The sequence below is a fragment of the Saccopteryx leptura genome, chromosome 6 (genome assembly GCF_036850995.1).
Source record: "Saccopteryx leptura isolate mSacLep1 chromosome 6, mSacLep1_pri_phased_curated, whole genome shotgun sequence".
Taxonomy (NCBI): Eukaryota; Metazoa; Chordata; class Mammalia; order Chiroptera; family Emballonuridae; genus Saccopteryx; species Saccopteryx leptura.
This window is the reverse complement of record NC_089508.1, coordinates 179,679,454-179,751,052: the sequence shown is the minus strand read 5'-3', so window position 1 is coordinate 179,751,052 and position 71,599 is coordinate 179,679,454. Positions and strand designations below refer to the sequence as shown.

The following is a 71,599-nucleotide window of genomic DNA, read 5'->3' as shown; positions in this document are numbered from 1 at the left end:
ACAAGTCCAGGTTATCTTGTCTTTCAATTATGTTGCATACCCATCACCCAAAGTCAGATTGTCCTCTGTCATCTTCTAGTTTTCTTTGTGCCCCTCGCCCTCCCCCTTTCCCTCTCCCTCCCCCCCCCCAACAACCACCACACTCTTATCAATGTCTCTTAGTTTCACTTTTATGTTGATCCTGTTTTCAAAGAGGACTAACTCACCCAAGATTGCACAACCAATAAGTGGAACTGCGGGGATTCAAACCCAGGACTTTGTGATTCTAATGCTTACCTTGCTTTCCTACCCCTCCCATGCTGGCCTCCTCTTGTGCTTGCAAACATAGAGGCTCAAATGCATCAGAATATCAGAGCCGCATGGACCCTTAGAAATGACCCAGTTCAGGCACGTAGCTAATAGCTGCTAAGCTCTGTGGATCTGCTAAGCTCCATTTGGTGGTGGTACTTAATTAGAACACTGCGTTGAAGAAGGATTCTGAGACTGAGTCCCAAAAGGACAGTGACATCCGCCATGACAGGAGTACGTGTGGTCTTAGTCATCCCAGATCTGGTCTGATCCCCTTGCTTCACAAATGGAGAAACTAAGCCCCCCCCCCCCCCAAAAAAAAGGGTGATGAAACTTAAGGTACAAATTTGGTCAGTGGCAGAACCAGAACCAGATTTTGGGCAATGGATTCTTCCCACTGTCTCCTGAGGTCGGTCTGCCATTTGTGCTTCTGCCTCAGATCCTGGAAAAGGGGCTGCTTGTTCTACTTAGGCTCAGAAACATCCACTTTGGGTGGCATTCAAATTGGTGATGAGCCCTCGGGAGTCAGGGGTCTCTGAGCCACCTAGTGCTATTTGACCACTGGACTGGGACTATAGTCTTCATAGGGAAAGGCATGAGCTCAGAAAGAAACCCAAAAGAACTGTTCTGCACACCCAAGTCTGGACCCCAGGGCCTACTGGAATTGTTGAGCCAAGGTCGGAGCCTGACCAACTAGCAGTTGCACCCTCTGGGCTCCATTTCTCACTTGTTAACCAGGTTCATGTAAGATACGGGAAATTCGCTGGGGCTAGAGCGAAACCAATGCGTTTAGTCTGTGGCATGGACTGTGAGAAAATGTTTGTTTTATATTCTGGTTTTATAGTCTGGTTTTCTCTGTAACTGCTGAATGATTTTACTTCACTGTCCCAAGGGGAAGCAAATTTTGCTACCTCCTCCCTCCCACAGACAAAGAAAGGGAAAGATGCCATAAAGACTTCACAAATCAGATGGGCACTGACTTGAGCATGGAAACAGATTAGTCAATCAGAAAAAGCGTTGGCTGAGGCTGAGTTGGCAGAGGAAGGAGTTGCTAACACAGTGCTGGAGGAGCTCAAAGGATGTGTGCTTGAATGAATGAATGAATGAATGAGTGAACAACTCAGTTAAAGGCCACCTCCTCAAACAAGCTTTACTTTGCAAGCTTTTTATTTATTTATTTATTTTTTATTTTTTTATTTATTCATTTTTAGAGAGGGGAGAGAGAGGAGAGAGAGACAGAGAGAGAGAAGGGGGGGGGGAGCTGGAAGCATCAACTCCCATATGTGCCTTGACCAGGCAAGCCCAGGGTTTCGAACCGGCGACCTCAGCATTTCCAGGTCGACGCTTTATCCACTGCGCCACCACAGGTCAGGCCACTTTGCAAGCTTTTTAAAAGTAGCTACCTTGCCTAACCTGTGGTGGCACAGTGGGATAAAGCATAGATTTGGAACACTGAGGTTGCCGGTTCGAAACCCCAGGCTTGCCTGGTCAAGGCACATATGGGAGTTGATGCTTCCTGCTCCTCCCCCTTCTCTCTCTCACTCTCCTTCTTTCCCTCTCTCTCCTCTCTGAAAATTGAATAAAGTCTTTAAAAAAAAAAAAAAAGTATCTACCTTCTCCCTTTGCCAGACACTTTTTTTTTTAGCGAGCGAAAGAGAGAGGTGGGGGGAGAGGAAGGAAGGGAGTTTAAAAAAAGAAAAAAAGAATCTGTTTTTGTATATGCGCTGACCGAGGTTTGAACCCAGGATGTCCATACATAGGGCTGACGCTTTATCCACGGAGCGACCAGCCAGGGCCCAGAGCTATTTTCAAATTAAGTTCCTGTCCTCCCTTCTTGGTTTCTCTTCTTGAACTACCTGACCAACTGATTCAAGTGATTTCAAGTGAACACAACAGCACTTTGGCCTTAGGGGAATGTCATGCTAAGAATGAATTCATCCCTTTTACGAGTCTTTATCAGGCTTACTGACTGCCAGAGACTGTTCTAGCTGCAGGGAAGGGGACCACGAGGAAGTAGGAGGCGGTACTGCAGGAATCAAGAGGACAGAAATGCCCAGATGCCTTGATGAAGGAAGTAGGATTTATTTAGCCAGCAGAGCAGCGTGACCCCAAAGAGGCAACCAAACATGTGCTCCCCGAAGTTAGATTTCTTACATCTTAAATACCTTTAACAGAATACAGGTTTTCATGCAAGGGGCTCGTGATCCCTGTGTCTAGACTCTAGAGGTATACGGCAGTCTTATGAATTCAGGAGGGGAGGGTGCGTTTCAATGGGGGGAGGGGTTTCCAGACCACTGGTCTCTCAGCTACTACAAGTCCTGTTCTTCTTGCTTTGTTTTACAGCTAGCTCCAGGCGACCTTTCGGAGCAATGTAGTTCATCTATAACTGGTTGACTCAGTTACCCCTCCAGGTTCCTTTCCCTTGCATTCTTTTCTTCTCTTCCTTCTCGGGGAAGGGGGGCCTGCCCCTCCTTCCTCAGGGGAACCACAGGACAACAATTATTAGAGAAGTAAACAAGGTCTATCATTTCATATTGTGATCAGTGATGAAAAGAAAATGAGTAGATAGGCTAGGGGGAGGTGCTGAGTCTAGATAAATTATCATGCTCTCTTCAAATTGTCACTGAGCTAGCTGCTTTACTCTTCTCAAGATGTTGATACTATTATGATTTTTCTTCCCTATGACTAGCTTTCAGAGACAGAGCTCATACTTTTGAATACTCTTTAGAATGGCCAATATTTATGCACTAATGGGAAAAAATATCCTTTGGGAAAATTTTTATCATGCAGAAAAATAGAAGAAAAATTACAGTGGCTTCTGTTTTTAACATTCAAAAATGACCATTATTAATATTTTAGAGTATTTGTTCCAGAAGTTTTTATGCATTTAATTGTTGTTATAATACTTTCTATCTTTATAGACTTATGACATAAACATTTTTCAAGTTAATGCAAATATTTTTTTTATAAGTACTTTATTCAATTTTTTTCTGAGGATAGAAAGAGAGAGAGAGAGAGGAAAGGAGGGAGAGAAAGAGAGAGAGAGAGAAGGGGAGGAGCAGGAAGCATCAACTCCCATATGTGCCTTGACCAGGCAAGCCCAGGGTTTCGAACCGGCGACATCAGTGTTCCAGGTTGATGCTTTATCCCACTACGCCACCACAGGTCAGGCTAATGCAAATCTTTAACAAAAGTTTAATACAGGCCTGACCTGTGGTGGCGCAGTGGATAAAGCGTTGACCTGGAATGCTGAGGTTGCCAGTTCAAAACCCTGGGCTTGCCTGGTCAAGGCACATATGGGAGTTGAAGCTTCCTGCTCCTCCCCCCCTTCTCTCTCTCTCTCTCTCTCTCTCTCTCTCTCAAACTCTCTCTCTCCTCTAAAATGAATAAATAAATAAAAATAATTAAAAAAAATTTAATACAGTTTTTAAAGTTGTAGAATATACCAGTGAGTGAACACATTATTTTTTATTTGCCAATCCTTTTTCTCCCCTTTAATTATGTAGTGGTAAACTTCTTTATTATTTAAAAAATTATTTTTTTAACAATTTTATTTATTCATCTTAGAAAGAGGAGGGAAAGAGTGAAAGAGAAAGTGTGTGGGAGAGAGCAGGAAGCATCAACTCATAGTTGCTTCCTGTATGTGCCTTGACCAGACAAGCCCAGGGTTTTGAACCAGCAACCTCAGCGTTCCAGGTCGATGCTTTATCCACTGCGCCACCACAGGCTGGGCAAGATCAATAATATTTTTTTTAATTTTATAAAAAAAAAATTAAGCCTGACCAGGCGGTTGCGCAGTGGATAGAGCGTTGGACTGGGACGCAGAGGACCCAGGTTCGAGACCCCGAGGTCGCCGGCTTGAGCAAGGGGTTACTCGGTCTGCTGAAGGCCCACGGTCAAGGCACATATGAGAAAGCAATCAATGAACAACTAAGGTGTTGCAACGCGCAATGAAAAACTAATGATTGATGCTTCTCATCTCTCTCCATTCCTGTCTGTCTGTCCCTATCTATCCCTCTCTCTGACTCTCTCTCTGTCTCTGTAAAAAAAAAAAAAAAAAAAAAAATTAAAAAAGAAAAGAAAGAAAAATTAAGGTACTTGTATATATTATCAAGTTGCTTTCAAAAGGTAAATAATCAGCCTGACCAGGCGGTGGCGCAGTGGATAGAGCGTCGGACTAGGATGCAGAGGACCCAGGTTCGAGACCCCGAAGACCCAGGTTCGAGACCCCGAGGTCGCCAGCTTGAGCGCAAGCTCATCTGGTTTGAGCAAAATTCCACCAGCTTGAGCCCAAGGTCGCTGGCTCCAGCAAGGGGTTACTCGGTCTGCTGAAGGCCCGCAGTCAAGGCACATATGAGAAAGCAATCAATGAACAACAAAGGTGTTGCAACGCGCAATGAAAAACTAATGATTGATGCTTCTCATCTCTCTCCATTCCTGTCTGTCTATCCCTCTCTCTGACTCACTCTCTGTCTCGGTAAAAAATAAATAAATTAAAAAATAATAATAATATAAAAAACCCAAAAGGGATTATTAAAAGGTAAATAATCAAATTGCATAGGCTTGAAGGCCTGAAAGAATGCTCATCTCATCTCCCCTTGACTCATATTTGGTATTATTTAAAATTTCTGTTTTCCATTGATTGGAGGATGAGAGAGGGGAAGGAAGAGAGAAAAAGGGAGAGAAAAGGGGAGAGAGAAGCACCAACTTGTTCCACTTAGTTGTTCTATTTAGTTGTGCACTCATTGATTGCTTCTCATATGTGCCTTGAGCGGGGATCAAACCTGCAACCTTGGCATGCAGAGATGACACTCTATCCACTGAACTGCGCAGCCATGGCCAGTTTTATTATTTTTTAATTTCTACAAGTTTGCTGAGTGTTGGTCAAATAAGTTTGTAAAATATGACTTTTATGTTTGCTCGCTTATAGTTTACATTGGGGGCTGGGCAGCACCAGGTATATGTGGTCTGTGAAATTGCAAATTACCTTTCTGCTTGGGAAGGGCCATTGTTTTGCTGATGTTTGCTGGAGGAGAGGTTTTCCTGCCAGAAAGTGTGTGTGTTTGTGTGTGTGTGAAAGAGAGACAGAGGGAGGAGCAGATAGGGAAAGACAGGCAGGAAGGGAGAGAGGTCAGAAGCATCGATTTTTTTGTTGCGGCTCCTTAGTTGTTCATTGATTGCTTTCTCACATATGCCTTGACTGGGGGACTACAGTAGACCGAGTGACCCCTTGCTCAAGCCAGCGACCTTGCGCTCAAGCTGGTGAGCCTTGCTCATACCAGATGAGCCCACGCTCAAGCTGGCAACCTCGGGGTTTTGAACCTGAGTTCTCTGCATTCCAGTTTGACACCTTATCCACTGTGCCACCACCTGATCAGGCATGCCAGGAAGTTTTGAAAAGAAAGAGAAGAAGGAGAAGAGAGAGGAAGAAGCCATGTTTGCAGAGTAAGAGCAGAGAGAATGCAAAGTGATGAGAAAGAAGCCATGTTTGCAGAGTGAGAGAGAGAATGCAGAGTGCTGAAGAAGCAGCCACTTTGTGCAGAGAAGCCATGTTGGCAGGGAAAGAGAAGGTGTGCAGATGGGGAACCAGAGGTGACGAGCTTTGTAAGCTCCGCTGAGAATGGTGGGGCCTTTGATTCTAGGAGAAACCGGAGAAGAGTCTCCTGGTTGTGGAACCGGAGAATGTATCAGAGCTTTGTGAGCTCTGAATGAGTGAAAGGGAAGTGTTTTCCCTGTGTGTTGCTCATCGGCCAGTGTGAGACTTAAATAAAAGCATGGCCCACCACTTTTGGGCTCCACTGTTCCTTTACCGTCGGCCCGAATTCAGTGAGAAGCTGAACTTGCTTGGCCATGATGGCTGCGACTGCTTGCCAGACACTGGGAAGGACACAGCTTCTCCTTTTTTTTTTTTTTTTTTTTTTAAATTTTTTTAAATTTTTTTATTTTTTACAGAGACGGAGAGTGAGTCAGAGAGAGGGATAGACAGGGACAGACAGACAGGAACGGAGAGAGATGAGAAGCATCAATCATTAGTTTTTCATTGCGCGTTGCAACACCTTAGTTGTTCATTGATTACTTTCTCATATGTGCCTTGACCGCAGGCCTTCAGCAGACCGAGTAACCCCTTGCTGGAGCCAGCGACCTTGGGTTCAGGCTTGTGGGCTTTTCCTCAAACCAGATGAGCCCACACTGAAGCTGGCGACCTCGGGGTCTCGAACCTGGGTCCTCTGCATCCCAGTCTGACGCTCTATCCACTGCGCCACCGCCTGGTCAGGCCTCCTTTTTGTTTTAATTGGGGTTTTGGCTCCATCACTTACTAGCTTTGATGTGACCCTGAGCAAACTAGCTCACAGTTCTAAGCTTTGGAATTAGAACTGTAGAGTCTTGGCTCAGCCATTACCAGCTGTGTGACCTTGGGCAAGCCGCTCTCTTCTGCTAGGCTCAGTTTTCTTCTGTGTGTGATGAACAAGATTGACAACCTAATTTACTTGCAAAGCACCTAACAAGTAACAGTCATTATAGTCACAAAGCCCAAAATGACGCAAAGACATGATTTCCACGGCCTCCTCTTCTTCTTGGGGTTAAAATGCCAGGTTCCCTGATGCTTGCAAATCTGCAGCTTTGGGCCTGGAACCTGGCCTTGGAGAAGGTGAATGCTGAGGAAACTCCCCCTCAGCTTTAGAAGTCAGGCAGATCCCCCTATGGGCTGAGTTCTGGAAGCTCAAAGCTGGGAGTCGGACAAGTCAGAAATCAATTTTAACTCAGGCTGGGTTCTAAGTGCTGTCAGGTGGAAAAGGGGCTGACTTGGAGCCGTAACCCCCTGGCAGCCCCGGGTCCTCCAGGGCCTCAGGTACTTCCTGGAAGGGTGCAGATGAAGCCGTGAGGGAGGGGGAGGCAGGGAGCCCAACTACAGCCTGGCCTTCACTGGGTGTGGGGCACCAGGGCTTTCTCTCAGGGCTCCGTTTAGTGGCCAGAGCTTCCTGGCATTTCCCATTAGAAGGGAAAATGAGGAGGCTTGGTTAGATAGACATCCCTCTTCCATATTCATGCAGGATGAAAGCAAATGTATTTGATTTGTTTTGAAGTACTCTTGTCACTTTATGATTACCTTTTCCCAAATTCAAGTACAGACTGAGGCGGGAAAGAATACGACTATATAGAGATTCTAAAAAACCCCACAAAAACTCAAAGCTCATCTAATTTATAGCCAAATGTAAACTACAGTTGTTTCCTGGGACAATTGTGGGGAGGCAGATGTGATGGAAAAGAGTTTCCCAGCATGGGGCGTCCAGAATGGGCCACCACAAGATGTGCCTCAGTGTATTAGCCTCAGCAGTTTTAGCTTAAGGCTCAAGAGAAACTTCTGCCCCTCCCTGTACTACCTAGAAGAACTGAGTGGGGGCCTAGCCTGGAATAAAAGATGATCAGAGGTCAACTGTTTTGACCTATCTGTATGGCAGGGTGTTGGGCAGATAAAATATATTATGCTCACTTTGTTAAAAATAGCGCTGCCCAGGTGAGGCCGTAGCCCAGGTGATATTAATGTGTGTTGAGAATCCTTGTAGCCTGGGGCTTGGTTTTGGGATTAAGCCTTTCCCACCCTTTTTGATGTGGGGTGGTACAATCCAATCTTGACTGGAGAAGTGGCTTTGTATTAGAGACTTCCCTGTTTTGTATATTGGATTGAGGGTTTGGATTTCTGCACTATAAAATAGGGGCAGAACGGGAGCTTGCTCTTGGTTCCTGAGATTAGCATGCGAGAGCAGAGAGAGCAGAGCAGAGAGCAGAAGGAGGCCACGTGGAGTAGGCCAGGAGAAGCAGCCAAGATGGCGGAGTGCTGAGTGAGAAGAGAGTTAGTGCAGAGTTTGTACAGGGAGAAGGAAGGAGATGGGGAACAGAGGTGAATAAGTCTGGTGAGCTAGAAACCTTTGATTCTAGGAAACTTGGATAAGTCAGTAGCTTTGTGAGCACTGAATGTGAGTGGGTTTTGGAGCCCAGTGTGTGTTTTTACTTGCCCGCCGGGTGCAAGCTAGGATTAAAGACTATGGCCCACCAGTTTGTAGCTCCATTGTTTCTTTACCGACTGTCCGAATCCAATGTGAACTTGCATGGGCCAGGAGGCTGCTTTTTTTTTTATTCATTTTAGAGAGGAGAGGGAGAGACAGAGAGAGAGAGAGAGAAGGGAGGGAGAAGCTGGAAGCATCAACTCCCATATGTGCCTTGACCAGGCAAGCCCAGGGTTTCGAACCGGCGACCTCAGCATTTCCAGGCAGATGCTTTATCCACTGCGCCACCACAGGTCAGGCTAAAATTTTTCCATTAATTCTTTTTTTTAGATTTTTTTTTTATTTATTCATTTTGAGAGAGAGAGGAGAGCATTCTGACCTCAGCATTCCAGGTCAATGCTTTATCCACTGCACCACTACAGGTTAGGCCCAGGAGGCTGCTTTGATAGTGGCAGCCGTGCCTACTGGCTTTACACAGGGCAAACTTATTTACTAAACATCTGTTTTTCTTGTCATGCTGCAATGACCCTTTGAAACCCCTGAGGTGTATTATCCCTAGCACAGGATGCCTTATATTCCGAAATCCTGCTTTCTATCTCTGAACCTCTTCTGCATTTGGGGTCTTTGACTCTCTCATGTATGTGGGGTTCCCATACATATGAATATATGTATTAAATTTGGTTATATTCAAGCCCTGGCTGGATATAACTCAGTTGATTAAAGCATCGTCCCAACATGCTAAGGTTATGGGTTTGATCTTTGGTCAGGGCATAGTGAATGCATAAATAATGAACAACAAATCAATCTCTCACTAAAAACAACAAAAATAAAACATTTTTAAAATAAGTTTGGTTATTATCTCTTGCTAATCTCATGTCTATTTGATTATCAGTCGGAAAACCCTTGTGGGTAGAGGAAATTTTGTTTCTCTCCTTCGATAGATGTGGGTTCAAATCCTGTAGCCCCATTGTTGGTCAAATAAGTTTGTAAATATGATATATAGCCCTGGCCGGTTGGCTCAGTGGTAGAGCGTCGGCCTGGTGTGCGGAAGTCCCGGGTTCGATTCCCGGCCAGGGTACACAGGAGAAGCACTCATCTTCTTCTCCACCCCTGTCCCTCTCCTTCCTCTCTGTCTCTCTCTTCCCTTCCCACAGCCGAGGCTCCATTGGAGCAAAAAGATGGCCCGGGCGCTGGGGATGGCTCCTTGGCCTCTGTCCCAGGCGCTAGAGTGGCTCTGGTTGTGACAGAGCATCGCCCCCTGGTGGGCAGAGCATCGCCCCCTGGTGGGCCTGCCGGGTGGATCCCGGTCGGGCGCATGCGGGAGTCTGTCTGACTGCCTCCCTGTTTCCAGCTTCAGAAAAATACACACACACAAAAAAGATATATATGTTTGCTCGCTTATAGTTTTCATTGGGTGTGGGGGACAGGCTGTATGCAGGCAGGGTCCTTATAGCCCTAAGGTAGGGGTCTCCAAACTTTTTACACAGGAGGCCAGTTCACTGTCCCTCAGACTATTGGAGGGCCGGACTATAAAAAAAACTATGAACAAATCCCTATGCACACTGCACATTTTTTATTTTAAAGTAAAAAAACAAAACAGGAACAAATACAATATTTAAAATAAAAAACAAATTTAAATCAAGAAACTGACCAGTATTTCAATGGGAACTATGGGCCTGCTTTTGGCTAATGAGATGGTCAATGTGCTCCTTTCATTGACCACCAATGAAAGAGGTGCCCCTTCCGGAAGTGCAGCGGGGGCTGGATAAATGGCCTCAGGGGGCCGCATGTGGCCCGCGGGCCGTAATTTGGGGGCCCCTGCCCTAAGGGTTAGTTTTAAGACTAAGCTTTTCCCCACACCCTTGACTGTTGCATGATGTAGGATGGTGTACTCTTGTGAGGAATCCCATTATGCCTCAGATAAGTAGCTTTGTATCAGAGACTTCCTTGTGTGTATATTGGATTAAAGGTTTTGATTTCTACACTATAAAATGGGGCAGATGAGCCCATGTGGGAGGAGAGCAGAAGCAGCCAAGATGGCGGGATGCTAAAGGAGAAGCCAGTTAGTGCAGAGTTTGTGCAGAGAGGAGATGGGGAACAGAGGTGAATAAGGCTGGTGAGTAGAAACCTTTGATTCTAGGAAACTCGGATGAGTCAGTAGCTTTGGGAGCCCTGAATGTAAAGGGAAGTGTTTTCCCACTGTGTGTATTTCTTGCCCACTGGGTGGAAGCTAGGATTAAAGCTAATGGCCCACCAGTTCTTGGCGCCGTTGTTTCATTACCATCTGTCCGAATCAAATGCGAACCTGCACGGGCCAGGTGGCTGTGATGGTGGCTGTGGCAACTGGCTTTACACCCATGTATTAGTCAAATGGCTCTCAGAGCCTCAGTCTCCTCATGTGTTAAATGGGAGATATAATATTACTGACTTTGTGAGTTTTATTTACAAAACTGAATGAGATAAAGCAAAGTAATAAGCTCCTAAGAAATGCCTGCTATTTTTATTAGGAGACAGTTCTGGGGTGAGGGTGCACAATGTACCATTTTACTTAGTTGAAATGTTCAATTTTGTTAGTATTAAAGTCTTTCTTTTATGAAATGATGATAGGACATAATAACAGTGGTTTCTGGCAACCTTTTCTGGCAAAATGAAGGGTTGGCATCCCTAAGCTCGTCCACTAAGGGTAAGATGTGGGTAGCAGCACCTTCCAGACAGCGTCATCGTGCGCATGAAAGGAGAGAAGCATGGAAAATGCCCTGCACAGGTCAGAGGAGCTGGAGCCAGATTTTCCGTAGCAGATCAGTCTGGTATATAGCGTGTGAGCCACAGTTATACCTGAAAAGTTTCTGTTAGCCACATTTAAAACATCAAAGGAAATGGGTAAAATGAATTCTAATAATGTATTTTATTTAAAATATTCCAACCTGTAATCAGTATAAAAATGATCAATGAGATATTTTATATTTCTCTCCCACTAGGTCTTTAAGACCTGGGATGCATTTTATATTTACACAGTGTCTTAGTATGGACCATGTTGGGCAGATAAAATATATTGTGCTCACTTTGTTAAAGATGGCGCTGCCCACATGGAAGCCTATTGCCCAGGTGATTGCTTGGGATGGGCGTGATTGTATTAATGTGTGTTGGGGGCGGGCTGTGGGCAGGCAGGATCCTTGTAGCCTGGGGCTTGGTTTTAGGACTAAGCCTTTCCAACCCTTTTTGATGTGGGGTGGACTTTGTACCAGAGACTTCTCTATTTTATATATTGGATTAAAGGTTTTGATTTCTGCACTATAAAATGGGGGCAGACCGGAAGTTTGCTCTCTTGGTTCCTGAGATTAACATTAGAGCAGAGAGGAGAGCAAAGAGAGAGGCCACGTGGAGGAGGCCAGGAGAAGCAGCCAAGATGGTGGAGTGCTGAAGGAGAAGCCAGTTAGTGCAGAGTTTGTGCAGAGAGAAGGAGATGGGGAACAGAGGTAAATAAGTCTGGTGAGCTAGAAACCTTTGATTCTAGGAAACTCGGATAAGTCAGTAGCTTTGTGAGCACTGAATGTGAGTGGGTTTTGGAGCCCAGTGTGTGTTTTTACTTGCCCGCAGGGTGCAAGCTAGGATTAAAGATGATGGCCCACCAGTTCTTGGCTCTATTGTTTCTTTACTGTCTGTCCAAATCCAGTGTGAACCTGCATGGGCCAGGCGGCTGTGATGGTGGCTGTGGATACTGGTTTTACAGACCAGGTACATTTCACGTGTTCAATAGCCACATGAGGTTGGTGGCCACTGTGTTGGGCAGCATAGCTCTGGAGGGTACAGCAGCAAAGCTACAGAGACACCCATTACAACACTTTTCTCCCTTTCCCTTGTCCGAATCTTTTTATTTTTTAAAGTAATTTTAAAAATTGATTTTAGAGAGAGAAAAGGAGAGACAGAAACAGCTTATTCCACTTAACTTCATGCATTCATTGGTTGTGCCCCGACCAGGGATAGAATTTGCAGCCTTGGTATATCTAGCCGACGCTCTTAACCAACAAAGCTACCCAGGCAGGGCTTTCCCTTACCTGAATCTTATAAAAATGCAAAATCAAGCTATGAAGGCATCTTTCAAATTCACTTTTCTCTCTTTAGAATGTCTCCCCCCCCCCCCCCCAAGAACTCACTCAATTCCTGACCTAGGCTGACAGAGAGGACAGCCTTGGGCCCTGGGTGAGCCTGGAAGTGGGATGTAGATTTCCTCTTTTTGCCTAAGAGGAGCAGGGCTAGCAGGAGAACACTTTCTAATTTTAGAATAATAGAAACCACTTATTAACTGTCAGGCACAGTGCTCAGTGATTTACATGCATTACTTAATCCTCACAAATGACCCTATGAAATAGGTTTATTATTATGCTGTTTTTACAGAGACTCAGAGAAGTTAAGTAACTTGTTCAAAGTCACACAGCAGGGAAACAGACTAGATTTCATTGAATCTGAAGCCAGCACCAATACTAATGAGCGATTAAGCCATTCTTTATCATTAGAAAATTGCAGCTTTAGGCCTTATATTCACCTCTGACTCCCAGTTGATGTGTTCAGCCACTCTCTGAAGCTGCAGGTTTCTCAATTTAAAAGGGAATAAGAGTCACTTTGCAGAATAATTTTGAGAATTAAATAAGCTAATTTACTTGCAAATCTGTACTGGAAATGTAAGTGTTTTGTCTCACTACAGGAAGCCTGGCCTTTCACTAGGGGCTCACAGTCTGATTACCATCAATTTCAGTAACCTTTAGTGACAGACCCAGGAAATGTGACCCTCGTGCTTGGCACCAAAGGCCAATAAGGTAGAAAATCTGGGATGAGACCAGTGGGCCCTGCATGCCCCCTGTGATGGGGTACAGTGAGCACTGGGCTGGGAGTCAGGGCACTTCTGTTGCAGTCTGAGCTGTCCCTCAGAGTGGCTGAGCAGCCTTGGGCAAGTCCCCTCTCCTGTGTAAACTGAGGGACAGGACGGAGAAATCTGTATTGCTTCCTAGCTCTGACCCTTCCCCCTGCACTTCAGAGGACTGCCCCACGCGTGGGAGTCACACACTCTACACACACGCATAAAGGCCTACGGTGTCAGCCACGTGACAGCGAATGCACGCAGGGCTGTGTTCCCCAGTCTGCGGAAAACACAGAGGTGGCCTTATTATGAATGAATATCGAGCAAAAACCCACAGGGGTGAGGCTTCAGAGAGAAGTCACTATGGTGACCAAAGCAGAGAAGAGGAAAGTGCGGGCTCCAAGAGCCCTCCAAGGCCTCTCGTCTTTCATTCCAGAACTCAGCCGGGCTCCCTGAACAGCAAGCTCTGCTGAGTGAAGTGGCTCAAGGTCAAAGGAACAGAGAGAGGACGACAGCTAAATTGGTTTGTCTATTCCCTTCATCGTCAGCATCCACAGACCTGGATGGAGTGGGCAGAGAGAAGGATTTCGGATTTGGCTAGCGGAGCCAACTCGTAGAGAAGGGGGTCCCTCCTAGAGGTTCAGGGATGGTGGCGCTGCAGGGGTGGGGATGATGAGGGGGCCGGAGCGGCGCTACCTTTAACGCCGCGCCACAGTCCTCTGACCTCGGCCTCTGCTGCAGAGGGAGAGCTCCTTATGAATCAGTTAAGAGTCCTTGGAAAACTCTTCTAGGACTTGCTGCTCGCCTTCACCCAGCAAACACACCAGAGCAAAAAAATAAACAAAAACGATGGGACTCACAGGAGAACGGAAGTGGCAGTCCTGTAGAGCCACTGGGTTCAAGACCAGCACTCTCTTGTCCCTCCTCCCACTCAGATCACAGCAACCCAGCCTGTCCGGTGGCTCAACACACCTGTCCATGTTTGAAAATTCTATTACAAGACTACCCAGGCCTCATTTTAGTCACTTGTTTATGCATGCATTTGCTAAAGAAGAGTGTAAACATTTCTCCCCCCCCCCCCCCAAATGCATGTTCTTTGTAGAAAAATGAGAAAATTAGGAAAACTGGGACATGTTTATGGGAAAAAGAAAAGAAAGCCCATAGTGATCCAAACCCCTGGAAATAACTGTTCGCTTATTGGGTCATTTGTGTATAAATTCTACAAACTTTTTTTTTTTTTTTTTGGTGACTGAGGGTCAGAAAGGAAGGAAGAGAGATGAGCAGCATTAATTCTTTGTTGCAGCACCTTAGTTGTTCATTGATTGATTTCTCACATGTGCCTTGACTGGGGGGCTACAGCAGACCGAGTGACTCCTTGTTCAAGCCAGCAACCTTGGGCTCAAGTTGGTGAGCCTTGCTCAAACCAGATGAGCCTGCGCTCAAGCTGGTGACCTTGGGGTTTCGAACCTGGGTCCACCTCATTCCAGTCCAATGCTCTGTCCACTGCGCCACCACCTACTGTATGCCAGGCACTGGTCTACCTGTGAGAGGTGTAATGATCAATAAGACCAAACAAGGGCCTGTTTCCTATGTATAGCTGTATACATAATCTTTTTAAAAAATAAATCTCAGCCTGACCCGGGTGGTGACTTGGAACGCTGAGGTTGCCAGTTCAAAACCCCAGGCTTGCCTGGTCAAGGCACATACAAGAAGCAACTACTACGAATTGATGCTTCTCCTCATTCCTCCCTGACCCCTTCACTTTCTTTCTCTCTCCCTCTCCCTTGTATCTAAATCAATAAATAAAATCTTTTAAAAAATCTCAGCTGTTTTTAAAACAAATAGACAAATAAAACAGAGTAGTAATTTGTTTTATAAAGAAGAAGATGTAAAAGAACCAAAACAACTTAGAACTGAATATTCCAGTCATTTTTGTATCTGCATATGTAGTACTATGCAGTCAGAGGGACAACTAGGGGTAACACTGAACTAGCTACTTGGAAGGAAACAGCCATGACACAGATGCTATACCAGTGCTTGGCCCTCAGCTTGTCTCAGGATTTACATCAGATGAACCAAATCACCTCCCCGCTTCCACCTAGGCCTCCAGACCCTTTGGAGGGCTAACAAGAATAGTGACTACCTCACAGTCATGATCCAATTAAAGGTAACCTTCACAGTAACCATTTGAGGGGAGAGATGATTATTATTATTCCCATAGTAGAGATGAGAAAGTCAAGACAGACACAGAAACAATTCTGTCAAAATGATCTTTGGTCTGTAACTTTTTGAGGGTGGCTTTCAGATCACATGTCCCTCTTTAGCTGAGATTTCCTCCCATTTTTCAGAAGGCTTCAGCTGTCAAAGCAAATGATAGCCTTCCCAGTGAAAACATAGGAGATCTTTGTAATCAATGAGCCAATAGGTCTTACTCTCTGGTACCTATACTTACTTGCTGTATGACCTTTAACATCTTGGATCTTCACTTTCATAATCTGTACTGATGATAATTTTAGGATGTAGGTCATAATTCAATTATATATAGGGAGATAATAAGGTTTAATTAATACCTGATGTGAAGTAAGCTCTTGACCAAGGGTCCCCAAACTACGGCTCGCGGGCCGCATGCGGCCCCCTGAGGCCATTTATCCGGCCCCCACCGCACTTCTGGAAGGGGCACCTCTTTCATTGGTGGTCGGTGAGAGGAGCATAGTTCCCATTGAAATACTGGTCAGTTTGTTGATTTAAATTTACTTGTTCTTTATTTTAAATATTGTATTTGTTCTCATTTTGTTTTTTTACTTTAAAATAAGATATGTGCAGTGTGCATAGGGATTTATTCATAGTTTTTTTTATAGTCTGTCCCTCCAACGGTCTGAGGGACAGTGAACTGGCCCCCTGTGTAAAAAGTTTGGGGACCCCTGCTCTTGACCAATATTGGGTATTATAACTTGGCCCAGCTATAAAATAAAGTCCTTACTTTGTGTCTGATAGTCTAATAGTTACCACATTTGAAATGATGGGAGAACGTAGCTGAGAGGAATGTCAAATAAATAAACATCCTTATAATTTTTTTGAGGCGTGGATTTAATCAGGGATATTTAGAATCTTAGGTCACGGTTAACCTGTTGGCTTAGAACTAGAAAGCAGGGCAAAAATTCACATTAATATGTCATTTACCTAAGGGTCCTGTCCTAAAGCAGTGGTCGGCAAACTCATTAGTCAACAGAGCCAAATACCAACAGTACAATGATTGAAATTTCTTTTGAGAGCCAATTTTTTTTAACTTAAACTATATAGGTAGGTACATTGTTATTGCCTTTTTTTTTTTTTTTTTTTTTTTAGAGAGGAGAGAGAGAGGGAGAGAGACAGAGAGGAGAGAGAGACAGAGAGAGAGAAGGAGGGAGGAGCTGGAAGCATCAACTCCCATATGTGCCTTGACCAGGCAAGCCCAGGGTTTCGAACCGGCGACCTCAGCATTTCCAGGTCGACGCTTTATCCATTGCGCCATCACAGGTCAGGCCCATTGTTATTAACTTAATCAGGGTACTCCTAAGCTGGCCTTTGCTAAACACGTCCTCAATCTGATTGAAGTACGTTCGCTGAGGTTGACCCCTTCCAACTCTCCCATCCATACTTGTATACTTGTTTCATCTATCTCCTTTCGTTCATCCTCTCTATACGTCCAAACCATCACAACATACCTTTCTCAATCCTCAACACTACATCTTTTACTCCACAACTTACTTACTCACTCAACTGGTGCATGAATTGTGCGTGCGCCTCCCATGGCCCGCCTTTGCTGTGTCTCCCCTCGCCGAACCCATGGACAGCCCCCCCCCCCCCACGTACCTGCACGCCCGCATGTGGTGTTTTGTGGAAGAGCCACACTCAAGGGGTCAAAGAGCCGCATGTGGCTCGCACGTGGTTTGCCGAACACTGCCCTAAAGGATGGCCAAAGAAGTATAAGGAACAGTCCCCAAATCAAAGTTGACGAGAGTACTTTCTTTGGAGATTGCCAGGTCCAGTTACCACCCTAATCCCAGTCTACAGCTTTGGAAGCTTCCTTTGACCAGTTTGAGGCTCTCCTTCCTTGCTGGGTGGTTGCGAGGACCAGTTTTCATTTCTGCAAGACACACAGCATGAAGCCTGGCCAATTACCATGGTTTGCCCAGGACTGCTCCACTTTTAACACCAAACCTCCTGCATCTCAGGAAAGCCTTCAGTCCAGGGCAACCCGAGATGGTCAACTTAGAACCATTCCCTCCAAAGTAGTGTTCGTGGGGTCCATTTAAAAATTTCTTTTTATTGATTTGAAATAGAGACAGGAAGGGAGAGAGAGAGGGAGAGAGAAGCATCAATTCATAGTTGCTTCACAAATTTAGTCGTACATTGATTGCTTTTCATACGTGCCTTGATGGTGGGGATCAGGGACTAAAGCTGAGCCAGTGACCCCTTGCTCAAGCCAGGAACCTTGGGCTTCAAGCCAGTGACTTCTGAGCTCAAGCCAGTGACCTTGGGATCATGTTGATGACCCCACACTCAAGCCAGCGACCTCCGGGTTTTATGCCAGCGACCTCAGTATTCTGGGCTGACACTATCCACTGTACACCTACAGGCAAGGCTAGTAGGGTCCATTTGAAAGAAACTGCGTTGACACGGCATCTGTTGAGAATATGCAAAGAAGGGGGGCATGTGAAAGAACACCCGAGACTGTGGAGGAAGATGTCTCAGGGCAATGCCCATCTTTGCACCAGGCTCATCTGGCTGCTCTCTCTGCCTGGCACACAGTAGGTGCTCACTAAATGGTAGGATCAATGATGACTCTTCTTACAGCGATTTTCCTCAATATTGGGATTTACCTTTGAAATATGATCTTTTCCACCTGCTAGACTGAACCGAGGATCTGTTACTATAGCAGGCGGTAGGACATATAAGGCATTTAGCAGAATCTGTGGGTGAGTATGTAGTGGGGAAGGTCAGAATTTCTAAAATATATGTTTTTAAATATTTAAATTGTGTGCCTGACCTGTGATGATACAGTAGATAAAGCGTCAACTTGGAATGCTGAGGTCGCTGGTTTGAACCCCCTGGCTTGACCGGTCAAGGCACATACCAGAAGCAACTACAACCAGTTAATGCTTCCCGTTCCTCCCCTCCCCCTTTTCTATTTCTCTCTTTCTCCTCTCTAAAATCAATAAATAAAATGTTTAAAAGGAAATTTAAATGGTGTGATGATCAGCTCCCAATTATCCCCCTCTTGGTATTCAGCCCTTGTATAATGTTCTCCCGTTGGGTATGGGCTGGACCTAGTTGTCTTGCTTCTGAACAGAATACAGCACAAGTGAGGGGGTGCCTTTTCTGCGATTAGCTATAAAAGACTGGGCTTCTCTCTCTCTCGCACTATTTCCCTCTGGCTCTTCTGTACTCATTCTGCTGAAGCAAGCTGTAACTAGTGAACTGTTCTATGGAGAGGCACATAGAGCAAGAAGCTGAGGGCAGCCTCTGGCCACCAGCCACTGAGGAGCAGAATCCTGCCAGGAATTTCGTGAATGAGTTTGGAAGTGGGCCCTTCTCTTGCTCAGCTTTCAGCTGAGACTGCAGCCCCTGTTGGCATATTGATTCTTGCCTGGAGAGAGAGAGACCCTAAGCAGAGGACACAGCTAAGAAACCCAGCCATGCCTGGATTTCTGCCCACAGACATTGTGATTAAATAAATGCTTAACTTCTGCCAGCATAAATTTGTTTTGCTCGTTTGTGTGCTTTATACAGATGGGGTCACACAATAAGTAAATATAAATATCTTTTCAAATGTTAAAAATATGCTTTTAATGGCTACTTACTATTCTTTTTAAAAATATTTTTAAATTTTTATTTAGAAAATTAAATTTAGTGGGGTGACTGTTGGTCAAATAAGTTTTTAAATATGACATATGTTTGCTTGCTTATAGTTTGCATTGGGTGTGAGGGGCAGGTTGTAAGCAGGCAGGGTGGTTATAGCCTAAGGCTTAGTTTTAAGACTAAGCTTTTCCCCACATCCTTGATTGATTGTTGCATGATGTGGGGTGGTGCACTCTCATAAGGAATCCCATTATGCCTCAGATAAGTGACTTTGTATCAGAGACTTCCTTATTTGTATTTTGGATTAAAGGTTTAGATTTCTACACTATAAAATGGGGGCAGACCAGGAGCTTGCTCTCAGTTCCTAAGATTAGCATTAGAGGAGAGAGCAGAGAAAGGAGACAGAGTAAGGCCATGTGGAGGAGAGGAGAAGCAGCTAAGATGGCGGAGTGCTGAAGGAGAAGCCAGTTTGTGCAGAGTTTGTGCAGGGAGAAGGAAGGAGATGGGGAACAGAGGTGAATAAGTCTGGTATGCTAGAAACCTTTGATTCTAGAAAACTCGGATAAGTCAGTAGCTTTGTGAGCACTGAATGAGTGGGTTTTGGAGCCCAGTGTGTGTTTTTACTTGCCCACCGGGTACAAGCTAGGATTAAAGATAATGGCCCACCAGTTCTTGGCTCTGTTGTTTCATTACCGACTGTCCGAATCCAATGCGAACCTGCATGGAACAGGCGGCTGTGATGGTGGCCCTGGCCACTGGCTTTATAGTGACACTGAAGTAAATATGAATTTTTAGCAGATTCTCCAAGATATTTCTTTTTTTTTTTTTTTTTTTTTCATTTTTCTGAAGCTGGAAACAGGGAGAGACAGTCAGACAGACTCCCGCATGCGCCCGACCGGGATCCACCCGGCACGCCCACCAGGGGCGACGCTCTGCCCCCCAGGGGGCGATGTTCTGCCCATCCTGGGCGTCGCCATATTGCGACCAGAGCCACTCTAGCGCCTGAGGCAGAGGCCACAGAGCCATGCCCAGCGCCCGGGCCATCTTTGCTCCAATGGAGCCCCGGCTGCGGGAGGGGAAGAGAGAGACAGAGAGGAAAGCGCGGCGGAGGGGTGGAGAAGCAAATGGGCGCTTCTCCTATGTGCCCTGGCCGGGAATTGAACCCGGGTCCTCCACACGCTAGGCCGACGCTCTACCGCTGAGCCAACCGGCCAGGGCTGATATTTCTTGATATATTGAGAACTACTGAGACATGTGGAGAGAGAGCCAATCCAGTAATTGACACATTTGTCAGTAGTTATCCATCACAGTCTTGGTCTGGGAATAGGCAACTGATTTGAGAAGAGAAATATTGGTTAGCAATTTATTCAGCCACCATTCACAGCCATGTACTGTGAGTCAGTTCCTTTTGTCTTAAGTCTCTGTTCCCTATGTTATTGTCTGCCTGTAATTTGATTTCCTGAGAGACCAGGCCAAGGAAAAAAAAATCCCACTAAGTTGCAATTAGAGATATTTATCCCTCTCTATGAAACAACAGGTGTTGACTTAGTCTTTCACAAGTTTGGTTATTGGGAGCCAGAGCCCTGGAGTATGATCAACCCCAGATGCAATGATAAGACAGAATTTTTAGATCTAGGTGCTAGTAATTATTTTTTATTTTATTTATTCATTTTAGAAAGGAAAGAGAGGCCTGACCTGTGGTAGCGCAGTGGATAAAGCATCGACCTGGAAATGCTGAGGTCGCTGGTTCGAAACCCTGGGCTTGCCTGGTCAAGGCACATATGGGAGTTGATGCTTCCAGCTTCTCCCCCCTGTCTCTCTCCTCTCTCTCTCTGTCTCTCTCTGTCTCTCTCTGTCCCTCTCTGTCTCCTCTCTAAAATGAATAAATAAAAAAAAAAAAACAAAAAAAAAAAAAAGGAAAGAGAGAAGAGAGAGAGAGACAGAGAGAGAGAAGGGGGGGGGAGGAGCAGGAAGCATCAACTCCCATATGTACCTTGACCAGGCAAGCCCAGGGTTTTGAACTGACGACCTCAGCATTTCCAGGTCGACGCTTTATCCACTGCGCCACCACAGGTCAGGCTCGGTGCTAGTAATTATTGAGCTACGCTTATGACGATTTAGGGTATATGTTAAGTACTTTATATGCATTACATCATTTACAAACAAACACACTGAGCCTTGGCTGGTTAGCTCAATTGGTTAGAGCATCACCCTGATATGCCAGGGTTGTGGGTTTGATTCCTGTTCAGGGCACATACAAGAATCAGCAAATGAATGCATAACTGAGTGTAACAACAAATTGATGTTTCTCTCTCTCCCCCTTTGTCTGTCTCTCTCTCGGATCAATAAAAATAAATAAATAAATAAATACACACCAACCTGAGAGAAAGTTAGTTATTTTTAAGTTATTTTATAAACGAAGAAACAGAATTTAAGCAACTTGCCTAAGATCAGCCCATATCATACAGCTAGTTGGAGGCCAACTGGGAATCACATATATGTTTGTTCATTTCCATTCTCTGATTTTTTTTTTAATTTTTTTATTATTTTTTTATTTATTCATTTTAGAGAGGAGAGGGAGAGAGAGAGAAAGGAGAGACAGAGAGAGAGAAGGGGGGAGGAGCAGGAAGCATCAACTCCCATATGTGCCTTGACCAGGCAAGCCCAGGGTTTCAAACCAGTGACCTCAGCATTTCCAGGTCGATGCTTTATCCACTGCGCCACCACAGGTCAGGCCATTCTCTGATTTTTTTAGCCACCAAACTAGAGTACCATCCACAGAGCTTGAGATCAAAGTCTGCTTGTGACAGTGAGGATATGTTTGAGTAGTCAGCTGTATTCCTTATCCTTGCCATTCATCTACCCATCCAGCCACCCAGCCACTCACCTACCCTTCAACAATCTGTCCAATCAACCAGCTATCCATCTGCTGTGGTCTGAATATTTGTGTCCTTCCAAAATTTATATGTTGAACTCCTAACCCCTAAGGTGATAGTACTAGGAGGTGGAGTCTTTGGGAGGTGATTAGGTCATGAAGGCAGGGCACTCATGAATGAGATTAATGCCTGTTGGCTAAATAAGTTTGTAAATATGATATATAGGTTTGCTCGCTTATAGTTTACATTGTGTGTGGGGGACAGGCTGTAAGCAGGCAGGGTCGTTATGCCCTAAGGCTTAAGGCTTAGTTTTAAGACTAAGCCTTTCCCACCCTAAGTGACTTTGTATCAGAGACTTCCTTGTTTGTTTATTGGATTAAAGGTTTTGATTTCTACACTATAAAATGGGCAGACTGGGAGCTTGTTCTCTCTCGGTTCCTGAGATTAGCATTAGAGAGGAGAGCAGAGAAAGGCCACGTGGAGGAGAGGAGAAGCAGCCAAGATGGCAGAGTGCTGAAGGAGAAGCCAGTTTGTGCAGAGTTTGAGCAGAGAGAAGGAGATGGGGAATTGTAAAGCCAGTAGCCAGGGCCACCATCACAGCCGCCTGGCCCATGCAGGTTCGCATTGGATTTGAATAGTCGGAGAAGAAAGGAGATGGGAACAGAAGTGAATAAGTCTGGTGAGCTAGAAACCTTTGATTCTAGGAAACTTGGATAAGTCAGTAGCTTTGTAAGCACTGAATGAGTGGGTTTTGGACCGCAGTGTGTGTTTTTACTTGCCTGCCGGGTGCAAGCTAGGATTAAAGATGATGGCCCACCAGTTCTTGGCTCCATTGTTTCTTTACCGACTGTCCAAATCCAGTGCGAACCTGCATGGGACAGGTGGCTGTGATGGTGGCCCTGCCTACTGGCTTTACAGTTCCCCATCTCCTTCTCTCTGCTTAAACTCTGCACAAACTGGCTTCTCCTTCAGCACTCCGCCATCTTGGCTGCTCCTCCTCTCCTCCATGTGGCCTTTCTCTGCTCTCCTCTCTAATGCTAATCTCAGGAACCGAGAGAGAGCAAGCTCCCGGTCTGCCCCATCTTATAGTGCAGAAATCAAAACCTTTAATCCAGGGGTCCCCAAACTTTTTACACAGGGGGCCAGTTCACTGTCCCTCATACCATTGGAGGGCCGCCACATACAGTGCTCTTCTCACTGACCACCAATGAAAGAGGTGCCCCTTCTGGAAGTGCAGCGGGGCCGGATAAATGGCCTCGGGGGCCGCATGCGGCCCGCGGGCCTTAGTTTGGGGACGCCTGCTTTAATCCAATATACAAAATAGGGAAGTCTCTAATACAGTCACTTATCTGAGGCATGATGGGATTGTACCACCCCACATCCAAAAGGGTGGGAAAGGCTTAGTCCTAAAACTAAGCCCCAGGCTACAAGGATCCTGTCTGCCCACAGCCTGCTCCCAACACACATTAATATCACCTGGGTGATGGGCTTCTACGTGGGCAGCACCATCTTTAATAAAGTGGGCATAATATATTTTATCTGCCCAACAATCCACCCCTATGCTCACTTTACTACCCACAATCTACATTACCGGCATCGCTGTGCAAGGAAATTAGGTACATTACACAAATTACAACAACATGACAAATCATACAATTTCAACAATTACAAAGGTACACTTCACCAGTCTCTGAGGACTTTGCCAAAAGCGCAAAATGTCCTTGGCTTTCTTTCTAGCCAGGGGAAAAGCTTCTAGGGGCAGGGGAAGGGCCTCCAGCATAGCCGCTCCCCACCCCCATCAGGGTATTTCACATTGTCCAAAATCCATAAGTCCATCCAACAAAGGAGCCAGTGCTCACTCCAGTTGTAGTCCAGGAATTAGCCCATGCACATGGGGCCTCAGCCTCCCCCCTCATCCCTGCCGTCCTGGCAGGTCTTACACTGTCCCAAAGAGGAGCACGTGGCAATGGCAGTCAGCATTTCCATTTCTGCTCTGGAGAGCATGATGGCATTCACCCCTGTGTCCCAAAAATCACAGACCTACCAGGGCCATAGTAGGTGCTCCTTCCAGCTGAGCTCTCATCTTCTGGAGACTGCAGATTGCAACTCCAGCCCGATTCTCCTCATCCTCCAAAGAGGAACTGAAAACATCAGCTCCTACTGCCTGGCTCGAGCCCCGACTGCCGCCTTCTGTTCAGCAGGCCTTGCAGCTCCAGCTCTGGCCTCAGCCCCAGACTCCTGCCACTGCTGGCTCTCCACAATGTCCAGAGCAATATGTAACTCACAAACCTTTGATTCCTCCTCCATCAACTGCTCCATTTCCAGGCCAATCTCGCAAACCTGGTCGGCCTCCTCCTCCAGTGCTTTCTCCAGCTCCAAGGTCAGCATCTCTTTCTCCTGCGTTTGCTCCAGCTCCTTCCACTGCTCAGCTTGCAGGTCCCAGGCAGCCTCTTCCACAGAGCTCTTGGTTTCCTCACACATGGCTATAAAAGTCAGCCAGCCTATGGTCCCCAAAAGGACAGCCATGGGGAACCATAACAGCAACCAGTCCTCTACCATGCACATCAAGGGTGGCGACTTCACACCGATTTCTGAATCCTGCCACAGACTACGCCAAATGTAAGGCCAGGAGCTGCCATTGTGGCCATTCATATGCAGGTTCGCATTGGATTCAGACAGTCAGTAAAGAAACGGAGCCAAAAACTGGTGGGTCATCATCTTTAAACCTAGTTTGTACCCAGCGGGCAAGTAAAACACACACTGGGCTCCAAAACACACACTGGGTGAATAAGGCTGGTGAGGTACAAACCTTTGATTCTAGGAAACTCGGATAAGTCAGTGGCTTTGTGAGCTATCCACTGAATGAGTGGGTTTTGGAGCCCAGTGTGTGTTTTTACTTGCCCGCCGGGTGCAAGCTGGGATTAAAGCTAATGGCCCACCAGTTCTTGGCTCCATTGTTTCATTACCGTCTGTCCAAATCAAATGTGAACCTGCATGGGCCAGGCGGCTGTGATGGTGGCTGTGGCTACTGGCTTTACAATGCCGTTCTAAAAGAGACCCAAAAAAGCTCCCTTGCCCCTTTTTGCCATGTGAGTGTACAAGGAGAAGTTTCCAGTCTGGAGGAGGGGCTTCATCTGACCATGCTGGTGCCCTGATCTTGTACTTCCAGCTTCCAGAACTGTAATAAGTAAATTTCTGTTGTTAATAAGCCACTAAATTTATGGTATTTTGTTCTAGCAGCCTGAACAGATTAAGACACCATCCAGCTACCCATCCAATCCCCCGTGCATCTATCCAACCATCCAGTCATCCAACCGTCCATCCATCTACAAATCCAGTGCACCTACTCATTCCACAAGTACCAAGGGCCTCCATGCTGATTCTACGCCAGCAGGAGGCTGAATGCAGAAGTGACAAGGATACAACAACACTTAGGAAAGCTGGTGCTCACTAGATTTAGAACTCCCTGAGGGCAGTGGCTCTTGTTTTTGTATCTGTAGTGCATAAAATATGGGTCCTGTCTTCCTTTTCAGTCTTATCTCACTCACTTATCTTCTTGCAGTTCCTCTTCAGTTACACTGGACTCCTTTCCATTTCTGGAATAAGTGCCTCAGGACTTTTGTAATTGCTGTTACTTTTGACCCAAATATTCATCAAGCAATGTCAATAGCCAGTTTCTTCTTATCCCTTGCCTGTTGCATCTTCAGAGAGACCTTTTCTAACCAACTCTCTTTCCCTTCCCAGCTATTCCCTATCACCTCACCCTGTTTCTTTCTTTTTAAAGATTTGTTTATTTATTTATTTATTTATTTACTTACTTTTAGAGAGGGGGGGGGAGAGAGAGAGAGAGAGAGAGAGAGAGAGAGAGAGAGAGAAGGGGGAGGAGCAGGAAGCATCAACTCCCATATGTGCCTTGACCAGGCAAGCCAGGGTTTTGAACCGGCAACCTCAGTGTTTCCAGGTTGACGCTTTATCCACTGCGCCACCACAGGTCAGGCAAGATTTTATTGATTTTAGAGAGAGGAGAGAGAGAGAGTGTAAGGCCAGTAGGCACGGCCACCATCACAGCAGCCTGGCCCATGCAGGTTCGCACTGAATTCAGACAGATGGTAATGAAACAATGGAGCCAAGTACTGGTGGGCCATCATCTTTAATCCTAGCTTGCACCCGGCGGACAAGTAAAAACACACACTGGGCTCCAAAACCCACTCATTCAGTGCTCACAAAGTCACTGACTTACCCGAGTTTCCTAGAATCAAATGTTTCTAACCTCAACAGTCTCATTCACCTCTGTTCCTCATCTCCTCTCTGCACAAACTCTGCACAAACTGGCTTCTCCTTCAACACTCTGCCATCTTGGCTGCTTCTCCTCTCCTCCACGTGGTCTTTCGCTGCTCTCCTTTTCTGCTCTCTCCTCTAATGCTAATCTCAGGAACAGAGAGAGAGCAAGCTCCTGGTCTGCCCCACTTTATAGTGCAGAAATCAAAACCTTTAGTGCAATATACAAAATAGGGAAGTCTCTAATACAAAGTTACTTATCTGAGGCATGATGGGATTGCACCACCCCACATCATGTAATAGTCAAGGGTGTGGGCAAAAGCTTAGTTTTAAAACTAAGCCTTAGGCCAGGGGTCCCCAAACTACAGCCCGCGGGCCACATGCAGCCCCCGCCGCACTTACGGAAGGGGCACCTCTTTCATTGGTGGTCAGTGAGAGGAGCATAGTTCCCATTGAAATACTGGTCAGTTTGTTGATTTAAATTTACTTGTTCTTTATTTTAAATATTGTATTTGTTCCCATTTTTTTTTTAATTAAAATAAGATATGTGCAGTGTGCATAGGGATTTGTTCATAGTTTTTGCTTTCCAATGGTCTGAAGGACAGTGAACTGGCTCCCTGTGTAAAAAGTTTGGGGACCCCTGCCTTAGGCTATAAGGATCCTTCCTGTCCACAGCCCACCTCCAACACACATTAACATACTAATATTATCACCTGGGCACCGGGCTTCCACGTGAGCATCGCCATCTTTAACAAAGTGAGCATAATATATTTTATCTGCCCAACAGAGAGAAAGGCAGTGGGGGAGCGGAAGCAGCAGCTCATAGTGCTTCTTGTATGTGCCTTGACCACGCAAATTTGGGGTTTTGAACCAGCGACCTCGGCGTTCCAGGTCGACATTTTACCCACTGCAACAGCACAGGCCAGGCCACACTGTTTATTTCTTTTAAGGCATTGCTCAGAATCTGTTATCCTGTTTATTCTCTACTTATTTTCTTCCTAACCAGAAGAATAAGCTCACAGAGGCCAGGTACTAAGTCTTTCATGATTTTTTTTTCCTGCATGACTCCTGCCTTGCTAGCCCAATAACTGATAGAGTAGACCTTCACTATTTATTTGTTGAATAAATGGATGAAAAAAATTCATGACCAGATCTTTTCAGTACGAGGAAGCTTGAAGAATAATAAAAAACAGACCTTGAAAGAGAGAGTAGGAATAGAGAGGGCCTTGAAAGACAAGCTGAAGCTTGATCTGTGGTGGCACAGTGGATAAAACATTGACCTGGAACACTGAGGTCACCAGTTCAAAACCCTGGGCTTGCCCGATCAAGGCACATATGAGAAGCAACTACTACAAATTGATGCTTCCCTCTCCTTCCCCACCCCCTTTCTCTCTCTCTCCTCTCTCTAAAATCAATGAAAAGAAAGACAAACAGAAGAAGGTACATTTGATAGGAACATAGGGAGCTAGTAGAAGCTCTTGAGTTACAGAATGAGAAGATGATTTAGGAGGGTAACTTGGTATGCCCCAATCTGCCATAAATCTTTAAGTTAAATAATACACTGCAGTGCCTTGCAATGAATTAGTACGAGAGGTTATCAGGTCCTAGGACCTGAACTGTATTTTTCTCCCTGTGGGAGATAATACAAAGTGGGAACTCAGTGTGAGTCTAGGAGTTCCATAGAACTATGTTATGTTTAGTTAGCAATGGTGAACGATAGACAAAGTGATCATGGTGAAAACCCTGTGAGGTGGGATCCACGTCTGTTTACTGCAGGCATCAGATATGCAGGAGATAAATTATTTGCTCAGGAAATGAGAGAAGAAAAATGATGTACTTGGAGAGACATGGGTTACATAGGATTTTATGCTAGCCATCTGTTTGAGCTTTAAGAAGATCCTGATATGGGCCCTGGCTGGTTAGCTCAGTGGTAGAGCATTGGCCTGGAGTGCAGGAGTTCCGGGTTCGATTCCTGGCCAGGGCACACAGGAGAAGCGCCCATCTACTTCTCCACCCCTCCCCCTCTCCTTCCTCTCTGTCTCTCTCTTCCCCTCCCGCAGCCAAGGCTCCTTTGGAGCAAGGATGGCCCAGGCGCTGAGGATGGCTCTATGATGGTTGCAACAGAGCGATGTCCCAGATGGGCAAAGCATCGCCCCCTGGTGGGCGTGCCGGGTGAGTCCCGGTTGGGCGCATGCGGGAGTCTGTCTGACTGCCTCCCCATTTCTAGCTTCAGAAAAATACCAAAAAAAGGAAAAAAAAAAAGATCCTGATATGTGAAGGTTGTGGGTTCAATCCCCAGCCACGGCACACACAGTAACAGATCAATGTTTCTGTCTTTCTCCCTTCTACTCTAACATCAATAAATAAATTTAAAAAAGAAAAAGATCCTTAACCTGGTGAAAGTCAGTTTCTTTACCTGTAAAAGAGAAAGACGACTCAGCTCACAAGCTTTTAAGTGAGAGCATATGGGAAAATCTTTGGCATAGAGTAGACACTCAGTGAATTCATTTCCTTCTGTTACTCTGGAGATGCTGAATCTGCCCTGACAGGGCTTTCCTCATGCATGGCCTTTCCCCAGGAGCCCTGGCTTGAAGTAGTCTGAGCATATGGTGATATTTACTTTTTGCTATTTTCTGTCCTTCCATTGTACAGCTGGAATTGTAACCCTGCAACTTACCAGTAGAGCGATCTCGGGCATGCTTTTTGTGCCTCAATATTTTTTTGTTTTTGTGACAAAGACAGAGAAAGGGGCAGATAGGGACAGACAGGAAGGGAAAGAGATGAGAAGTATCAATTCTTCCTTGCGGAGTCTTAGTTATTCATTGATTACTTTCTTATATGTGCCTTGACTGGGGTGGGGGGAGGGCTACAGCAGAGCAGGTGACCCCTTGCTCAAGCTAGCAATCTTGGGCTCAAGTTGGTGAGCCTTGCTCAAATCAGATAAGCCTGCGCTCAAGCTGGCAATTCCGGGGTTTCAAACCTGGGTCCTCCGCTTCCCAGTCTGACACTCTATTCAATGTGCCACCGTTTGGTCAGGATTAATTTTTATCTATAAAATGGGTATACTGCCTGACCTGTGTTGATGAAGTGGATAAAGCGTCGACCTGGAAATGCTGAGGTCACCGGTTTGAAATCCTGGGCTTCCTGGCCGGTTGGCTCAGTGGTAGAGCGTCGGCACCGGTCTGGAGTGCGGGGGACCCAGGTTCGATTCCCGGCCAGGGCACATAGGAGAAGCGCCCATTTGCTTCTCCACCCCCCCCTCCTTCCTCTCTGACTCTCTCTTCCCCTCCCGCAGCCAAGGCTCCATTGGAGCAAAGATGGCCCGGGCGCTGAGGATGGCTCCTTGGCCTCTGCCCCAGGCGCTAGAGTGGCTCTGGTCACAGCAGAGCCACGCCCTGGAGGAGCAGAGCATCGCCCCTGGTGGGTAGAGCATCGCCCCTGGTGGGCGTGCCGGGTGGATCCTGGTCGGGCGCATGCGGGAGTCTGTCTGGCTGTCTCTCCCCGTTTCCAGCTTCAGAAAAATACAAAAAAATTTAATTTTTTTTTTTATTTATTCATTTTAGAGAGGAGAGGGAGAGACAGGGAGAGAGAGAGGAGAGACAGAGAGAGATGAGGGGAGGAGCTGGAAGCATCAACTCCCATATGTGCCTTGACCAGGCAAGCCCAGGATTTTGAACCGGCAACCTCAGCATTTCCAAGTGGACGCTTTATCCACTGTGCCACCACAGGTCAGGCAGAAAAATACAAAAAAATAAAAATAAAAAAAATAAAAAAAAGAAACCCTGGGTTTGCCTGGTCAAGGCACATATGGGAGTTGATGCTTCCTGCTCCTCCCCACTTCTGTCTCTCTTTGTCTTTCTCCTCTCTGTCTCTGTCTCTGTCTGTCTCTCTCTCTCTGTCTCTCTCCCTCTCTCTCCCCTTTCTAAAATGAATAAATAAAAAAAAATGGGTATACTAATAGTACCTGCCCCATAGGAATAGTGTAAGGGATAAATGAGATGGTATACTAAGTGTACTACTGCCTGGTACATAGCAAGTACTCAAATGTTAGCTGTAATTCTTTAGAATTTTATTTTTTATCCTCTTCAATGCTGGCAACTTTCTCTTCTCCCTCCTGTAGGCATTTTCATTGTCTACAGTCTCTTGGAGAGAACGCTGACTCTGAAGTGCAAGTTAAAAAAAATGGATTCAGCAGCTGCTTCCAGACATGCAACCAAGAGGCTTAAAGAATAGAGAAGTGGGAGCATTATGACAGTAAGGAGAGCGGCTTTTTGTATCTGTGGGAAAGGAGAGAGGTCAAGAAAGAAAAAATCCTTAAGCAAGGAACTAGGCGCACCCAATTTCCAGTGGTTTTGAGAGAATAAGCAGTGTGAGCGTGGGTGCCCAGCAACGCCTCAGGACTGCTCTCTGGATCTTGCATCAGCTTAATCCGTTGTGCTTGGTATACCTACTCTTTTCATTAGTATTTTCCTAGAAAGTGAAATAAAGGAAAACACTCCTTGTGTGGGGCTGGTGTTGCAACCCTTAGGTTATAGAGAATGTTTTGCATATCATTGTATCCCCAGCACCTAGCACAATGCCTAGCATGGCAGAATCTCAAACAGTGTTTGCAGAATTATTTTCAAACTTTAGTTGTCCTTCCCAAGGAAACTTGTGCCCGCAAGCGGCCGCAAGCAGGTCCGCGCCTAGAAATAACATTTATTCTAAGGACCTCTGCGCAGGGATTCTTGGGAAGCAGTTCCCCTCCCACACTTGCTTGTTACTCCTCCTCTCCGTAGCCTTTGAAAGAATTGGTACGCCACGTGATTCCCTCCTTTCTCCCACCTCTGAAAGCTTGGCTGATAACGGGCAGGAGCATAGGCCAACCATAAAATTTTATTTCCTCCTCCAGCCAATAGAAAAAAGCAATAAGTATCTGGTTCAGTCTTTTGACTACCCCCACCCACTTTGAGCCCGCCCCTCCGCTCCTCCACTCCGATTCGACATTTGACAACTCATCCGGCCAATGAGAAGTTCCTACTCTGCATGGGAGGGATGGACTGACTGGCTAATGGACGTCCGTATCTGGCCAATGGACTGTCATTAATGAGGGAGGAGTGTAGGAGGGAACCAATGGCGCGGTGCCAATAACGAGCCTCAGTGAAAGGGCGGGACAAAACTTCGCGGGAGGGAGGGGAAGGCCCAGAAAACCAAGTAGCGCTGCCGCCGCCGCCGCTGCAGCCGGAGTTGGAGGAGGGAGAAGCCAGGAAGAAAATGGCGGCCGTGGCTGCAGAAGCGGCAGCGACTGCAGCGTCCCCCGGGGAGGGGGGCGCCGGCGAGGCCGAGCCGGAGATGGAGCCCATCCCCGGCAGCGAGGCCGGTGCTGACACCCTCCCGGTCACGGCCACGGAAGCATCTGTGCCGGACGGCGAGGCCGACAGGCAGCAGCCCTCCCCTCAGGCCCACGAGCTGCCGCCCTCGCCGCCGCGGGAGCTCTCCCGCAGCCCGGAGGCGGCGGAGCCGGAGCTGAAGCCAGAGGAGAAGCCGCCCGGCGCGGTGGTGGAGCCGGCGGCAGCCGCGTCCCAGGAAGGGCCCGACCCCCCACCTTCCCCTGCACCGCCGCCCGAGCAGCCCCCGGCTCCCGAGGAGCGCCCGGAGCCGCCGCTGCCCCAGCCCGCAGCCCCGGCGCTCTTGCCGCCGGCGGGCGGGGACTCCGCGGTGTCGCAGCTCATCCCCGGCTCGGAGGTGCGGGTCACGCTGGACCACATCATCGAGGACGCACTCGTCGTGTCGTTCCGCCTCGGGGAGAAGCTCTTCTCCGGGGTCCTCATGGATCTGTCCAAAAGGTACCGCGCCCACCCCAGCACGCCGCTGGGGTCCGCTCGGTCCCCGGGGAGGGTGTGAGCCCGCGTGGCCCCTTCGCGCCTGCCGGCGCCCCGCCGCCCGCACCGCCCTCGGGTCCCGCGTGGCGCGCGCTGCGAGTGGGGAAGCGCGCGAGGCCGGGAGAGGGCGGTCCTTGCCCCAGGTGAGCGCCGCGAGGGCAGGTGTGCCAGCGGGCGGGGGCGCCGGGGCACGGCGGGCTCGCAGACCTCACCCCTCACCCTCGGCGACCTGACCCTGGCTCAGCCACCCTGGGGGGTGGTCGGGGGGGTTAATGCAGAACGCGAAGGTTTTTACCAGAACACGGCGGTGGGTGGGCATGATGGCTTGTGAGGCACTTGTTCTCAAATTAACCTTTAACTTTAATGAGATTGGTGAAGGGTGTGTGCACTGGGGTTCCCCAAAGGTGACCTGTTAACTCGTTACAAGGGAAGAGAATTTGTGTAAAATGAGTCGTCTGACGGTTATTCTTACTGTTAGAACTAATTCTCCTTAGATAATTATTGTTCAACAGGAGACACATTTGGCTAATTATGATGATAGTTTTTCAGGAAAATCTGAAGAAGAGATCGGGCTTTTGGTTTCTTTTTAAACCGTGAATATCAAGGTTGTGTGGTATTAAAGTGTTTGAATCCTGACGTCTAATACTAGGTGTAAATTTATCTGTTAGGACAAGAAGGTTGAGTTCACCCACCAACCTCTGCTTTAGCACATTTTCACCTTTTCATTTGTTAATGTTTATGAGCATTGCTTTAAACAGGTGAAAAGGATAGTACAAGGCTGGAAGTGTTGTTAACCTTTTTACTTTTCTTTTGCAGATGTGAAGTGCAGACTCCCCATTCACTGCTCTCCATTCTGTTTCCTGCAACAGCACACACACTCTGATGGTATCTCACCTGTTTGGAAATGGCTTATTTTAGTGTGTTTTACTTCCTAACAGCTTGCATTGCCATCACGGCACAAGAGTCCTTCCTCACTGTGGGAAAAACTTATTTAAAAGTACATTTCGAACAAGGATGGGGCAAAAGATGGGAGTTTTTACAGTGATTTCTGCACTTTATTTAACCTCAATTTTTTTAAAGTTTTTATTTAAGAGTTTTGACTTAGGACTTTAGCACTTTTGGTTTCATAGCTAGAAAGCAGAATGAGACCCTCATGCTTTCTACTGATGAATTTAATAGCGAGAGAGAGAGAGAGAGAGGGAGACTCAGTAGTGTGTATGCTATTGAATCAAACAGAAGTGAAGGCCGGTGATTGTGAGAATCTGGATTTCAGATCTGCAAAAGGAAGGTGCAAAAAGGTAAGTTGTTTCTGGAAATGGAATGGACAGTGCTTTCCTGTTTTGTTTTGTTTTTTTGTTTGTTTTGGGGGGACTCGTCCGGGATCTGAACCTTGCTTTCCTGTTTTGAGGTGCTCATTATGTTGGTGTTTTACTTTCTTAAAATTTTCTGTGGTAAAGAATTGCAATTCAGCTTTTGAGTTTTGGTCTCTATTGCTAACATTTTTTTTTTTTTTTACAGTGACAGAGAGAGGGTCAGAGAGAGGGGTAGACAGGGACAGACAGGAACAGAGAGAGATGAGAAGCATCAATCATCAGTTTTTCGTTGCAACACCTTAGTTGTTCATTGATTGCTTTCTCATATGTGCCTTGACCGTGGGGCTACAGCAGACCGAGTAACCCCTTGCTCGAGCCAGTGACCTTGGGTCCAAGCTGGTGAGCTTTGCTCAAACCAGATGAGCCCACGCTCAAGTTGGTGACCTCAGGGTCTCGAACCTGGGTCCTCCGCATCCCAGTCTGACACTCTATTCACTGCACCACCACCTGGTCAGGCTAACATTGTTTCTTAAACAGCAGTTTCTTTTTTGGGGGAAGCTATTTTCATTTTTATTATAAACCTTTTACATTTTGATTCCTTAAACTTTAAAACATTAAAATGTAAAAGGTCAATATTACAGTATTTAAAAAAAATCCATTAAGGGAAACCAATTTCATTCAGCACATATTTATTGAGCACATCTGTGTGTAAGACGCTCTCCCAGGTAGGTGGTATTTATTCCTTGTTAGTGTGCTCACAGGTGAAGGCAAAACCCTCCACCAGGGAAAAGATTAGGACTGGCTTTATTGCCATACTCCCTTTGTTAGTGTGCGCTGGCACTGAACCCTAATATCGCCCAGGTATACCTGAATGTGTATGAGACCCACTTCCTGCCTTCTTACCTGGGGGAGGCACGCATTGTAAGTGCCTCCCATGTAAGAAGAAATTACATCATGAGGAAAGTAAATACATGGGCTTTTTAAAAATGTATTTCATGTAATTATTATTGGGCAAGGCTTGACTACTTGGGCATCCCTTTTTCATAACAATATGATTCAGAGAAATGGAACTGCGAGTGTATTTTGTTAATCTGCTTATCTTGATGGTGTGTATTCATGTGCACTTTTGGGGTTAGCTGATGATCCAGGAGATCCTTTATAGACTACCAAGACCATGACTGTTGTCATCATTTGCTTTAAAAATATTTTGTATTCTATTTGAATTGGCCATGGAATTAAACCTTTAGGTGAAAATTAGAGCTTCCTCTTGAGTGCCTATTATGTACCAGGCATTGTACCACATGCTTTACTTTATTTAGTGTTTGTAACACGCGTGGTATTTTTATTTATATAGGAGGAAATTGAGGTTCGTTTAATTTGGCCAGTCATTTAACTTATAAATGGCAAAGTAAGGGTTCAAATACTTGGGCTGGCAAATTTTCTTTTAAGTAGTAAGAATTGTATATTTCTGAAATTGAAGTGCTTATCTTGATTTCAGTAGCAGTATGGGGTAATCCAAAGGCTCTGGGTGTTGAAGCAGATTCCTGAGCCGCCAGTAGCCATGGCGCCTTCTGCCTGAGACGACCCATTTCCTTAGCCGTGTAGTGGAATGCACGTAGGCCCTGAAGCCATGGGTCTTGCCTGTTCAGGGAGGTAGGGAAAAACAGCATTTAGGAGACTACTAATTGCATCAGTGTAAAAAAGGGCTAGTTATTGCTTTTAAAATTATTCTAATAACATGCGTGGTACAGAAATGTCTTTTAAAGTTGGAGGAGATGTTCACTGTGTAGATGTTTGATCAAGACCTGCTTTTTTTATTTATTCATTTTAGAGAAGAGAGAGAGAGAGATAGAGAAGGGAGGGAGGAGCAGGAAGCATCAACTCCCATATGTGCCTTGATCGGCAAGCCCAGAGTTTTTGAGCCGGCGATCTCAGCATTCCAGGTCGACGCTTGATCCACTGCGCCACCACAGGTCAGGCAAGACCTGCTTTTGAGAAGGAGTTGACATTCTTCCCTTTCCTGTCACTGTATTACAGTATTTTTTGCCCTAATTTAATTTGTTTAGATTTTTATAAAGGTTTTCCTCCTGACCTGTGGTGGCGCAGTGGATACAGCGTCGACCTGGAATGCTGAGGTTGCCTGTTTGAAACTCCAAGCTTGGCTAGTCAAGGCACATATGGGAGTTGATGTTTCCTTCTCCCCACCTCTTCTTTCTCTGCTGTTTCTCTAAAACTGAAAAAATAAAATCTAAAAGAAAACGTTTTTTTCCATTGCTTTAGGGGGCGCAGGGGAGAGAGAGAGAAGCATCGACTCATTCCACTCAGTTGTTCCATGCAGCTGTGCACTCGTTGGTGGTTTCTCTCATGTGCCCTGACCAGGAGTGAACCTGTGGGAGGGACAGCGTTCTATTCGCTGAGCCACTCAGGGCCCTTTTGCCTTATTTTTAGGGTTAGTTAATTGAAGAACACTTTTTTGAGGAGAATCTCTTTATGGAAAAGAGCAGGACACATGTAATTTAAAAACTGAACGAAAAGAAAGTGGTACTAAATAGCGGACCAGTCTGGACTGTGTCAGGGTGCTTGGGTTCTAGTCCTGGCCTCCAGCTGACACAGTGACTTTGGGCAAATCTGGGCCTCTCTGGGCTCAGTCTTTAGTTCTGCTGAGGCTAATTCATTTTGACTTGAGGCAGTTCACTTAAGTGCAAACAAACTTAATGCCTCCCCTTATATATATGTAAAGTGAATAGGATGACCATTTAGTCTGGTTTTCCTGTCTCATGCTAGTTTGTTACTTCCTTTAATATAGGTTGCTTTGGCCAATAAATGACCCTAAAAATGAGTATATTTGAATAGCTGTTTAAAACAGATTTTATGTATCCTAGTATTTTTTTGAAACTTAATGCCTTTAAGGTGATCCATACATTCTCTAGTTTTACTCTTGGCTCCTCTATTTTATACCTAGCCTTCTTAGTTAGTTTTTATGTTTTTTAAATACTTATTGGTCTTAGAAAGAGGGGGGAGAGAGAAGAGAAACCTCAGTCTGTTTCTGTGTGTTCTCAGGGGATTGGACTGGCAACCTCTGCATATTGGGACAAGCCTCTAACCAACTGAGCTATTGGGCCAGGGCCTTAGGTAGTTTAAATTACCCACCTACTGATTCATTAGCATTGTCTAATGACAGCAGTGTAATTACTAGCAGATGAAAATAATTAACCCACAAATTCAGTTTGGTTTTCCTATTCCCTTTTCTTCCTTAACATGCTTTTGAAATTTTGACATAGGTACATTTGTTTCTTCATTTAGCTTGATAAAATAAGCATTCCTTCAAGTTGCTAAACTGTCTGAATGATTGTTTTAGACAGAGTAATAAATCAGTGGTTATGCCATAACTTCTGTTTAGTTTTTTATTATGTGAAATGAACCTCCATGTATGAATTATCCTTCCTTAGGCATTTATCAACCTTTAGCTATACTTGTGTCGTGTCCCTCCTGCATTATTTTTTATTTTTATTTTTTTGTATTTTTCTGAAGTTCGAAACGGGGAGGCAGACAGACTCTCGCATGTGCCCGACTGGGATCCACCTGGCTTGCCCACCAGGGGGCGATGCTTTGCCCATCTAGGGCATTGCTCTGTTGCAACCAGAGCCATTCTAGCACCTGAGGCAGAGGCCACAGAGCCATCCTCAGCGCCCCGGCCAACTTTGCTCCAATGAAGCCTTGGCTGCAGGAGGGGAAGAGAGAGACAGAGAGGAAGGAGAGGGGGAAGGGGTAGAGAAGCAGATGGGCGCATCTCCTGTGTGCCCTGGCCGGGAATCAAACCCGGGACTCCCACACGCCAGGCCGACGCTCTACCACTGAGCCAACCGGCCAGGGCCCCTCCTGCATTATTTTGAAGCAAATCCTAAATATATCACTTTATTTCAGTATTATAGAGCTCCAAAATGATAAGGACCTTAAAAACCATAACAGTATTGCTATTACCACACCTAAAATAACAGCAGTTCCTTTATATCATCGTATCCAGTCAGGGCTAAAATTTCACAGAGCAGTCTCAAAATTAACATCTCATTATACATTGCAATTGCTTGATAAGTTTTCATCTGCAGTTCTTCCATTACTTTTATTCCCTTGCAGTTCATTTACTGAAACCACACATAGTTTCGTAGGATATTCAGCATTTTGGATTTTTTCCAAGTGCATCCCCTTGGATACATTTTCATAACATTTAAAAAATAGTTCTTTTCCCTCAGGAGCAAACTGAGCGGACAGCTACCACAGTCCTGTGAGGGCCTCTTTTGAAAGCCTTGTTTTGAATCATCAGAAATGATACTGGTATCCCTTGCCTGCAAACATTTAGACCTATCCCTTAAATACACCTCCAGTTTTAGTAATTCCAAGCGGAAAACTTGAGCCAGTCAAGATGATCCGCAAAGACAAGAGTGCTCAGCTTTCTCAATCCACACCTGCAGGGACAGTGTTTCCTGGGACCTTTCTTTCTACAGAGAAGGATCATTTAAATAGTTACGTGCTGTTCTCTGTCTTAATAGTGACAAAGCCACTACTAATGCTTAAAAACCCTTATGCATTTTCATTTTGTGATACATGCTTACTAAAGGGTGTAGTTGTATTTCAGAATTGGTCTCATGCAGATAATGACTGTGTGTGTGTGTGTGTGTGTGTGTGTGTGAGATACTGTTGCATTCAAAAGAATTGAGGTGATTTCTTTATAATAAAACTTCAGATTTCAGTAAGTTCTTAAAGCAATTTGTAGAAAATTGACTTGTTTTTAAGGAAATGTAAACCAAGACGATGATTTTTTTTCTTTACAGAGATCATGAAACGTATGGTGCAATAGCCCTACTTTTGGTGGGAAAAATATACAGCCATTCATTCTGGTGAAGCAGTGAGTAGTGGTATTAGTAGTTTATGCTCGGTGTTCAGCTTGAGAATTTAGGCCCTTATGTAGTATGCTTGAATGATTGTGTTGATTTGTACATATTTAACACACTTAAATATTTTTTGGTGATAGTTCTCATATCCCAAGGTGCTGATAAAAGTCCTCACAGCAGAATCACACAGAGGAATGTGCTTATCACTCTCTGACCCCGACAGCAGCTGTAGGACACACACACACACACACACACACACATTCTCTCTCTCTCTTTCTCTCTCTCTCTCTCTCTCTCTCTCTCTCTCTCTCTCTCCCTTTCTCTCTGTATTGAGAATGAGCTCTTCCATGGCATGTTGGACTGAAATCTTTTTTTTTTTTTTTACAGAGAAAGAGAGAGTCAGAGAGAGAGAGAGACGGAAACAGAGAGAGATGAGAAACATCAATCATTAGTTTTTCGTTGTGGCACCTTAGTTGTTCATTGATTGCTCTCATATGTGCCTTGACTGTGGGGCTACAGCAAACCAAGTAACCCCTTGCTCAAGCCAGCGACCTTGGGTCCAAGCTGATGAGCTTTGCTCAAACCAGATGAGCCTGCGCTCAAGCTGGCGACCTCGGGGTCTCGAACCTGGGTCCTCTGCATCCCAGTCTGATGCTCTATCTACTGCGCCACCGCCTGGTCAGGCTGAAATTATTTTTTTTGAAAGTGATTACTTGAACATTGAACCCTAGTTTGAATCTGAGTGTAAAGAATCCAGTAGCATGGTATTAAAAATAAATTTTATAACTAAGTTAAAAAATTAGTTAACTAGATGTATTATACATAAGCTATTCCAGGCATATTTTATTGGACTTGGGATTTCTAGTGAGGTTTCATTTTCAGCATTTTGTGGGAAATAAGACCATATTTATTTCACTGTGTACTATGTTCTCCATGCAGCTAGGTTTAATCTTCCTAAGAACAATTTATCTGGGGGGCTTTTTAAAGAGGTTGTATATTATGTGCTCATCCTCTCTGTTATGGCTGAGTTAATTTCACATTGATAAAAAAATGAAAGATGTCCTTAGAGCTTATTTGTGCCTATGAAGTACATCCTTATTTCTTGATATTTGTTGGCCCTGTTCTCCTTACATTCCCGGATTAATTCAGGCACACATTACCTGAAGAGTAGGACTTGCTCTAGTGACAGATCTTGCAGGAAAAGAAGTGGAGGTTAAGTTACATTCTGGGTGGATTTATTTATTTTTATATTTTAAAACATTTTGCTTTTATAGAGAGAGGAGGGCGAGGGGGACTGGAACGAGAAGTATCAACTCAGTTGCTTCACTTTAGTTGTTCATTGATTGTTCCTTGTATGTGCCTGAACCAGGCAAGGCCAGGGTTTTGAACTGGCGACCTCTGCTTTCCAGTTTCTTGAACCTGGGTCCTCTGCATCCCAGTTCGATGGTCTGTCCAATGTGCAAGTACAGGCCAGGCATCTGGGTGGATTTAGTGTCGAATGTTGTTTATAGACATTTTTGGGTTGGACCTGAAAACTAATGTGCGTAAGATTTCTGAGCTCCTCTACACAGTTCTGCATTTTCAACAAGGTGATTCTATTTTTTTATTTTATTTATTTATTTTTTTACAGATACAGAGAGAGGAATAGACAGACAGGAAAGGAGAGAGATGAGACTCATCAGTCATCAGTTTTTCGTTGCGACACCTTAGTTGTTCATTCATTGCTTTCTCATATGTGCATTGACCGTGGGGCTACAGCAGACCAAGTAACCCCTTGCTGTTCAAACCAGATGAGCCTGCGCTCAAGCTGGTGACCTTGGGGTCTTGAACCTGGGTCCTCTGCATCCCAGTTCGATGCTCTATCCACTGCGCCACTTTTAAAAAGTTACTGGTCAATTTCAAATGGATGTAATCACAAAGAAGCAATACATGTGGGGGTGGGCCCTGGGTGGCAGGTGTAGATCTTTATTACAGAATAGTTAATTAAACTTGGAAATAGTTTTTTAAAATCTGATTGCCCACTAAAAATTAGGTAGACCATAATTTTAATCTCTTTCCCATTGGACCAATAGTCAGTTTACTGCAGAATAGTGGATTGTAGGTTTTTAATACCTGCACCTCTGCCCTGGCTGGATAGCTCGGCCTAACCCGCAGAGGTGGCCGGTTGTATCCCTTGTCAAGGCACATACAGGAACAGATCAGTGTTGCTGTCACTTTCACTCTCTTCCTTCTTCTCTCTAAAATCAGTCAGTTAGCCTGACATGTGATAGTGCAGTGGATAGAATGTTGGCCAGGAATGCTGAGGTCGCCAGTTCAAAACCCTGGACTTGGCTGGGTCAAGGTACATATGAGAAGCAACTGAGAGTTGGTGCTTCCTGTTCCTCCTGCCCCCCTGCCTTTCTCTTTCTCTCCTCTCTCTGAAATAAATAAAACCTTTAAAAAATAAAATCAATTAAAAAAACATGCCCCTCTTACAAACGTGCCTTTTCTTTGGCTTTTCTGCATATATTCCCAACATCAAAGAAGGTTGCCAAGCTTCACTTTTTGTAATTAATAGCAACTATGTATTTCCCACTCTTATGTAGGCAAGGTGCCAGGCACTGGATACATTGTTTCATCTTACTCTGGAACAGCCAGTGAAGTCAATTCTAAGTCCTTTTCAGAGATAAAGACATTGAGGCTCAGATTTAAGTAAATTGCCTAAAATATAAGTGGTACATATTAGTAGGTACATTGACAATGCCCTTTTTTAAAAATTTTTATTTATTAATTTTAGAGAGGTAGGGCAGAGAGAGAAAGAGAGAGAGAAGGGGAGGAGCAGGAAGCATCAACTCCCATATGTGCCTTGACCAGGCAAGCCCAGGGTTTTGAACCGGCAACCTCAGTGTTTCCAGGTCAACGCTTTATCCACTGCTCCACCACAGGTCAGGCAGACAATGCCTTTTTGAATGATAGCTCTCTTAAGATTTGAAAACAACCCTGTTTTAATACACTTAACTGTATGTTATTACCATTTTAATTCGTTTTTGTAGAGTGAGGGAGAGAATCAGAAAGATTGATTTGTTGTCCCATTTATTCACATATTCGTTGGTTGATTATTTTTTTTATTTTTTATTTATTCATTTTAGAGAAGAGAGACAGAGAGAGAGATAGAGAAGTGGGGGAGGAGCAGGAAGTGTCAACTCCCATATGTGCCTTGACCAGGCAAGCCCAGGGTTTTGAACCGGCGACCTCAGCATTTCCAGGTCGACGCTTTATCCACTGCGCCACCACAGATCAGGCTCGTTGGTTGATTTTTGCGTGTACCCTGACTGGGGCTCAAACCTGCACGTTGGCTTATCAAGATGACGCTCTAACCAACTGATCTTCTTCGGCCAGGTCTGTCATTATTACCGTTACCATTTTTAGCTTATGATTTTTGTGGGGCTTTACCTAGGTAGGCAGAAATGATAGAGCTCTCTTTCCTCACTCAACCAGGCAACAGCTGCTGCTTTGAAAATGTGACTTGCGCCTGACCAGGCTGTTGCCCAGTGGATAGAGCGTTGGACTGGGACGCGGAGGACCCAGGTTTGAGACCCTGAAGTCGCCAACTTGAGCGCGGGCTCATCTGGTTTGAGCAAAAGCTCACCAGCTTGGACCCAAGGTCGCTGGCTCAAGTAAGGGGTTACTCGGTCTGCTGTAGCCCCACAATCAAGACACATATGAGAAAGCAATCAATGAACAACTAAGGTATCACAACAAAAAACTGATGATTGATGCTTCTCATCTCTCTCCATACCTGTCTGTCTGTCTGTCCCTCTCTGACTCTCTCTCTGTCTCTGTAAAAAAAAGAAAAAAAAAATGTGATTTGCTCTCCAGTTCAATTTAGTGACCTCTTTGTTCATTTTGGAGATGAGTTTCTTCATATATGGTCCTGGGGCTTAAATTCGTTATCCCTCGTTTTGCCGTGGCTGGCCTGGCCCTGGCGACAGTGGAGTCCATTGTTCAAGAGGAGCCAGAGTTGGAGCTCCTAGAGCACAGGGTCGACATTTCAGGGTGGGGTGACCGAACCGGAGAGGGATTTTAAAGACTAAAATGCATTATGTTGTTTATGGTAAAACAGAAAAGTGAAATTGACTACATTTCCTTTTTTAAAAAGTATCTGTTGTGGGCTACAGTGTTGAGAAATACTTAATCTTCTGTGTGATGGACCCTTCTGGACATAATAAAAAATACTAAAAGTACATAGAAATCATAATGGAAACATAGAAAACTTAAAACTGCTTATTGGTATCTTAGAGCCAGGCCCAAGGGAATTTGTTCAAGTGTTTGAAAACTGATGAGTATTGACATTAATAATTAAGCAGGTCCTTTTATAGCAGAGTTCATTTTCTTGGGAAAATGTCAAGTATGTTGCTCTAAGTGATGTACAAAAGTGAGTCAAGATGTATCTGCCTGTAAAAATATTTTGCCACTTTGTGGCTATTACCATTTTTTTTGGATGGTTATTTTGAAATATACTATTATAATTTGAATACTATACAGATGTTACTATTTTTGCTTTAAAAAAGACCGAATCTTAAGTGTTTTATGTATAGTTTTCAAATCTGGTCATCAAGATAAGCTTTTTAAGAGGATTATTAGAAGGTACCTGATTGGGAGCTTGAAATGTAAATTATTATAGTTTTAACTTCTTTTCCCCCCACCTTTAAAAGCTATATGTGATTTTATAAGAGGATTGAATAGACTTTAAAAGATCGAGTACATTTTTATGGTTAGAAAGATGTTCTTTTAAGACTTTTATTCAGCCCCTTTCCCTACTCAATTTAAAAATATTTTCTAGTATTCTTATTCATAATTCATGTATGCTTTGATTTTATGTTGCTAAAATCTCCCTTCTCACCTGTGTGGGTACCCATAGTCCTTGCAGTAGCTATTGTAATAGGTGGGGCTTTTAATTAAGAACATCATTTACCGTGGCTGATGTGCTCAGTCAAGCACCAAGGTTGTGAGTTACATCCCCAGTCAGAGCACATGCAGAAAGCAACTAGTGAATGCACAACTAAGTGGAACAACAAATGAATGTTCTCTCCCTCTCTTCCCCTCTTTTCCCTCTCCATATCTCCCCCTTCCCCTCCTTCCTCTGTTCCTCCCTCTCTTTTCCCTCTCTCTGACTCTCTGGAATCAATTATATAAAAAACATCATTCATTCACTTACAATTAATAAAACCTCTAATACATTTTAATACAAGTAATAGTTCCCATATATTGTGCCTACTTATTGTGTACTCTAGGCCCTATGATAAGCAATTATGTATATTTTAAATTTTGATGACAATTCTGTCAAGTTAACTACAATTTCAAAATCCTAAAGCTCTGAAAACGGAACTTTTTGTTACTTTTTTGGAGGCAAAACCTATCATGATCTGAAATTATCTGATGCTATTAGATCTATTTGTTCCATTTAGTGTGAATGTTTTTTTCATTTCACTAGTGAAATATTAATATGCTTGATAATAGGGTGCTTTTTTTTTTTCTTTTAGCTGGGTCATTGTCTTTTTTTTTTTCTTTTTTTTAGGTGGATTTATTATCTTTTGCAAACCAGAAAAATCATGAATTCTGAAGCCTGTCTACATCCACGGGATTTAGAAAAGAGCATGTGGACAGCTGCTCCACGCCCTCTGTGGGGAAGCTAGGTGGAGGAGAGGGTGAGGGGAGGCAGTAGTTAAGAACCTGACTTCTGGATGACTGCTCAGATTCATATCCTGGGTCTGTTGCTTACTAGCTGTGTGGTTGTGGGCGATCACTTACCCTCTCTGTTCTTTTGTTCAGCTATGAAATGGGGATAGTAAAAGAACTTGAATAGGGTGGTTGTGATGATTATCAAATAGTATAAATGGGCACATATTTAGAATAGTGCATGCCACATAGTGAAATGCTACCAAGTGGCAGAGCTAGGATGAAGGGGACAACAGGCAGTGTAGTCACTTAATATGGGTTGGCTCAATAGCCAGTCAACCTAGATCCTGTTAGGTTGTGGGCTACAGTGTAATCTGCATCTTTAAAGTATCTTGAAAGAATCTGTAGAAATTTCAGGTAATCCTGGTGAAATATGACTTTCCCCTTTAAATTAATAAGGAAGGAAGATGTTTATATCTTACTAGGAATGAGATAACAGTGGGAGATGCTTCTTAGTGTTTTTTTCCCACTAACCCCTGCAGCAGATGGCTTTCTTAGGAAATTACAGTCTTTGTCCTGAAGAGATAGTTAAGTCTCATTAGGGAAATTGAGTCCTTATGGCCTCCCTGCTTCCTATATGCTTTTAAGTCTAATGGAAAAGTGTTCACCTTTAAGAAGGACATTTCAAAGGCAGGGAAAGGAAATTTTTCTGTGTTCTTTGTACCTCTTATGGGACCAGACTAGTACAGCTGAGCTTAAGTTTTTTTGGTTTTTTTTTTTGGTGAGAATTCATGTCTTTTATTAAGCTACATACTGAGGAGATTACAGAAATGTAAAACAATGTCACACTTCTAATTAGTTTCAGAAAAAACGCAGTTTTTCATAAAAGTATTATTTGTTAACATTTAATGAGTTTATTATTATTTTTACATTGATCATTAAAAAGTATTTTTAAAACTTCCCAGTTTTAATTTCAAATGCAATAAATATCTGTAGATATAACCCACATGAATAGAAATTCTTTGCAGTCCCTAATAGCTTTTTTTTTTTGTATTTTTCCGAAGTTAGAAGCGGAGAGGCAGACAGACAGACTCTCGCATGTGCCTAACTGGGACCCACCCGGCATGCCCACCTTGGGACGATGCTAGGTCTCTGGGGAGTTGCAATCAGAGCCATTCTAGCGCTTGAGGTGGAGGCCATGGAGCCATCCTCAGTGCTGGGCCCAATTTGCTCTTCTTTCTCTAATTTTGCATGTTTGTGCTCTGCAGCTATGTTTTTTTTCTTATTAAAATTAAACTGTGCATCCTCCTCGGCTTTCTGTAACTTTCTTTTCTTTTTCTCATATTCTATAAGCTCTCCTGATGTGCTGATTTCCTCAAAAAACTGGGTTCTTTCTTTGGGTTTTTTCATTGAAATCAACTCTACAGTTCCCTAAAAAACCAGACAGTTCTGTGCTTTGACTATTATACCTATCTTTTCCAACTCTGCTATATAAGCAGAACGACTCACAGGATTGTCATCAAAACGAAATTCTGAGCATCCTCCTCGAATAATCCTTGCAAATGTTTTCTCTTCTCCACTTTCCTCCACATATACAATTTTTACACTTGCAGAAGAAGAAACAGGCTTTCCAATATGTGCTCCGTGAATAAGTTCTTGAATATGTTTCACTCTTAAATGAACTGTTTTCTCTCCCATTACAAAACTAAGTGCATCCATTACATTAGATTTTCCTTAATTTTGGGGCCTCTTGAAAGGGCCTATGATCTGGCGGCCTCGCCACAACTTGAAGTTCTCCACGACCAAGAGCTCCAAACGGCCCATGGCTGCGAACTCCACGCCTCAGCCTGAGCTTAAGTTTTTAACAGAGGTTTAGACACTCTCAATCCTTTCACTGGCCTTGTCTTGTTGAGAGACTAGTGTTCCTTACCCACCACTCTTACCTGTAGCACAGCATCCTCTGCCAGCTGGATTGCCTTTCTTTATTGCTTATTTAAGCCTCTGCATCCTTATCTCCTGTGGAGGAGGGAGTCGTGTTGCTGACTGGTGACGCCCGGGCTGCATCTGGTCATCTGCAGCTTTTACCACACCTACTCAGTGTTTTACTTTATTAAACCAGCTTTATTGGTTACCAGCGTCCAAAAATGGGTAACCAGTCTTCACCATTCCTTACGTGATTCTTCACCTGATCAACAAAGCCCATTGCCTGGGCAGATTCCGCAGGGAGGTTGTTCTCTGAAGGCTGAGCACCTTGGCGGTGACTAGCATTCTAGGCCCACCTACTGAAGTAGGTCCTAGGGCTGGGACCTAGTTTCTTGACTGTAATTAGCATATTTGCATTTGAGTAGAGATTTTGTGCTTACTGGTACTCGAGGTGGGTTTGCTGGCATTTATGCTTAAAATAGGACAATTTTTTTTAAGCCTTAATGTTTTGGTGGAACTGAGGTAAACAATTCAAGATTATATATACTTTTTTTTTGTGATAGAGACAGAAACAGAGGGACAGATAGGGACAGACAGGAAGGGAGAAAGATGAGAAGCATCAATCATTAGTTTTTCATTGTGCGTTGCAACACCTTAGTTGTTCATTGATTGCTTTCTCATATGTGCCTTGACCGCGGCCTTCAGCAGACCTAGTGACCCCTTGCTGGAGCTAGCAACCTTGGGTTCAAGCTGGTGGGCTTTTATTCAAACCAGATGAGCCCGCGCTCAAGCTAGCGACCTCGGTGTCTCGAACCTGGGTCCTCTGCATCCCAGTCCGACGCTCTATCCACTGCGCCACCACCTAGTCAGGCAGATCAGAGATATTCTTGTACATAACCACAACATAGCTTTCAAATTCAGGAAGCATTGACAGAGTACTTTTATCTAATCTGCAGCCTGTATTTCATTATTTTGTCAGTTTTCCCAGTAATATCCTTTAAAGCTTTTTCCTCCTCTAGTAAATGGTGATGTAGATAGTTGCAATATAAAATAGAGTATATGTAAGAAGGACTCTTCCCCAGTTGAAGTTTGTCTGATCCTCGCCATGAGAGGATCGAGGTCGGGTTCAGGTCCAGGCATGTTGTGGTCTTGGTACCTCCTCTGTAGCACCTTAGTCACTTTCTCTGCTGTTTCTCTGGGATTCTTCCTCAGGGCAGGGTGTGGTCCTGCTATTCCCCAGTGTTACTGTTCCTTTTCTTGTGCTAATTATTCCTTTACCACCATGAAAATGATACTGCTTCTCATCTAACTTGCTCCTCTACAATTAAAAAATTTTAAATTGTGGTAAACACATGAATGAAATGTACACTGTTAACCATTTTTAATGGTGTGGTTCAGTAAATGTTGAGTACATTTAGATTGTTGTGAAACAGATCTCCAGAACTTTCATCTTGGAAAACGAAAACCCTGTACCCATAAAACAGTTCCCCATTTCCCCTCCCTCCAGCCCCTGGCAACCATCACTCTACCTATCTAGTTCTGTGAATTTGACTACTTTAGATATTGTATATAAGTGGAATTTATTTATTAATTTATTTTTTACAGAGATAGTGAGTCAGAGAGAGGGATAGACAGGGACAGACAGGAACGGAGAGAGATGAGAAGCATCAATCATTAGTTTTTCATTGCGCGTTGCGACACCTTAGTTGTTCATTGATTGCTTTCTCATATGTGCCTTGACCATGGGCCTTCAGCAGACTGAGTAACCCCTTGCTGGAGCCAGCTACCTTGGGTTCAAGCTGGTGGGCTTTTGCTCAAACCAGATGAGCCCGCGCTCAAGCTGGCGACCTCGGGATCTCGAACCTGGGTCCTCTGCATCCCAGTCCAAAGCTCTATCCACTGCGCTACCGCCTGGTCAGGCTATAAGTGGAATTATATAGTACCTTTTTGTGTGTGTGATGGACTCATTTTACTTAGCATAATGTTCTGAAGGTTTATCTATGTATCATGACAGGATTTCCTCTTCAAGGCTGAGTCATAGTGCATATGTATATACCATATCTGGCTTATCCATTTGTCTCTGTGGGCACTTGGGCTGGTTCCATCCTTTTGGCTACTGTGAATTATGGTGCTATGAACATGGTTTTGCAAATACTTCTTTGAGACTCTTTTCAATTATTTTGGATATATACTCAGAAGTGCGTGTGCCAGCTCTTTGTAATTTTTTGAGGCATAGACGTACATTTTTATTTTGTAATTGAATTTCATTTGTATTGAGGTTAAGTTGGATATAACCAACCTTAGAGATGAAATGTGAACCAAAACAAGCTTGCTTCCCAGTTTTTCTCCTTTATGGTTTAGCTTCTTGCTAATTTATTTAAGGAGTTATAATTTTTGAAGAACTCACCTTGAAATAAAATAAATCAGGATATGATTTTTTTTTTGGACAGAGGGACAGATAGGGACAGACAGACAGGAAGGGAGAGAGATGAGAAGCATCAATTCTTTGTTATGACACCTTAGTTGATCATTGATTGCTTTCTCATGTGCCTTGACCGGGGGCTACAGCAGACTGCGGAACCCCTTGCTCAAGCCAGCGACCTTGGGCTCAAGCTGGTGAGCCTTGTTCAAACCAGAGGAGCCCGCGCTCAAGCTGGCGACCTTGGGGTTTCAAACCTGGGTCCACTGCGTCCCAGTCCGACACTCTATCCACCGTGCCACTGCCTGGTCAGGCAGGATATGATTTTTTTTTTTTGGTTGTATTTTTCTGAAGCTGGAAATGGGGAGAGACAGTCAGACAGACTCCCGCATGCAACCGACCGGGATCCACCCGGCACGCCCACCAGGGGCGATGCTCTGCCCACCAGGGGGCGTCGCTCTGCCGCGACCAGAGCCACTCTAGTGCCTGGGGCAGAGGCCAAGGAGCCATCCCCAGCGCCCTGGCCATCCTTGCTCCAGTGGAGCCTTGGCTGCGGGAGGGGAAGAGAGAGACAGAGAGGAAGGAGGGGGAGGGGGATGGAGAAGCAAATGGGCGCTTCTCCTATGTGCCCTGGCTGGGAATCAAACCCCCGTCCCCCGCACGCCAGGCCGACGCTCTACCGCTGAGCCAAACGGCCAGGGCCAGGATATGATTTTTTAATTGGTTAATTAAATGTTTTCTTACTGTATGTTTTTTAAGGGAAAGGATCCTGGGAGGGAAAGTTTTCTTTTTGTCACCTATTCATCTGTTGACTGGGGAAACGTCTGGTCCAGCCAGAACACTGAGGCCTGTCTCAGTGACCCTCTTAAATTTTTTTTCCCTGAGCATTGAATTCTCTAAGGCCTCTGTTTGTGTGCCTAAAGTTGATAATGCCTTAATTTTTTGTTTCTTTATTTTTGTGTATAATATTTTTTTTATTTTAGAGAGGAGAGGGAGAGACAGAGAGAGAGAGGAGAGAGACAGAGAGAGAGAAGTGGGGGAGGAGCTGGAAGCATCAACTCCCATATGTGCCTTGACCAGGTAAACCCAGGGTTTCGAACCAGTGACCTCAGCATTTCCAGGTCGACGCTTTATCCACTGCGCCACCACAGGTCAGGCATTTTTTTGTGTATAATATTTTTTAAAGAATCTGCAGTTGGAGCTTGGCAGCGATCAGAATTGGAAGGGAGAAAATGAGGATCAGTTGTGTACTATTAAACCAATGTAAACAGGAAGAAAAAAATATAACCCTAGGTCGGAGATGAGTTGCTTGAGGTCGCTACGAAGTTATGCTGACAAACACTATGTGTCAGCATTTAAAACACTTGCCAAATAAGAGATAAGAATGATCAATGTTGGGCTTTTTAAAAAGCTGAGTAGTTGGTAGCATTTTTAGTTTCGTGTGAGATACTCAATTGGAAAGGGAATTTGGATCATGGTCATGAGCTTCACTCTGAGACGTCATGCATATTTAGGTATAGGATTGCTTGGTAATGCTAGAAATTTGAGCAAATACCATAATTTTGTAAAGCCTATCAGTGGGCAGATAAAGGCTTCATTTAATTAACGCTAGAATCATCCATAAATTTCATATTTCTAAAGTGGAATCCAAATACAAAATACTCTCCTATGTCCTATAATAGTCACATTTTGAATTTTGGCTTTAAATACTCTTTATGTTTATATTTGTTTCATCTTTACATAAACTGAGGATTCTTTTTCATGGTGATTTTCTCTTACCTTGACACAAAATGACTGTTAAGCCCAAGTATTCTCCTCAAAATGTTGACACTCAATTATGCCTAAATTATTAAGAAGATAGCTATATTTAAAGCTTTTTATAGGATCACAGGGAATTGCAAAGATCGCACAGAGAGGGCTCTTGTACAGTTCATCTGATTTTCCCCAGAAGCTGCCTTCATTTAAGTGATAATACCTGAACAGTTTTTCTGTAGAGTTTTTGGGTCGTGGAAAGAAGACTGGAAATGGGTAAGGGGTAGACTGAGTCTCTAAAGTATGAATAAATATTTTTGCGCCGTATACAAAAAGGGGTAGAGAAAAGAGGAGAGACACCTTGTGTTTTATTACCCAGCTCCTGGAGCACTTGGGAAGGTTCTCATAGTAAAAGCTCAGGCAGGGGATTTTTTTTTTGGGGGGGGGGGGCGAAAGACAGGAAGGGAGAGAGATGAGAAACATCAGCTCATAGTTGCGGCACTTTAGTTGTTCATTGCTTCTCATACATGCCGTGAGAGGGGGGGCACTCCAGCCAAGCCAGTGACCCCTCAGGCAAGGGATTCTAATCAGCCTTCCAACTTGCCACTGTTATTAAATAAAATCTTTCTCCTGTGCTAAAAATTAAGAATCTGGGTTGTACTGTAGGAGAATCTTGGCAGTTGCCCTTGGAGGCAGATATCCACAGACTACACCAAGAAATGGGATTTGAGGGTTTTAAAACACCATAGTTTGGTTGTTACTTCATATTCTTTGTTTTTCTTCTTTTTCTTGTATTTCTCTGAAGTTGGAAACGGGGAGGCAGTCAGACAGACTCCCGCATGCGCCCGACCGGGATCCACCCGGCACGCCCACAAGGGGGTGTCGCTCTGCTGCAATCAGAGCCATTCTAGCGCCTGAGGCAGAGGCCATAGAGCCATCCTCAGCGCCGGGGCAAACTTTGCTCCAGTGGAGCCTTGGCTGCAGGAGGAGAAGAGAGAGACAGAAAGGAAGGAGAGGGGGGAGGGGTGGAGAAGGAGATGGGCGCTTCTCCTGTGTGCCCTGGCCGGGAATCAAACCCGGGACTCCCGCACGCCAGGCCGACGCTCTACCAATGAGCCAACCAGCCAGGGCCATATTCTTATTAAGGTTACAGTTTCATAGGTCAGTAGCTTTCAAACTTGTAAGTGTAGTTACAAATACATTTTTTACATGTGAATCCATATATACATACACAGAGGAAACAGTCATTATTTTGTATATTTAGACTGATTTTAATTTTTTAATTTTTAAAAACTTCTTTACCCCCCACTCTCCTAGATTGGTTTTAAAAATTCATTGGAATCATAATTGCACTCGTCCAACTCGCTTTCATCTGCAGCCTGCCAGCCTCTGGAGATGCTTCCCTGACGCTGCTGAGTGTTACCCCTTTAGGATCATGTCAAAGGTCCTGGGCTCAAGCCTGCGACCTTGGGGTCTCGAACCTGGGTACTCTGCGTCCCAGTCCGACGCTCTATCCACTGCGCCACCACGGGCCAGGTTGCATGTTTTTCTTCAGTGTCGGCAGTTTCAACCCCATGAGGGTGAACACACCAGATTCCACAGCTTATTTGATATAAACAGCTTTAATAATTGGCTAGCTCATTCTCACATTGAGATTATAAATTAAATATAAAGAAAGAATCCCAAACTCTAGTTATTTACTATGGTTGAAAATAAGGTCAAATTACATTTGTTGCTTGTGCAGCTAGGAAATGTGCAAGTGTAATGGGGACAAAGTGACGGCTTCTTAAGAGTTAGAAACAATATAGACAAGTGGTCTGTAAGCTGTGTTTTATGTAGCCCTGTATTAAAATAGAAATCACCTCTCCTTTGTCCTATCATCTTGAGAGAGTGGTTATTGAACCTTTTATGTGAGAGAAGGCTTGCTAAATGCTCAAAGTGCCTAGCAGTTAAGTAGCCAGGAAGCAAAAACTTAGGTACCAGCTGCTATGCTAGAATAAAAAGCCACTTTTTGCAAAGTTTGGTAACAGTGAGGAGTGTGTCCTTCCGTTGGACTAGCCCAGACCCAGACTTGTCCCAATGTAGGTTAAAAAACAAAAAGGCTTTCCTCTTCCTTTGTGTTTTCTAAGTATTTGCTCTAAGTTGGTTTGTGGTAGCCAAGCTAGAAGACTTGAGAAAACTGTATGTGTTCAGTCCAGATATCCTAGTGGTGCTGGCTCTTCCTATAGCCTTGCCCTAATTTAGGTGTGTCTGTAGTCCTGCTTTAAGTTACCTAATGTCAAGACTTCTCCCTAACAAAGGTATTCTGAACCCTTGGGGTGGGGAGGAGGAGGAGTGTAAGGACAATTTAGAAAATCTGAGAACGAAAGACTTGTTCTCCAGGAAAACAGACATAAAACAGAATACAGTGTCAGGGTTCTGCCTGACTCCCTGAAACTAATCTTTGGGGTCTATGCACCTCTGTCCTGAAGGATTGGCATTATAAATTGTATTGTGTTTAATGCTGTTTGACTCAAATAGTGTTTAAAATTAAGCCTATTAAAAAAAATAAATTAAGCCTATTAACATGTATATGATGAAATTATTTGGTGGTGTGACTTTATTTTTATGTGCAGGAATCTGAATGTAGTGAGTTTAGTTCAAGTCAAGGGTTCCTGCTGTGCAGCCCAGGCAGATCAGCCACAGCTAGTGCTTTTTTTTTTTTTTTTAACATAGAGTCAGAGTGAGGGATAGACAGGGACAGACAGACAGGAATGGAGAGATGAGAAGCATCAATCATTAGTTTTTTGTTACGACACCTTAGTTGTTCATTGATTGCTTTCTCATATGTGCCTTGACTGTGGGCCTTCAGCAGACCGAGTAACCCTTGCTCGAGCCAGTGACCTTGGGTCCAAGCTGGTGAGCTTTGCTCAAACCAGATGAGCCTGCGCTCAAGCTGGTGACCTCAGGGTCTCAAACCTGGGTCCTCCGCATCCCAATCCGACGCTCCATCCATTGCACCACCAGTCAGGCAGGTATTTCTAATTGTATAAAAGAGTCAAGGTTACTGACCCTTCTGTTTTATTAGAAACTGAGAATGGTATAAAAATGTATGCCATTGCTTTGTAAACTGGATCTGGATCTAAAAGGTGTTTTGAAATCCATTTCATGCATCTGACTAGAATTAAAACAAATAAAATAGACCAGAGTAGGAAAAAATTACCATTATGTATCATATAATACAAGGTTAAGTATTTAGTGAGACTTATGCTTACATGTGTATTCATGTATGTATAGATGCTAGCATGTATATATATAAATAAGCATTCTTAATTGGATTCTGATGTGAAAATACAGGGTGGGGAAACGTAGGTTTATAGTGTTTATATGGGAAAATAAGATAATTAATAAGATACAAGAGGAAACAGTTTTGCATCCTCAAAACTGTAAACCTACTTTTTTCCTACCCTGTATTTTGCAGTGTGCGATGTGATTTTAAAAAGTCAGAAACCCACAGCTCTGTATCATTCAGTTTTTGAGGTACTTGGAGTATCTGAACTCCCAGTGTTTTGCTGTGGGGAGTATGGATGAAGGGCTTAACATAAGAGTAAAGGGCAACTGATTTTGAAACTTCAGTGATTAATAGAGATAAGATTTTATTAATTCAATATTTTTTGGATAGCTAAGGTTAAATTTGTTTTGTGAAGCTTTTGAGAGTTATTCTAATCAGAGGGAAGATACGAATGTTACAAAATTATAATTGCATCTACTTGGAGGTTTTGTGTATAGTTCAAACAATAGCCAGTGTTTGTTTGTTTATTTGTTTTTTTGGTGACAGAGACAGAGAAACAGAGAGGGACAGATAGGCACAGACAGGAAGGGAGAGAGATGAGAAGTATCAATTCTTCGTTGTGGCACCTTCATTGATTGCTTTCTCATTTGTGCTTTGACCCGGGGGGGGGGGGGGCTATAGCAGAGCAAGTGACCCCTTGCTCAAGTCAGTGACCTTGGGCTCAAGCTGGTGAGCCTTGCTCAAACCAGATGAGCCCACACTCAAGCTAGCAACCTCAGGGTTTCTAGGAGTTTGAACCTGTGTCCTCCATGTCCCAGTCCGACGCTCTTATCCACTGCACCACCGCCTGGTCAGGCGACCGATGTTTAATAAGAGGGTATCTGATATCCTTTCTGATTCAAGACTGGAAAGGTCCATTCTGAATTCAGTTACTCTGGCATTGCTTAAAGCAACCATTTGAGTATTTCTGTTTTAACCAAAAATGTGGCACCAATGAAATATGGAGGGCTCTGCGATTTTGCTGGGAGGTATCAGCGGGTTTCTGTTTTTGACCTTTAATGTGAAATAGTTTTTAGGAAAGGTCATATAAATAAATAAATACTAGGTATTGTTTAAGAAATTGTATTATAGCCATTAACTTAATGGCTTCTTCTTTCATTTCTTTCAAAGGTTTGGGCCCCATGGGATCCCTGTGACAGTATTTCCCAAGAGGGAATATAAGGACAAACCTGAAGCCATGCAGCTCCACAGTCGTACATTCCAGGAAGGGACAGAAGTCAAGTGTGAAGTGAATGGTGCTGTTCCCGACGACCCCTCTCCTGTCCCACCGCCTGAGCCGAGCTTGGCCGGAAGCCTGTGGACTTCCAAGCCACCACCCCTCTTCCATGAAGGAGCCCCTTACCCTCCCCCTCTGTTTATCAGGGACACATACAACCAGTCAATACCTCAGCCGCCGCCTCGGAAAATTAAGCGACCCAAAAGAAAAATGTACAGGGAAGAACCTACTTCAATAATGAATGCTATCAAACTACGACCCAGGCAAGTCCTGTGTGACAAGTGTAAAAACAGTGTTGTTGCTGAAAAAAAGGAAATTAGGAAAGGTAGTAGTGCAAGTGATTCTTGTAAATATGAAGATAAAAAACGGAGAAATGAAAGCATAACTACTGTGAACAAAAAACTGAAAACTGACCATAAAGTGGATGGGAAGAACCAGACTGAAAGCCAGAGAAGAAACGCTGTGGTTAAGGTTGCTAGCATTGCTCACAGCAGAGGCAGAGTAGTCAAAGTTGCTGCTCAGGCACATACATCAAAAGCTCAGTTAAGTACTAAAAAAGTGCTCCAGAGTAAGAACATGGATCACGCAAAAGCCCGGGAGGTACTGAAAATTGCCAAAGAAAAGGCACAAAAGAAGCAAAATGAAACCTCTACGGCCAGAAATGCACACTCAAAAGTCCATTTCACACGTCGGTATCAGAGTCCTAGCTCAGGTTCCCTTCCGCCCCGGGTCCGATTAAAACCACAAAGGTACAGAAATGAAGAAAACGACTCTTCTCTGAAGACAGGACTTGAGAAAGTGCGGAGTGGCAAGCTGGCACCCAAGCCCCAGTCTCGTTGCACCTCTACCCGCTCAGCAGGTGAGGCCCTTTCAGAAAATCCGAGTCCCTCAGAAGGCCCCGAAGAGGCCACCAGTAAGGTTCAGGACACAAATGAGGTGCTTGTGCCTGGTGAGCAGGATGAACCAGAGACACTGGGCAGAAAGGGCAGCAAAAGCAATATCTCTGTTTACATGACCCTAAATCAAAAGAAATCCGACTCTTCCAGTGCGTCAGTGTGTAGCATTGACAGCACAGATGATCTGAAATCCTCCAACTCGGAGTGTAGCTCTTCCGAGAGCTTTGATTTTCCTCCAGGCAGTATGCATGCACCTTCCTCCTCCACCTCCTCCTCCTCAAAGGAAGAGAAAAAGCTCAGTAATTCCTTGAAAATGAAAGTCTTTTCCAAAAACGTCTCTAAATGCGTCACACCAGATGGCAGGACCATATGTGTAGGGGACATTGTTTGGGCCAAGATATACGGCTTCCCTTGGTGGCCAGCCCGTATTCTTACTATAACTGTGAGCCGGAAAGATAACGGCCTCTTAGTCCGACAGGAGGCCCGTATTTCCTGGTTCGGGTCTCCGACAACATCTTTCCTTGCGCTCGCACAGCTGTCCCCCTTTTTAGAAAACTTCCAGTCACGCTTTAATAAGAAGAGAAAGGGCCTGTATCGCAAGGCTATCACAGAGGCGGCCAAGGCTGCCGAGCAGCTGACCCCCGAGGTGCGGGCTCTGCTGACGCAGTTTGAAACCTGAACACGGACAGGAAGGTAGGCGAGAGCCCGTGAGGCGCCACACACTTCTAGTCTAGTTAGGAGTCGCCTCCACGAACCAGCCTGGCCAGAATGGAGGAAGAACTCGCACTCAGTCGGCTGCTTTTTTAAAATCAAAACTTCACCATAGAGCCATTTTTAGACCGAGAAGCTAAACTGAACAATCAATCAAATTTTGTCTTAAGGAAGTGAGATTTTAGCAGTATTTTTCAGTTTTTAAGTCTAAAACCATCCCAAGGCATAGGAGCCATAGCCTCAACTGAAAATGAATTCTTGCAGGGACTGTTAATTGCCATTTGTACCTAGTACTGTGTGTATGTATGTATATATCTATATACACGTCCGTGTGTATATACATACGTACTATATGTAAATATATAGCCTGTCACTGTGTGACACGGGTTGCATACTGGGGATTATAGTAAGGGCTGGTGAGCTGGGGCGACTAGTGTGGCTATTTAATGACTACTTGGTTTTTTAATTAATGAACACTTAGCCTTTCTATGTGTGTAATGGCGGAAGAGCTCGATACTTAGGTGTCTGACAAACAGACGCTTGCTGTTCAGTTGCCGACTGGGGACAGCCGGTGTTTGGGAGGAAGGCTGTCCAGGCGGGCTGGGTCTGAGTCATCACTCTCACGCCTTTGTTCAGTGGGGAGTTAACAAAAAACTTTCCAACTTCTGGTTTGGGAGTTCAGATAGGTTTGTTCGTCTTTGGATATGTAAATAGTTGATTGCTAAATTTGGTCAGATTTCTCCTGACTAGCTGTTCCTAAATTCTTAGGATACGTCCTGATGAATTACACTTTGTGAATTAATTGTCATATGTGTAATTGTTGCATTTTGGATGTACCTAATTTGATAATTTTTAAAAAAATATTTCCGTTTAAGGTATCTGTTTGCAGGTCAGAAAATGAGAAAATGTAATTGTAATGCTCTGAAATGTAAAAAAACAAGCTGTAAATAAAATCGACTAAATCCAAATTATTTGTGTGTGTTTCTCAAAAAGCTTTGAAAAATTTCAAAATGGTAGAAAATTATATTCTTTGTAATGGTGTAGAGAAGGTGAAAAATCAAACTTCTTATTTGCCCTATCAGACAATGTAAATCTGAGCATAGACAATATTCTTAAAATGAGGTTTTGCAGTATGCTTCTAGGGTTGAGACCCTTCTGCCAATTTCTCAGAAATGTATGGGTTTTATTTTTTTTTTCATTTTTAGCCTTAGTATTTCGTCACATGCTTTGTATCTTCTATTTGGGAGTTACAGCCAGTCTCTTCTTGGTCCTCTGCCTCGGTATCCTTGCTTTCAGGGCTGGTACTTAACTCGTTTTCTACATGGTCCATGTCTCTGGCCCTGAGATTCGGTTTATTTTCCGATTTTAGCCTTGTATTGTTAGTGAAAAAAATCCGATTGCCTATGAAGGCAAGCCTATCCCAAGATGAAGTTGCAGTCATACTTGTGTCTAACTTAACTTTTAACTTGGATGTGTCAATTTGATACTTCTGGAAACTTGAAAGAGTAACTTTGGATTTCTAAATAATCCAATTTGAAGTACTTCAGTTACTATGGAATTAATGAAAACCTTAACGGAGATTTAATATCAGTGGTCTCCTATTAGCTTCTTTAAGGTTATGGACTTCTATGATTTATGTAATGATTTCTGCAAAAGAAAGACTTTCTTCTGGGGTCCTCAGTCAATGCTTTTTGATTATAATAAACACACATTAAAAAAAAATCAAGATGTTTCACTTGAAGAGAACATATTCTTTCCTGCAAACAGAAACAAGTATAATATTAAACTTATTTTGATAACAGGTTGAAAGAAGTTCACATCGTGATCAAGGAATTTTAAGGAAGTATCTTAAAAAGATTTTCCAAGAATTTGTTTCAGATTAATGAACTTGTTCAGATACTTTTGAAAGTTTTATTATCTAAGGCTCAGATTTAACAAGGCAGAGCAAAAGGCCACCTAAACTAGGTAATTCCAAGGGTTCCTATAAATGATCCAGGTGAGTTATATCTTAACATGGTAGTTTTCACAGTGATGCCATTAATATAGTCAAGTGCTTTGGCAAATGTGCTTTTGTGGCGTGAATCATATTTGATTGGTTTCAGAAGCCATAGGAAAAAAAAAAGCAGTCATGATTGTTGAGTACAGAAATAATACATAATTTTATGTATTCCATACCTTGAGGAAAAGGTTTGAAGCATAATCACAAATGTACATGATGTCCAGTTATGCCAAATGACCCCCTCCCCATTATAAATTGGCATTCTGGCAATTTCATCTGAAGTTACAATAGGAAGACAAGTTTTAAGGAACTTCTGAATAACTGCATATTAATGTTTGTTCAAATAGAAATTTCTTTAGCAGCTAGATAAATTTGCAGATACAATAGAACTGGATAATTATAAGCCCCCCTCTTTTAATATTTCTCTTTATTTATTTTTTTTGCATTTTTCCAAAGCTGGAAACAGGGAGGCAAACAGACTCCCGCATGCGCCCGATCGGGATCCACCCGGCATGCCCACCAGGGGATGATGCTCTGCCCATCTGGGGCCGTCACTCTGTTGCATCAGAGCCATTCTAGTGCCTGAGGCAGAGGCCACAGAGCCATCCTCAGCGCCCGGGCCATCTTTGCTCCAATGGAGCCTTGGCTGCGGGAGAGGAAGAGACAGAGAGGAAGGAGAGGGGGGAGGGATGGAGAAGCAGATGGGCGCTTCTCCTGTGTGCCCTGGCCGGGAATCGAATCCGGACTCCTGCACGCCAGGCCGACACTCTACCACTGTGCCAACCGGCCAGGGCTAATATTTCTCTTTAAAATGAGATGTTTGCTTGTATGGAGGTAACCTTTGCAGAGAGAAAACTAGACGTGGGTCAGATCTTGAGTGGCCCAAGAAAAGTGGCTAGAACAAAGGATTAGCAAAAGGAGAAACCAAGTGAAGAGCTAGCTGTAAAAGCCAAGGATGAATTTATTCCTAGAGATTTCTCAGAAATTTAAAATGTCACTATTTTGCCCCTCTAGTTTCCTAGAATTCATAGGCCAGAAAGCTTACTTCGTTTGGAGAGAATATCTATTGAAGTCATCTAAATGAAGTAAAGCGGAACCGACTAGTCTGAAGCCCATCTGCATGACTGGGTAGTGTGTCCTGCCGTGGTTTCAATGGGGAAATCTGTGGAGCGTACTTTAGGTTAGTACTAAGTAGAATAGGCAAGAGTATCGATATGAGGGACTGCAGGCAAAGAATACGGACTGTTACTAAAAGTAACTACAGTGGTGGGCAAGTTTCTAATTTATAAAATGCTGAGTTGCCACCCTCTGAGCAGGTTGTACTTAATACTGGCTTTGTGAAAGGAAAGATGCACATTCACATTCCTTTATAGACATACCTCCTCCTATAGAGTGACTGAATTGGGATTTGGAAATACCTTAGAAATCTGATTTGGATTTAAACAGTTTTCCTCTTGAGTTGGGAACTTTTTGCGTTTGTGCTGCACTGGTTCACCTTTTTTAAGTACCTTTACTCACAGCAGAGACTCCGGATGTTTAGGAAAGTTGGTAATGTTCTGATGTGGGACAAGTGAGGCCTCCAATAGGGAATTTGCAGGAAGAAGGAAGATCCTATTTCTAAGGTGTGGTAAATTTTGGATTTGCTTTGGGATTATATTATGGTTGCTATTGACATGCCTGATACAGGGAATTCAGAAATAAAACAGGCTGGTGCCATGCCCATTGCCAGGAGAAAAGAAAACTGCTAAGCTGCATTAATTACTTCTGCCTAGTTCTGACTTAGCTAATAGGATCTTTGTATTCTGTATTTATAGTTTGTGTACATTTAAACTGGATTTCTTCAACCAAGTGAATATAATTTTAAGAAAGCTTTAGCAATTAATATACTAATGTGCTATTTTTTTTTTAAAAAGTACTCATTTTTAGAGAGGGGAGAGAAAGAGAGAAAGAAGGGGTGAGGGAGGAGCAGGAAGCATCAATTCCCATATGTCCCTTGACCAGGCAAGCCCAGGGTTTTAAACCGGCGACCTCAGTGTTCCAGGCGATGCTTTATCCACTGCGCCACCACAGGACAGGCTGTGCTATTTTTTTTTTTTTTTTTTTGTATCTTTCTGAAGCTGGAAACGGGGAGGCAGTCAGACTCCCGCATGCGCCCAACCATGATCCACCCGGCACACCCACCAGCGGGCAATGCTCTGCCCATCTGGGGCGTCGCTCTGTTGTGGCCAGAGCCACTCTAGCGCCTGAGGCAGAGGCATGGAGCTATCCCCAGCGCCTGGGCCAAATTTGCTCCAATGGAGCCTTGGCTGTGGGAGAGGAAGAGAGAGAGAGGAAGGAGAGGGGGAGGGGTGGAGAAGCAGATGGGCGCCTCTCCTGTGTGCCCTGGCTGGGAATCGAACCCGGGACTTCTGCACGCCAGGCTGATGCTCTACCACTGAGCCAACCGGCCAGGGCCCAGGCTGTGCTATTTTTAATAAAAGAATAGGAAGTTTAAAGTCATCATGATATATAGATGGTCTATATATTTTTAGTTTTCCAGGATGTTTTGGTGGCTATCGTGGATAGCTGACACTAAGAAGAGAAACAGTTCGACTCCTTTTTTAATCTTTACTCAAGAACTTAACATTTATAGACTCAAGTGTTTTTTCTTGTGATTTCAGGTGGCAGTTTTCTCCTTGTCATATTAATAGATCACTAATAGTTTTTGTGTTTTGATTTTTACAGGGACAGATAGGGACAGACAGGAAGGGAGAGAGACGAGAAGCGTCAGTTCTTCATTGCAGCACCTTAGTTAATTGATTGCTTTCTCATATGTGCCTTGACCGCGGGTCTTCAGCAGACGGAGTAACCCCTTGCTGGAGCCAGCGACCTTGGGCTCAAGCTGGTGAGCTTTTTGCTCAAGACAGATGAGCCCGCGCTCAATCTGGTGACCTCTGGGTCTTGAACCTGGGTTCTCCACGTTCCAGTCCAGCGCTCTATCCACTGCGCCACCGCCTACTCAGGCTGGAATTTGGTTTTTGATAACTTAAAATTTGTGATGCTATCCTAGAAGGTGTTATGAAGCTAAGTCCCAGGAGTGCTTTTCTTGGTCGGCTCTTGATTGGATATGCTGCTGGCAGCCTGGCTTCTGGGACCCTTCCTCCCGGCCTGCAGTCCTGCACAGTGCTAGCGGTGCTCCTGTTTTTAAGAACTATAACTGCCTCTTGGTAATATTTTCAGGTCAATTAGTGTGACTGTATTTACCCATTTCATACTTAAAAAAAAAAGATGTTATTGATTTTATAGAGAAAGGGAGGTGGAGCGAGAAGTATCAACTCCTAGTTGCTTCACTTTAGTTCATTGATTGCTTGTGGCACATGCCTTGACCGGGCAAGCCCGGGGTTTCAAACCAGCAGCCTCAGCGTTCTGGTCGAAGCTTGAGCCACTGCGTCCCCACAGGCCAGGCTAAGTTGTCTTCAAAAGTAGGTTTTCAGGTTAAAAACGTCCCCTCTCAGTGACAAAAACAGTTTTGGACAAATTTATAAATATGAAAACCATTTAAATTATTATAAAATTAGTTTCCAAAACTTATGTACATACTGTTCCATTTTCCCTTTCAGATTTGTGTATTTTGCCATTTTTTATGTCACTACAAATAATGTAAACAAATGTGCCTTGATATGTAGATAACTATTAAAATTTCTAAGATTATCTTGGCTCTTACACTTTGTAGGAAATACTGAAAAAAAATTTTTTTTAATTTTAATTTTTAAAGATTTTATTCCTTTTACAGAGAAAATGGTGCGATGGAAAATTAGAAGTATTAATTCTTAGTTGCTTCACTTTAGTTGTTCATTGACTGCTTCTCACATGTGCCTTGATTGGGTAAGCCCAGGGTTTTGAACCGGTGACCTCAACATTCCAGGTCGCTGCTCTATCCACTGCACCACCACAGGTCAGGCCTGAATTTTTATATTATGTCTCTAAATCTATTTTGGGATGAATTAAATAAAATTTGAATGCATCAAATGAATCTTTGAAAAAACTAATTGCCAAACTTGAATTTTTTCTTATAAATTTCTATGTTTTGACACAAATTAAAGATTGGTTGCGGGGAGGTGTAAATGAAGAGGAGAAACTGTAGACTCAAAAGTTATCAGGATTTATCAAAATACTGAATTTTTGAGTCAAGTGCTCATCTTTGAACTAAGATGTAGTATACACTAACTTGCAGGCCTTCCGTTGGACACTTGTAAAACAATTTCTGAAAACTCTGGTGTTGAAATAGTCCAGTTTAAAAATAGCAGCTCTTAAAACTTGGTTTAAACATGAATTAAGTATTTTCAATTTTCCTTGTATCATAACAATGTGTCTGATCCTTTTTTATTGACTTAGAACTCTGAGTCTTAACCAGAAATCATTATTTAAAACTTGGAGTATTTTTCTATCCTAGAGTCCATATTTAGAAGGAAAACCAGATACTCCATAGCTAACGTTTTAAGACTTACCACTCTTTCCTTTTCAAACTAGAAATCTTGTGATTATAATGCTTATCAAGTTTTAGCAAGAGCTTTCACACACACACACACACACACACACACACACACACACACACACACACTAGTTTGGTAACCCTCTGTAACCTCATTTCTTTCCAAGACACACTCGCCTAAAAGCTACTGAGAGAAAGCCTAGAAGGCATAACCCCCCTGCCCCAGACACAATATGAAAGGACTTGTTGCTTGGGGAGAATGTTTTGTAGACATGGGAGAATTGAGTGTGCAAGATAGAACTGGATAAGAGAATATGACTTGACAGTGTTGCAGGTGATTCGTGGGTGCTTGATACAAAGCTATATAAGTATTGATACTTGCTCTCCTGACCACGACCGCCATTTCTCTACATGGCATAGAAACCTCATTCAGGTAGTTTTTATTATCCTTCTGCAACATAGTGTACATGAAAAAAGTGTCACAGCACCATTATATGAAATTTATATGAAAATTAGGGTGATGGTCCATAAGTATCTATAAGTAGGTATGAGTTATTTCCAGTGGGCATTTGTGGAGGGCAGCGGGTTGGAGGTGACGGGAGTTACGGTGCAGGGATGAGTACATTAACATTTCAGCTCCAGCCCTTCATTTATGTACCACGTAAATTCCGAGGTCTATTACTCACTGATGTCTCCTCCCCCTAAGCCAAGCACAGGGCCTGACAGAGCAGAAATGAGTCTGCTTGTTCAGATACTGGTGGACTAACGGCCAGTTGCCATTTCAGAATCCTGGCATGTCCCACGTCCTTTCAGAGGCATGACAAGTGTCTTAGCAGGGGGGGCTCAGTGCAGTCGAGGTCCTCGGAGCTTCCCAAAGGTGTTAGCACCACAGAGCTACCCGTGTCACTCTTCCTGATGTGAACTAGCTGGTCTGCACAGACCCCGTGTTCCCCTGGGACCCTGGTGTTTTATTAACGATGCTTTGCCAAATGGTGAAAAAGTGGACATTAATTTGAACATGTCATTTCTTATTGCTATTGGTATGATTGAGTAGAAGATCGTTTCATCTAAGAGGGAAACACTTCACATTCCAAGGCCCTGATCTGTGTGTGTCGTGGCTGCATTGAGGATAGTAATTTTACTCACGTCTCAGCTTTGATGCTGCCGACTACAAACCTGTGATTCTCCTGCGGTGTAGGGTTTAGTAGGAAGTCTGCCTGGGAGTGCACGTCAGGTGTGCCTCCTGGTCTGCAGGGCAGCACTGCGCAGCTTGTCTAAAACCCTGCAAGAATGACTGGGGAGAAACTGCTAAGGCTAAAACCCAGAATGGTAAAATGAGGCACTGTTTCTACTTTTCCCGCTCGTTCATGTTGCATTGTACGACATTGTATTAAAAGAAAATTTATGTTGTGTGTTTGCCAAGGTAATAGGTCTGTGTATGTGATCTCAATTCTTTAGTTTTTCATCTGGGGCTTTGCTCAGAAAGTGTGAGCTCTGCTTCCTTCTTGCACTAAAGGGAGACTGAGTGTTTGCTTACCCTGTTCTCAGTTGTCCTTTCAGATCTCCGCTGCCTCCCAGGAATAGCTGCCTTTGTGGTACAAAAACTTTGTCGTGATAGACAGTAGGTAACTCCAGTGAAACCGCTTTCATGGGGCATCCCACCATTTACTGAATCACCATCAGGGCTCCCTGGCTTCTAATGCATCCTACAGGCGTGGTCAGTTTCTAAAGAAAAACTTTGAGACCCCCAAAGCATTGAGGGAGGGAAACTTCACCCTCACGGTTGCACAAAGGCTCGTGAACCAGGCTCGGGCCCGCAGGGAAAGACGGGCTTCCTGGGACACAGCTTCCCGACTCTCCTCTTGCCCAGAACTGGAAAGGGGCTTCTTAAGAAGGACTTGAAACCTACAGGTGTTACTGATGGAGGGGAGGTTAAAAGAAATTCATTCTCTTGTGCATTCAGATTCCTTCTCGGTGTGATTACTGTCGGGTTCTAGTGGCACATTTCAGTTTTTCTGTGAACAAAAGGTAAATAACCTGTGTGTTAGGCCTCATTTAAGAAATTTGTTCTTGGTTCAAATTCAGAATGTTTATAGATCAGGTGTAAAAATTCTTGTCAGTGTCAGAAAAGTTTTGAAAGTTTTGATTATATGCTGCTGCTTCTGATTTAGCTTATTAGCATTTTAAAAATAATTGCTATAAGGACTAAATGTTATCTACCTCAGTGATCCCACAGTTAACTATAGTGATGTGATAGGTGAATTATTTATTTATACTTAAAATAGTGAATTAATAAGACTAGCAAAAACATTTAAAAATAAGGCTTAAAAATAGCAATCTTTCATTTGGTTATGCTTAGATTTGAAGCCTCTGTTCTGAAAGCCCTGGTGAGGAAGCTTATCTTGTCAAACGTGTTTGAAGCAGGTATTAACTCTTGCAGTAATTGCAGGTTCTGAATGCTGAGTGGTCACTGGCATTCGAGGAGAAAGGGGCTCTGGCACGTTTTGGTCGTCCTGTAATACAGGGTCTCATTAATGGTGTAATGCAATGGGGATTGTGACTTCAGCCCTTGTTGAGTACTAAGATCGGGACCAATCCAAAACTAGGCTAGTGTTAGGTTAGGACACATTTTTTTTTGTCAGGAACACGAAATGCGAGCTAGCATAGGAGGGCAGCTTCTTAGTTGTGCCTGAAGGCATTTGCTGCTGAGTTGACCTGGGTCGGAGAGTGCCCTCTCCTGGCCAAGGCTGGTGTGTACACACCCTGCTTATTTTCCTTCGTCTCTAGAACCAAAGCTTCACATTTTGTGAAACCATCAAATTATGTAGAATAAATTCACTTGAAAATTCAACTTAATTTTGGTCTTATTTAAAAATTTTTTTTTGTTAAAATGGATGAAAAACTCAAATGACTTCTCTATTTTTGTTAACTTGGTTTTTTCTACCATAGGTCTCAACAAATGGCAGCTATTACATCAGACAGTGTCTGACAGACCACTGTGGATTCAGACTGGGAGCATTGAAGTTAACAGTGAAGCGGGCAGGTCTGTCTGTGCTAAGCCCTGCCGTGAAGTGAACAGGGCACCATGTCATCACTTGATCATTCCCAAAGTAGATTAGGCTCGACGTGGAAGAATTCACTAGTTCTCTTTCCTTAGTGTTCATTGGTAGCTATGTATTCATCACACAGGTGACTGTTTTAATGAGTGAAAATAACTTTTCATTTGATGGTACCCTATGGTGTAGAGGTTGGTTGGGTGTCAGACTGTAGAATTATGATGTATAAATAGCAACAGAGCCTTCCTGGACAAATAGTGGATTTCTTTATCTTCTTATGATCTTTATCTTTCTTTGTCACTTTTGTACTTGTTACTTTAACTTCTTAGGTAGTCATTTCTTCTTAGTGTATATATAAGAATATATGTGTGTGTATATATATATATATATATACACACACATATATTCTTAATGAATTAGTCTCACAACCATTGTCATTTATAAAACTCAGAGTGTGGCAGAAGAATATGGAAATGTCATAATCTAAGTACGTGTATGAGAACCTTGGATAACGCCTAAAAGGCTTGCTTTGGGCTCTTACCAGGAGGAAAGGGCTAGGGATTCTGTTGTGCTGCTTGTGAATGTGTGGTCTTTCTTGCTTCCCTGACAGCAGGCTGTTGAACCCACTGGTCTTCACAGCTGGTGAAGAGCTGGAAATGGGCTGTGGTGCTGCACATGCGCCGTGAATTGCAAGCTGGGTCAGAATGGTGTATTTGGGATCAGAGGGTGAAGCTGGGATATTTTGGACTCTTACCTGTATGTGGTGGCAGCTACCCTTACAGTGGTCTCCTGGGGGAATAGTGTCTTTAGTTTCATGCACCTCTCATGGTTAGATTTGCTTCCATCCTCGGCTTTACTATCACCCTGAACAGGCCTCACTCGGGTTGAAGCCAAGTACTGAGTCGGAAAGAGAAGGGAACGGAAATGTATAAGGGAATGGCTAATTACTATTTTTCTCCTTCAGTTTATTTTATTTTATTTGTATTTTTCTGAAGTTGGAAATGGGGAGGCAGACAGACAGACTCCCGCATGCGCCCAACTGGGATCCACCCGGCACGCCCACCAGGGGGTGATGCTCTGCCCATCTGGGGCATTGCTCTGTTGCAACCAGAGCCATTCTAGTGCCTGAGGCAGAGGCCATGGAGCCATCCTCAGCGCCCGGGCCAACTTTGCTCCAGGGGAGCCTTGGCTTTGGGAAGGGAAGAGAGAGACAGAGAGGAAGGAGAGGTGGAGAAGCAGATGGGCGCCTCTCCTGTGTGCCCTGGCCGGGAATCGAACCCAGGACTCCTGCACGCCAGGCCGACGCTCTACCACTGAGCAAACAGGCCAGGGCCTTCTTTAGTTTATAAAATTAAGGTATTATGACCAAAGTTCTGAATCTAAATTTATTAGTATATTAGTGTACTATCTTAGTTTTAGAAAATAAAAACTTCTTAGCTGAATGTCAAATTTTAAAAGTTAATTATTCTGGTTCTTCAGAAGCAAGGACTGCACTCAGCTTCCACTCTGACATGTGCTGTTTGTATGGCTAGAAGTAATTCTTCATCGCTCGGGAAGCTCGTGACAGAATGCCGTGAGATTCTAGGCCTCAGTTTAGTAAGAGAAGGAAGCGTGCAGCAGCTGGACGTTGCCCTAGAGTTCTAGTCAAGACGGGAAAGGCGCCCACTGAAACGTCCGCAAGCTCAGCACTGGGAAGAATGGGGGTGGTTTTTCTTTCTTCCTTGCATTCTGTATTCATACTGTTTTTCCACTGAAAATATCCTAGTTTTCATTTAAAAATACATTTGATCAAAAACTCCCTGTTCTCTCTACGATCACCTCTTTTGGGATTTAGACTTTTTTTAAAAATTTTATTTTATATATTCATTTTAGAGAGGAGAGGAGAGAGAGAGAGAGAGAAGAGAGAGACGGGGGGAGGAGCTGGAAGCATCAACTCCCATATGTGCCTTGACCAGGCAAGCCCAGGGTTTCGAACTGGGGACCTCAGCATTTCCAGGTCGACGCTTTATTCACTGCGCCACCACAGGTCAGGCTGGAATTTAGACTCTTGATACTTGGGTTTCCAGGGATTGTAGAGGGCTTCAATGGGGCTCTTACCACTCCTTGGTGTTAGAGGGAGGTCAGAATGTTAGGCATTCTGCTCATGCTGTCTGGCAGTAACTTTCACAAGCCTTGTCCTTTCTACATGTTCTGCTCAGAGTCCTGCTCTCTGGGTCTGGCGCCGAGTCCCTCTGCTGACGTCAGTGCATGTAACAAGTGAGACTGGTCTCTGGGTCTCATCGGCGTGCGTCCATCGTCTTCCGGGAGCAGCGGGGCGCCCCTGCCTGCTGAGGGGCGGTGCCTGCCTCTGGGGGGGCTCTCTAGGGCGTTGTTCTTTGTGCAGGTGCAGGCAATGTGATCCACATGGAGGATCACACGGAGCCGGGGAGGCTGCCGGCCTTCCGGCAGTCCACGTGGCCGAGTGGCCTGAGCACGCCGCCGCCACAGCGTGCGGAACCGGAACCGCAGCTGCAGGCCAGGAACACGTCTACAGGTCTCCGTCAGAAATCTCAGGTGCAGAGCACGTGACCATGACAGCCAGTGTACTCGCGTCAGAATTGTCCCGACAAAATAGCACGAGTACTTCTGTTGGTTTGGAGTGGCAGTAGCTTGTTTTCTCCGGAAAAAACTGGTCAAGTTAAAGAGAAACAATCTGGTGTGATCCCACAATCTATGTAGGGCCTAAACAAGGACATCACTTCTCTCATAATTACTGTGCTTAACTACATTTTCTTCCTTTTCTTTACTATATTTCAGCACAAAGACATTAGCAGGCTGCTGGTTTCATGGACCTGTACCACAGTGACACAGAACACCGGAGCACCAGGACCGAGGGACATTGGAGACTCCGTTTTAAAGCTGCACTAAGAAGTAAACGTTCAGGCAGTGTTTAAAACCAACAGTCTCTAAGGGGCGCCTGCAAATTGTGCTGTATTAAACTGAAAAGAAGGCATTAAGGGAGTATTTCCTAAAATGTAAACTTGCAATAAATCATGCATGAGATGAGAGAAGCGGTGTGAAGTACGCACACCGAGAACTCAGCTGAATCTGTGTACGAAGAATCACTGACAGGAACTTTTGATTGTGACGCTCTTACCAGTCCAGCCTGGACAGGCCTGCAAGGCGTGTGATGGCAGACACGTGGAGTAATCTCCACACTAAAACTGCTTTCTCCAAGGCTTATGTTCCTCAGTCCAGATAAGAGCGAAGGTGTTTCTAGAATGGCTCACCTGTGATGCGGCAGTCCCACGGGTCGAGGCCGGCGTGTCCCTGCAGGGACGTCCCTGCCCGGGGCCCGCGGAAACAGCGGCCGGTTTCCCATCGCACTGAGGACAGCAAGGTGCCCGCCCTCCCCGGACCTGGATCGGACCTTTCCTTTGATAAAGCAGGGCTGTATTACCTTGAATATGTTTGCTTGTTAGAACATATTAAGTTGTATTTATTTGCCACCAGTATTTAACATTTTGTGCACATTTTCATAACTACATCGTTATTAAATTCGGAGTCAGTGTAGATAGGCTAGTTCTCATCTTGGAGTGCACATGTCCTCCAGGAGCTAGTCCTTGCGCCTACGGCGTGGGAAGGCTTTCTTCTTCCTGTCGGGGCCAGTTTTATTTAGGCCCGACAAGGTGACAAGTCTGAATTCTGGCCTGGCCCTCTCTCCACAGGGAGCTCCTCCTTCGTCTAAGTGCAAGAAATTCCCACAGTTGTCAGGTGGGACTTTTAACCCATAAAGATGGTGTCAAGCTTTTCATGAATTGAGCATGAATTGTTATTAATGGAGACCGTAATGTTTTTCTTATCTTTGGAAAATACAAGAAAACAAAAAGCTTTTTAATGACTGGAGAAAGCAATGAGAAAACCAGATCGACCTGTTAGTACTACATTTCTAAGGCATTTTATATTTGATGGTGCCGTACTTTTAATAATAAAACAAGTTTTTTAGTGGTAATACCAATTTATTTTTTCAACTAGAAAGATAATCCTCATTGATTACTTAATACAAAAAGGAAAAAAAATGCCAAAAAAAAAAGTCATCTGGAGCTACGTAAGATACTGAGCATTTGGCTTAAGTGTTCAAACTTCCCATAATCTTACAGTATAGGTTTGGCATTATGTAACTCTGCATACAGGATTGATATAAGGTTCTGGGTCAGAGTTGTAGGACATTTGATATATCTAAGGATTTGTTTTACAACTCAAGCAAAGGTAGGCAGTCTTGCTTCTGTGAGTTTAATGCAAATCCTAATTACACTAAGTAAAAGTTTTGATTGCATTTTTAAATGGTCTTTTTGGAAAAGTATTTATCATGAAGTCATTATACATGTGATCAAATCTGAAACAGTCAGCTCAGGAATTATACCAGGAGGGGCCTAGAGCCTGTGTCGTTCAGTGGTGCCGGCTCCCACCTGCGCGGCGGGGTCCCCGGCCCTTCCGCTGTGAGCACCAGCAGTCCCTTCCTTCCAGGTGCCCTCCGGGAACCAGACAACTCCCAAGCCGTGGACTGCAGTCAAGAGTTCTAATTATGCTTTAGAATTGTTCCAAGTGATGGCAAAAGAATTGAGAGAGATCAGGTTTTAAGTATCTACTTTTTTCTCATGACAAATTTTCAAAGGTTTTTCGAAAAATGAAACATGGTATTTAAACATCTAGACATACCACGTTGCTGTTTCACTTTCACTGCTTTAGTTGCTTAATATTTAAGCTTTGCTTCATGCTACCTTTGTCTGTATTCCAAATCTTCAGAAGCCTATTTCATTTTGTAGACTTGAATGACAAAAGTTTCTCATCTAAAGTATGTTGAGACATAAATGTTAAAGAATGTTGTGTAACATTTATCCAATAAAGTCTTGATATTTTTAAATAGTTACTTAAAAACTATGTTTACTTTTTAGGAATCAGGTTTTAAAGGTTTTTTTAAACTATTAAAATCGAACCACTCACTGTCCTTCGGGGAGCTGTTAGTAGCACCGCTTCCTTAGGAGAACCGGGAGGGCCTCACCCCTGGGAGACTGTCTCTAAGGCCGGAGGAAGGTGAGTCATTAGACCCCTTTGCACAAACATGACTGTTTTCTGACGGAAACAAATAACATACCCTTAAGAGTTGGTGTAACTGAACATCTACTGGTGGGTTTTTTGTTCTAATTTTAAGTAGTACTGCCCTTATGGATAAAAAAGTTGTGTTAAAAGCCCAGCACATGCAATGTGAGAGTGAGGTTAAGTGTTTGACCAGAAATACTCTGATGTCTGGAAAAAACGAGCTTTTTAACACCTACCAGACAGTTGAAGTTTTTCAGCACCAACCCAAAAACTCAGGTCACTGTATTTTTTTCCATTTGTGCAAAGCAATCCTGTGGAAGGCTGTGTGTTTTTCCAGCATATACATGGAGTCTTTAATATCTAACATTCTCCCAGTTCAGCTTATCTGTGTGTAAAGAGGAGGCCGCTGAAATCTGGCTCTGGTAATCTTTTCTTCCTCAAGCTATCCACTCACGATAAGGGAGCTGGAGAACCAGGGAAGGCAGACGAGCCGTGAGCTCGTTATCTGGAAGGCCCGCATGAGACCCACCCCCCAGGACCATGGTCCTGCACCTGCTGGTGTGGCATACGAATACCAGTGTGTTTACAGACAGCACCCCCGACAAGATACAGGATGACGGTTCCCCTTAGGGCAGGGGTCAGGAACTTACGGCTTGCGAGCCAGACGTGGCTCTTTTGATGGCTGCATCTGGCTCACAGACAAATCTTTAATAAAAAAATGTTAAAAATATAAAACATTCTCATGTATTACAATCCATTCATTTCCTACCGCTCATGTTCATGGTTGCGGGTGGCTGGAGCCAATCACAGCTGTCCTCCGGGATAACACCAAATTTTTATTGAATAATGTTAACGTACACGGGTTGTTGTATGGCTCTGAC

At 44.2% G+C, this 71,599-nt stretch overlaps 1 protein-coding gene across 5 annotated transcripts; it reads left to right on the top strand.

Annotated features, from left to right (window-relative positions):
- Positions 1–31,322: 31,322 nt before the first annotated feature.
- On the top strand, positions 31,323–71,104 carry PWWP2A (PWWP domain containing 2A). 5 transcript variants are annotated; one of them, XM_066341951.1, is made up of 4 exons: positions 31,323–31,969; positions 54,401–55,365; positions 65,533–65,626; positions 68,436–71,104. In XM_066341951.1, exons 1-4 carry the CDS (start codon positions 31,398–31,400, stop codon positions 68,482–68,484), a joined length of 1,680 nt encoding a protein of 559 aa, XP_066198048.1. In that variant the 5' UTR covers positions 31,323–31,397; the 3' UTR covers positions 68,485–71,104. The 5 variants fall into 5 exon arrangements, with proteins under 5 accessions (XP_066198048.1, XP_066198050.1, XP_066198047.1 ...); XM_066341953.1 differs by lacking the exon at positions 65,533–65,626; XM_066341950.1 differs by lacking the exons at positions 65,533–65,626; positions 68,436–71,104 and having other exon boundaries at positions 54,401–57,080.
- Positions 71,105–71,599: the final 495 nt, after the last annotated feature.

Coding starts and splice junctions, on each gene's coding strand:
- PWWP2A (XM_066341950.1), top strand. CDS start 31,398: ATGGCGGCCGTGGCTGCAGAAGCGGCAGCGACTGCAGCGTCCCCCGGG. Junction 31,970..54,400: donor CTCATGGATCTGTCCAAAAG/GTACCGCGCCCA, acceptor TTTCTTTCAAAG/GTTTGGGCCCCATGGGATCC.